Here is a 72,089-nt window from a genome sequence, read left to right on the forward strand (position 1 = left end):
CGAAGTTTGCAATGTGATGTCGTAAATTAACAAATTCTGTATAAGGTATATTTAGTATCAGTATTGCACCCGTGCCAAGCCAAGGGGCAGGTTGCTAGTGTATGTATATAAGAAAATCTTGAAAATTTGACTCACTTCCCGGTCTTCGACTAGTTCTGATGACAGTACGTGACTAGCTAAGAAACGTCATTACAAGTCCAATATGGCGGCTTCCCCAAGATGGCGGACTGACTGTTTGAAATCCAAACCCATGATATGGATATCCGTGAGCAGTGAGCCCGTGGATGTTACAATTAAATAAAATATAATAAATAAAATGATTTGTTGTAAAAGTATCTTCCGTATTGCAGATGAGGACTTCGAAGAAACCGGCTCCAACGTCTGGTGCCCGGGGTCGCGGTACCGGCCCGAGCCGCCCGAGGCGCTCGCCAGAGCGTCCCACTTCACACAGCACGAGATCAAATTGATGTATCGAGGGTTTAAACAGGTAACATGTTATTTTTAAAAAGAGTACCAGTAACCAGTAACCAGTTTTTCAACCGACTTCCAAAAGGAGGAGGTTATCAATTCGTCTGTTTTTTTTTTTTTTTTTTTTTTTTTTTTTTTTTTTTTTTTTTTTTTTTATGTTTGTTACCTCATAACTTTACACTGGGTGGACCGATTTTGATAATTTTTTTTTTGTTTGAAAGGTAGTACTTCCCGTGGGGTCCCATTTTTTTTATTTTTTTTTCCGATGATGGTATCCATGTGAAAACGACATAAGTCTTAAATTTGCGTTATGTATATGCGCGACAAATAGGTGAATAACTGAAAATCACGTTAACCAATTTTGATAATTCTTTTTTTATTATAAAATATATACTTCAAGGGTAATTTGGTGAAAGTTTGGTAAGGTTCTGAGCACAGGATCCATGACAAAGTGACGGAACGGAAGGGAACGGAACAATTCTGAGGAGCACGTTAGCGATACTCGGTCGAATCTTTTATTTATAGGTTATTTGGATATTTGAGTCACCTTCCGTAATGTGGTTATGTTTATGTAATTATCATAGTCGAATATTATAATCAACTAGCTACCCACCCCGGCTTCGCACGGGTGCAATACTGATACTAAATATACTACAGAATTTGTTTATATACGACATCACATCGCAAACTTCTAAAATTATCAGTGTTTCTTTGCTATATTGTTCATGTATTATATACACAAACCTTCCCCTTGAATCACACTATCTTTTAAAAAAAACCGCATCAAAATCCGTTGCGTAGATTTAAAGATATAGGGACAGAGAAAGCGACTTTGTTTTATACTATGTAGTGATGGAACTCCTATACGGCTCGCAGTTAGGGTGCGATATAGGGCAGAATTTCTTACTATCTTTAATCAAATTTTGTGTATGTGATGTGATGTCATATGATGTACGAAATATAGTTGGTCTTTTTCAAAGTTTTTTTGCTGAGTTCGATTACAGCTCTTTCGAGGGATCCTTGTAGTTCACGCCGCGTGACGTATTAAATTCGCATTTTCGAAAGTCTATTTTTGCTTTATTCGCAAGTTTCCTTTGAAATTATCCTCGAAGTAGTTTCTGACTCATATAAACGGAACGCTTAATCTATCCATATTAAAAAAAATTAGTTAGTCAACATCAGCTTCACTTAAAATCAAAAAATAAATAAAATTTTAACAAAAAGAAAAACCGACTTCAAACAAAACACTATTTTAAAACAAATGAATATGCACGAAAAAGTAATAAAAATAATTGCGTATTCAACATATTTTTTAGAGTCTTTCTAAGTTAAATGAAATGAAAAATATTAGACTACTTTAAAGTCGATTAACGATTATATCATGTAGTTATAATTATTGTTATATTTGGAGTCGGTGTCAGCCAATAAAACCCTACAGTATATCTATCAAAAAACAATACGAGAATACTTTAACAAATAAGTTTTTTACAAATTACCTTTTACATAATAATATACTGGATCAATCAAGGGGCTCGTATCGCTTCTTTCTTTTGATTGTTGGGGCAAGGGCACTGTGGCTGACACCGGCTCCAAATATACCAATAACTATGACTACATGATATAATCGTTAATCGACTTTTAAGTAGTCTAATATTTTTCATTTCATTTAACTTAGGAAGACTCTAAAAAATATGTTGAATACGCAATTATTTTTATTACTTTTTCGTGCATATTCATTTGTTTTAAAATAGTGTTTTGTTTGAAGTCGGTTTTTCTTTTTGTTAAAATTTTATTTATCTTGGTAGTATCTACTTTCCGAACCGGTGGTAGCTTCACTTAATTGTTAAATGACTATTCAAAAGAGCTTAAAGTACTTGTAAAAGCCTACTTGAATAAAGTATATTTTGATTTGATTTTGATTTGATCTGATGTTGAGTGAGTCAGTGTAACAACATGTACAAAAGCACATCTCAGTTCTAAAGGGTGGTGGCGCATTAGCTCTTTAAGAAATGGTTAATATGCCTTACAGCGCTAATGTCTAGGGGTGTTGACGACTTACCATCGTGACCAATTTGCTTCATTCCTTTCCATAATCTCAAGTTACAAAAAAAAATGGTGTTCTTAATTTAAATTAAAAGGATATTTTAATTAATTACAAACTAATTGAAATGCTATACAAGCCGTTGATTTGAAAACAATTCGCATTCTAATTGGTTATTAGTGCCGGCTCGGACAGAGCAGCTCACAGCGCCGATGTTATGATTCAGCGGTCGTTGAATTTCGAATTAAATTCGTTCAAATCATCTAACGGATTCAACGTGTACAGCCTGTTTTACCACTGCTGGGCTGAGGTCTCCTCTCCCTTTGAAGAGAAGGATTCCACCACGCTGCTTTAATGCGGACGGATTCACATGTGGCAGAATTTCGTTGAAATTAGACACGTGCAGGTTTCCTCACGATGTTTCTCTCCACCGCCGAGTACGAGATGAATTATAACATATTGCTGGGCTGATGTTGAGGATAATGAAAGTCACTAACTGGTTCACGATTTATTAACGAGACGGTACAATTATACGGACTGTGTCGCACTGTTTTACATATGCAATGTTTCGACTTTTATACATGATATCAAAGAGTAAGAGATACACAGATGTGAAACATTTTAGTCATAGAATATATCTTATCTTTATCAGTTGTTTATTTTAATACCTATGTGCATATACGGCACAAACACAATAACAAAATAACAATAAAAATTTTAACAAATAGAAAAACCGACTTCAAACAAAACACTATTTCAAAACAAATAAATATGCACTAAAAAGTAATAAAAATAATTACGTATTAAGTAAAATGAAATTAATAATATTAGACTACTTAAAAGTCGATTTACGATTATATAACGTAGTTATAGTTATTGTTATATTTGGAGCCGGTGTCAGCCACGGGCACGAGCCTCAACAATCAAAAGTAAGAAGGGATACGAGCCCCTTGATTGACACAGTATATTATCGTACAAAAGGTAATTTGTAAAAAACATATTTGTTAAAGTATTCTCGTATAGTTTTTTGATAGATATACTTAAGGGTTTTCTGGCTGACATCGACTCCAAATATAGCAATAATTATGGTTCGATAATTGTCTATATTATTTTTTATATTATATGAATATTTAATTGTCTACACTATTTACACTTTTACACTTATTTTTATTAACAACAAGATTATATTTTGTTACAAACATAATAACTATTATTGGTTTATGATAAAAAAATAACATATAATTATTTTTAATCTTAATTAAAAGTCGAAATATATTGTAAGTAGCTTAATTATTTATTACTTAATAATAATAAATAATTTATTATTGGAGCTGATATACGCTTGCATCTTAACCGATGATTGCGGGTTCAAGCCCAGGCAAGCACCACTATATATATGTACTTAATTTGTGTTTATAATTCATCTTGTGCTTGGCGGTGAAGGAAAACATCGTGAGGAAACCTGCCTGTGACTAAAATCGAAATTCTTGTGCAAGCATTCCACCAACCCATCATTGGAACACCGTGGTGGAATATGTTCCAAACCCTCTCCTTAATCGAATAGGAGGCCTTATCCCAGCAGTGGGAAATTTACAGGCTATTACTTTGCTTTTTACTTTGCTTTATTTATAAGGAATAAATAAAATTTTAACAAAAAGAAAAACCGACTTCAAACAAAACAGTATTTTAAAACAAATTAAAATGTACTAAAAAGTAATAAAAATAATTGCATATTTAACATATTTTTAAGAGTCCTCCTAGGTAAAATGAAATGAAAAATATTAGACTACTTAAAAGTCGATTTACGATTATATAATGTAGTTATAGTTATTGTTATATTTGGAGCCGGTGTCAGCCACAGGCACACGCTTCAACAATCAAAAGAAAGAAGCGATACGAGCCTCTTGATTGACCCAGTAAAATATCGTATAAAAGGTAATTTGTAAGAAACATTTCTTAAAGTATTCTCGTATTGTTTTTTGATAGGTATAGTATAGGGTTGGCTGACACCGACTCCAAATATAGCAATAATTATAACTACATTATATAATCGTAAATCGACTTTTAAGTAGTCTAATATTTTTCATTTCATTTTACCTAGGAGGACTCTCAAAAATATGTTAAATATGCAATTATTTTTATTACTTTTTAGTACATTTTAATTTGTTTTAAAATACTGTTTTGTTTGAAGTCGGTTTTTCTTTTTGTTAAAATTTTATTTATTTTTTGCTTTTAAGTGAAGCTGATGTAGACTAACATTTTTTTCTTAATATGGATAGATTAAGCGTGCCGTTTATATGAATCAGAAACTACTTCAGGGACAATTTCAAAAGAAACTTTCGAATAAAGCAAAAATAGACTTTCGAAAATGCGGCTTTAATACGTCATGCGGCATGAACTACAAGGTACCACCCTCGAATGAGCTGTAATTGACCTCAGTAAAAAAACTTTGCAAAAGAGCTGTTCGTATGCTATGTCGTACATCATATGACATCACATCACATACACAAAATTTGATTAAAGACAGAAAGAAATTCTGCCCCAAATCGCACCCTAACTGTAAGCCGTTTAGGAGTTCCGTCAATACATAGTATAAAACAAAGTCGCTTTCTCTGTCCTTATATCTTTAAAACTACGCAACGGATTTTGATGCGGTTTTTTTTAATAGATAGTGTGATTCAAGGGGAAGGTTTGTGTATATAATAAATGAACAATATAGTAAAGAAATACTGACAATTTTAGAAGTTTGCAATGTGATGGCGTAAATAAACATATTCTTTAGTATATTTAGTATCAGTATTGCACCCGTGAGAAGTCGGGGCGGGTCGCTAGTCGATTATAATATTCGATTATGACAATTACATGAACATAACCACGTTCCGGAAGGTGATTCAAATATCCAAGTAACCCATAAATAAAAGATTCGACCGAGTATTGATAACGTGCTCCTCAGAATTGTTCCGTTCCCTCCCGTTCCCTTAATTTGTCATGGATCCTGTGCTCAGAACCTTACCAAACTTTCACCAAACTACCCTTAAAGTATGTCCTTTATAATAAAAAAAGAATCATCAAAATTGGTTAACGTGATTTTGAGTTATTCACCTATTTGTCGCGCATATACATAATGCAAATTTAAGACTTATGTCGTTTTCATACGGATACCATCATCGGAAAAAAATAAAAAAAAAATGGGACGCCATGGGAAGCACTACCTTTCAAACAAAAAAAAATTTATCAAAATCGGTCCACCCAGTAAAAAGTTATGAGGTAACAAACATAAAAAAAAAAAAAAAAAAAAAAAATACAGACGAATTGATAACCTCCTCCTTTTTGAAGTCGGTTGAAAAACACATTCTGTAGTATACTTAGTATAAGTATACCACCCTTCTGAAGCCGGGTCGGGTCGCTAGTGTAGAATAGAGTACTTTATAAGTGAATAATACGCTAGTTCGGAGTTCATCGCAAAGATCTTATAAGTTCGTTTCTCCAGCTCACAACATCAACTTAGAAACTCAACTCAAGCGAGCTTATTAACCTTAAACTTAAGATTTCTTGAAGGTTTCTTAGTTTTTTGTTTGAGTAATCTCTTATATAATAAAAGCGTTAGCCGTTTTGTCCCAAAGATTATGGTACAATAGATGGTCTCATTTCGAAGATCTCAAGCCGTAGATGTGATAGCAATCAACGTCACTGGCCGGTTAGAGAGTGGTGCTATGGCAGTATATAAAAAAAATAAAACTAAAAACAAAATTAGTGACATTATGAATTTCATTCAAAAAAGGATTCATCATTTTCGCGCCCAATATAGACGAGTGACTTGCAGTTTAGAATGAAATGAAATAAAATGAAAACAAAACAAAATGTTTCGAAATCCCTAAAAAATGCTTTGAAGAATCGCGAAGCTTCGCGGGCGACCCATTACTTTTTTTTAAAGATTAATAGCTGCGTCCTAAAATAAATAAGGAATCACTAATAACCCTATTTACCCCCCCTTTTAGCAAAAGGGGTCAGAGTCAGAATACTTAGTTGGTACATAACTAGTTAATAGTTAATTAGCGTCCTATTCCGGCTTCGCACGAATGCAATGCCGATATTAAACGTACTACATTATTTTCCGTCTCGAATTATTAAAAAAACCGCATCAAAATCCGTTGCGTAATTTTAAAGATCACACATAGGGACCGAGAGCGGTAAATATGCTTAGATCTTTGAAATTACGCAATTGATTTTGATGCGGTTCTTTTAATAGATAGAGTGATTCGTAAGGAATGTTTATATGTATAATATGCACAATATAGCAGAGAAACACTGATCATTTATAGATTTTAAAGTTATGTAATCGCTGGCTGAACCCTACGAGATAAATCAAAATATTTTAATACATTATACACCTGAAAACTTACGACTGAAATACTGTGAACGTTGTAAGACATTGCGTAGTATTTTTAGTATCATTACTACACTCGTGTGAAGCCGGGGCGCGTCGCTAGTAATATTATAAAGTGCGAAAATGGACTAGTGATTGTAAGGTATGCAACTTAAATGCTAATTACGGGTTCAAACCAATCTAAAACCCGCTGAATTGTCATATGCTATTTATGATTCACCTCGTGCTCGGTGAAAGGAAAAATTGCGAGGATACCTGCATGTGGTACTTCGATAGGCTGATCGATTCATGTTACACGCCATACCTAACATTTTTCCATTCAGTACCTCTGAAATTGTGTATGGAAAATTAATCTTCCTACACAAGTTTGGATATAAAATCGTAATAAAGAAGATCCCATCAAAAACAATACTTGTCAAAAAAACCAAGTCTCGCAACTCAGTTGTTATACGGTAAAAAGTTGTGAGATCCATGTAATACCAAGTCTTATCCATGTAATACTTAAGCGACTTCCTGTTAATTAAATTATTTAGTGCGATGACCAAGTCAATATATGGACCACGATCGTGGTCTTAGGGAGTGGACGTATTAAGACAGGAAGTATCATACGATTTGGTGATTTATTTATGTTAAGATATTTTCGAAGTTAGAACTATTATGTTTGCTTGTAAATGATTGAAGTTGTTTATATCCTGATTAAAGTTATTTATGATCTTGTCTTTTTTTAATCTATTTCACTTCTGTATGCTAAATATATATAATATCCAAATATTTAATAATATTGTAAAATAAATTAAAAAAATAATAAATAAATACAGGAAAAGCGGTCTTTGGAAATGTAAAGAAACATGGTCATAGTTTAGTCCGGTCTTGTAATGATATGTGTGCACTAGTTGAGAACGTAATTACACAATTAACAAACATTTTCGAAAGCTTATTAATATAATAAATTTATTATATTGTTATTATAATAATATAATAAATAATCTTCCTTTGTATTTGTATTTTTTTTTTTTATTTTATCATTTTGTTAATTATTTTAGTTTTTCCTTGGTTTATACACCAAACACTACTTATATTCCAAATTTGAAGCTTCTAGGTCTGCTAGAAGTGCCTTAGAATTTTGATGATCGGTGAGTCAGTCAGTGAGTGAGTGACAAAATTATGAAACTTTGACCCGTTATAATTCTAAAACTACTGGTTCAAATTGAATGAAATTTGAAATATACCGTGTCTTTACAATGCTTGCATGGTTACTGAAAATTCAGTCTTCTAGTTTTATCCACAACGAAGTTACAGGGGGTCGAAAATGGCCTGAATTGCTTCGAGAAAAGGATGGTACGGCCGTGCCGCTTTTTTGCTCGACTTGGTGGGGGCACTGCCGTGCCCCAAGATCAAATCAAATCAAAATAAACTTTATTCGAGTAGGCTTTTATAAGCACTTTTGATCATCGATCGTCATTTAACAATCAACTGAAGTTACCACCGGTTCGGAAAATAGATTCTAGTCAGTAGTTACTCCTTTCCAACATTTAAAAATACAGTCATGTTAGTTAAATAGAATTATATATGTATGTATGTAATATATCCTGACTAGATGTCAAAATTCGCTTTGTTTTTTAAATATCAGACGAGAGTTGACTAAACGTCAAACAATCTATTATCTTCAGAAACCAGTTTCTATAGAATATATAGTATTCCATTGATTTCCAATATTTTTTGTTCGAAAATCCTTTCATAAAGCTTGTCAATAAGAGATTATTGAAGGCAATAAGGCCGCCTTCGTCAATGGTGCTTAAACAAAATTTCAGTTGAATTATATAATACTGAGCGTAAATGGCCCAGTGGTTATAACGCGTGCATCTTAACCGATGATTACGGGTTAAAACCCAGGCGATCACCACTGAATATTCATTCATTTGAAAGAAAGAAAGAAGAAAGAAAGAAAGAATTTTTATTTGTAAGCATCGTGTTGATACATCAGTGACATAAACAATACAACAAAAAAAAAGAAAAAAACAAAAACTTAAAATAACAATACAATTAAATAATATCTAAGAAAGATTTTAAAAAGAGGCATAAATAAATAAAAACAAAATGCTGCCTACATAGCAGTACGATGCCACAAAAAGGGAAATCACTCAGCATTTGCTGTCGTACTAGGAATTTCACACGCACAAAAAAAAAAAAAATTAACGATTTAAATTATATAGTTTTTTTTTTTTTTTTCTATACTTAAATTAAAATACGATTCGTACTATGTGTGAAATTCGCAAAGACGGCAGCACTGATTTTCAGTGATCACCTTATTTCCGTACGTCAAGTGAACGACATTGACAATAGTCCACTATTATGTCGTGTTAAAATCAAATAAAAAATAAAAGTAAAAACATAACAGAAATCAAAACAAGTCTAGGATAGTATGATGCGCTCAGCCCTCAGGTATTTGTGTTTATATCTTCTTGGAACATATTCTACCATGCTGTTCCAATAAAGATTTGAATTAAACACACACAGGTTTCCTCGCTATGTTACGCCACCGAGCTCGAGATGAATAACAACCACAAATTAAGCACAAATATTCAATGATGCTTGCCTGGGTTTGATCCGCATTCATCGGTTAAGATATACGCGTTCTAACCACTGGGCCACCGCCAATTTCATCAAATAAATTCATTAATGTGTATAGTAAAAAACAGTGTTTCCATTCTATTCAATTTTCAACAATATTCTGATTTGTTTTCAGGAGTGTCCGACGGGAGTAGTGGACGAAGAAGCCTTCAAGAACATCTTCTCGCAGTTCTTTCCTCTGGGAGGTAAGATTGACTGAAGTCTTATTCATATATCCAAATATAGATAACTCAAAGATGGCTGACTGTCTGACATAGTGATCTATCAACGCACAGCCCAAACCACTGGACAGATCGGAATGAAATTTGGCACGCAGGTAGATGTTATGATAGGGGCACCATCTATGAAAGTATTTTGATAAATTTCACCCCTAAGGGGATAAAATCGGGGATGAAAGTTTGTATAAATCTTATTAGATTTTCGACTGATAGAAGTGAAATTAAAGATTGGAGACCATGATCTCTTATTTTATCCCCCATATTGTGTAAGATACTCCAAGAAAGGATGTAGGCAACTTTTTTCACCTAAAACAGGACAACCAACATTTTAGTCCATTGCGTTTACGGGACAACTTACGTTAAGCGAATCTTCGATATACTTACTTACAAATGTGCTACACTTTTGGGAAAAATGCATGCAGGTGTCCTAACGACACTGTATTTTTATTTATGAATAGCTGTATTGACTTCGTGTGCCTTTTCAACCGACTTCCAAAAGGAGGAGGTTATCAATTCGTCTGTATTTTTTTTTATTTTTTTTTTTTATGTTTGTTACCTCATAACTTTTCACTGGGTGGACCGATTTTGATAATTTTTTTTTTTGTTTGAAAGGTAGTGCTTCCCGTGGGGTCCCATTTTTTTTATTTTTTTTCCGATGATGGTATCCATGTGAAAACGACATAAGTCTTAAATTTGCATTATGTATATGCGCGACAAATAGGTAAATAACTGAAAATCACGTTAACCAATTTTGATAATTCTTTTTTTATTATAAAATATTTACTTCAAGGGTAATTTGGTGAAAGTTTGGTAAGGTTCTGAGCACAGGATCCATGACAAAGTAACGGAACGGAAGGGAACGGAACAATTCTGAGGAGCACGTTAGCGATACTCAGTCGAATCTTTTATCAACCGACTTCCAAAAGGAGGAGGTTATCAATTCGTCTGTATTTTTTTTTTTTTTTTTTTTTTTATGTTTGTTACCTCATAACTTTTCACTGGGTGGACCAATTTTGATAATTTTTTTTTGTTTGAAAGGTAGTGCTTCCCGTGGGGTCCCATTTTTTTTATTTTTTTTTCCGATGATGGTATCCATGTGAAAACGACATAAGTCTTAAATTTGCATTATGTACATGCGCGACAAATAGGTGAATAACTGAAAATCACGTTAACCAATTTTGATAATTCTTTTTTTATTATAAAATATATACTTCAAGGGTAATTTGGTGAAAGTTTGGTAAGGTTCTGAGCACAGGATCCATGACAAAGTAACGGAACGGAAGGGAACGGAACAATTCTGAGGAGCACGTTAGCGATACTCGGTCGAATCTTTTATTTATAGGTTATTTGGATATTTGAGTCACCTTCCGTAATGTGGTTATGTTTATGTAATTATCATAGTCGAATATTATAATCAACTAGCTACCCACCACGGCTTCGCACGGGTGCAATTCTGATACTAAATATACTACAGAATTTGTTTATATACGACATCACATCGCAAACTTCTAAAATTAACAGTGTTTCTTTACTATATTGTTCATGTTTTATATACACAAACCTTCCCCTTGAATCACACTATCTTTTAAAAAAAACCGCATCAAAATCCGTTGCGTAGATTTAAAGATATAGGGACAGAGAAAGCGACTTTGTTTTCAACCGACTTCAAAAAGGAGGAGGTTATCAATTCGTCTGTATTTTTTTTTTTTTTTTTTTTTTTATGTTTGTTACCTCATAACTTTTCACTGGGTGGACCGATTTTGATAATTTTTTTTTTGTTTGAAAGGTAGTGCTTCCCGTGGGGTCCCATTTTTTTTAAATTTTTTTCCGATGATGGTATCCGTATGAAAACGACATAAGTCTTAAATTTGCATTATGTATATGCGCGACAAATAGGTGAATAACTGAAAATCACGTTAACCAATTTTGATAATTCTTTTTTTATTATAAAATATATACTTCAAGGATAATTTGGTGAAAGTTTGGTAAGGTTTTGAGCACAGGATCCATGGCAAAGTAACGGAACGGAAGGGAACGGAACAATTCTGAGGAGCACGTTAGCGATACTCGGTCGAATCTTTTATTTTTATGTTATTTGGATATTTGAGTCACCTTCCGTAATGCGGTAATGTTAATGTAATTATCATAGTCGAATATTATAATCAACTAGCTACCCAGCCCGGCTTCGCACGGGTGCAATACTGATACTAAATATACTACAGAATTTGTTTATTTACGACATCACATCGCAAACTTCTAAAATTATCAGTGTTTCTTTACTATATTGGTCATGTATTATATATACTAACTTTCCTCTGGAATCACACTATCTATTAAAAAAAACCGCATCAAAATCCGTTGCGTAGATTTAAAGATATAGGGACAGAGAAACCGACTTTGTTTTATACTATGTAGTGATGGAACTCCTATACGGCTCACAGTTAGGGTGCGATATGGGGCAGAATTTCTTACTATCTTTAATCAAATTTTGTGTATGTGATGTAATGTAATATGATGTACGACATATATTAGCTCTTTTTCAAAGTTTTTTTGCTGAGGTCGATTACAGCTCTTTCGAGGGATCCTTGTAGTTTATGCCGCAATACGTATTAAAGTCGCATTTTCGAAAGTCTATTTTTGCTTTATTCGCAAGTTTCCCTTAAATTGTCCTCGAAGTAGTTTATGACTCATATAAAGGGAACGCTTAATCTATCCATATTAAGAAAAATTAGTTAGTCAAATTCACAAGCTTCACTTAAAATCAAAAAATAAATAAAAATTTTAACAAAAAGAAAAACCGACTTCAAACAAAACACTACTTTAGAACAAATGAATATGCACTAAAAAGTGCTAAAAATAATTAATTGCGTATTCAATATATTTTTTAGAGTCCTCCTAAGTAAAATGAACTTTCTTACTGTCTTTAATCAAATTATGTGCATGTGATGTGATGTCGCTTAATCTATCCATATTAAGAAAAAATAGTCAACATCAGCTTCACTCAAAATCAAAAAATAAATAAAAATTTTAACAAAAAGAAAAACCGACTTCAAACGAAACACTATTTCAAAACGATGAATATGCGCTAAAAAGTAATAAAAATAATTGCGTATTCGACATATTTTTTAGAGTCCTACTAAGTAAAATGAAATGAAAAGTATTAGACTACTTAAACGTCGATTTACGATTATATAATGTAGTTATAATTATTGCTATATTTGGAGTCGGTGTCAGCCAAGAAAACCCTACAATATATCTATCAAAAAACAATACGAGTATACTTTAACAAATATGTTTTTTACAAATTACCTTTTATACAATTATATACTGGATTACTGGATCAATCAAGGGGCTCGTATCGCTTCTTTCTTTTGATTGTTGGGGTAAGGGCACCGTGGCTGACACCGGCTCCAAATATACCAATAACTATAACTACATGATATAATCGTTAATCGACTTTTAAGTAGTCTAATATTTTTCATTTCATTTAACTTAGGAAGACTCTAAAAAATATGTTGAAACGCAATTATTTTTATTACTTTTTCGTGCATATTCATTTGTTTTAAAATAGTGTTTTGTTTGAAGTCGGTTTTTCTTTTTGTTAAAATTTTATTTTTTAATATACAATTACTAAGTAACGCGCAAGTTTTACTATAACTTATTAGTCTTTTGTGATATGAAGTCGTTGGTGGAAGGCACTCGATGTGACTAATGGATAATATTTGGATATTAAAGTGTGGCTTTATTATTATTTTATAAATAATTCTAAAATAAAAAGAGCCTAAGTTATTCTTTATTATATCAGCTATTTGCCAGTAAAAATCACCTCAAAGTCGGTCCAGAAGTTCCAAAGATTAGCCGGAACAAACAGGCAGACAAAAATTAAAAAAATATATTAAATTGGTATATGTACCGTGTATACATACATATGTTTTCTGTAATAAGCGGTTTTTTATATTAAAAACAGACACTACAATTTTGACACTTAATATTTTTCTTTGATGGTGGAATATCTGATCAGTAAGTGGTACCTGCAGACACTTGTACAAAGCCCTACCATCAAGCAAAGATACGTAAAAAAGATACGTAAAAGAGTTCTTATTGAGTCGGTTTTTCCAATTCAAGTTATATATTTTACTATAAAAAATTCAAAGAGCCTTTTCAACGAACCTCGCGCATTAACTAGTTTAAAATAAACTCAAACTTCCGAATAAACTAAAACACATCTGTTCCGAGCGTTTGCAATGTTAATTTCATTTCGAAATTAAAACTTTAGCCATTGCTAATAAGAGTTATTTTCGCTTAAAATGTTCCCTTCAGTTTGGTTGTTCGTAAAATCGAAATCAAAATGTACTTTATTCAAGGCTCCTCAAAACACTTTTGAATGAGTGTTACAGTGTTGACCGGTTCCGAAAGTAGATTCTACTGTAAAGAACCGCAATTAAACTCAGTAGTTACTCTTTTCCACCATTTTAATTACAGACTAGCGACCCGCCCGGTTTCGCACGCGTGCAATACTGAAGTACTACCACATCGCATTAGAAACTTCTTAAATTATCAGTGAATCTTTACTATATTTTCCATGTATGATATACAAAAACCTTCCTCTTTAATCACTCTATGTATTATAGAAAACCGCATCAAAATCCGTTGCGTAATGTTAAAGATCTAAGCATACATATGGACAGACAGTGGTTAGCGACTTTGTTTTGTATTGTGTAAAGATTATGTCAGTAAAGTACAATTAAACTTATATATATACTAGCTGTGCCCGCGACCTTGTACGCCTTTAAATATAACAAAAAAAAAATTATTGTAGCCTAAGTTGCTCCCTATTATATCAGTTATCTGCCAGTGAAAGTCCCGTCAAAATCGGTCCAGCCGTTCCAGAGATTAGCCGGAACAACAGACAGACAAAAATTCAGTCAAGTCAGTATAATTATTATATAAAGAAAACTATTGCAACAATTACTAAATGTTGATTTCTAACTACATAATAATTTGAGTAGGACTTGGCTATTATGAGATCTCAAAACTGTTTACGATGGAAAAACTGCTTCGAGAGGCTTGGCATTTTTTTACATTTAATGTTTTTGGCGGGATTTTAATATATACAAACAGACATTCCAATTTTCTTATATGTGTATAAGCTATATAAAAAATGTCACTTAATTTCATAAAAATAAACCTTGTTACTTGCTGCTACGGAACCCTTAATTAGGGTCCAAATCGCACTTGGCCGCTTTTATATCATTAATATCTTGCATTGAGTAATGTGCCTTATTTATTAATGTTTTTTTTGACAAAAGATTTAGTGTTTTTAATATACCAAGTAATAAATAACTGTATTAATAATTTCTCACTTAACTATTTCGCCGACTTTAGAATATATTTTTAAACTATTTAAATTCTGCCGCATCGTGTACGCGGGTGCTGTACTTTGCATCCTATTATAATATTTTAGATAAAGCAACGACGAGATCTTCGCATAATATCGAAGATCTTACCCCATCTCAAGGGTGAATTTTTATTTGTGTTTAGCATAATGATTATACTCACAATATTTTTTATTTACATTCGCTACAAATATGAATGAACTACGAAATCAAGATGTAAATATAGTTCATTCTATGAAGTCTCATGATTGTCATTTTAAAGGAATATTCGGTGACAATATGCTCTAATAACTTAGACTAGATAGTCCTTGGTAAGACTTCGTGCAAGCCCCTCTGGGTACCATTTACACATCAGATATTCTACCACTAAATAGTACTCAGTATAGTTGTGTTACCGTTTCAAGTGAGTGAGCCAGTGTAACTACAGGCACAAGTAACACAACATCTCAATTTCCATGGTTGGTGGCGCATTGGCGATGTAAGAAAGGTTTTAAAACCTCACTGTCTGCACGTGATGGTGACCACTTACCATCAGGAAAATATAAAAAATATTAGCTACCCGCCCGGCTTCGTACGGTTGCAATCACTGAAACCACCGAATACCAATACAATATATATCAAAACATACTACAGAGTTTGTTTATTTACGACATCACATTAGAAACTTCTATAATTATAAGTGTTTCTTTACTATATTGTCCATGTATTATATACAAAACCTTTCTCTCCAATCAATATCATTTCTTAAAAATAAAATTTTAACAAAAAGAAAAACCGACTTCAAACAAAACACTATTTTAAAACAAATGAATATGCACGAAAAAGTAATAAAAATAATTGCGTATTCAACATATTTTTTAGAGTCTTCCTAAGTTAAATGAAATGAAAAATATTAGACTACTTAAAAGTCGATTAACGATTATATCATGTAGTTATAGTTATTGGTATATTTGGAGCCGGTGTCAGCCATGGTGCCCTTGCCTCAATAATCAAAAGAAAGAAGCGATACGAGCCCCTTGATTGATCCAGTATATTATTGTGTAAAAGGTAATTTGTAAAAAACATATTTGTTAAAGTATTCTCGTATTGTTTTTTGATAGATATACTGTAGGGTTTTATTGGCTGACACCGACTCCAAATATAACAATAATTATAACTACATGATATAATCGTTAATCGACTTTTAAGTAGTCTAATATTTTTCATTTCATTTAACTTAGGAAGACTCTAAAAAATATGTTGAATACGCAATTATTTTTATTACTTTTTCGTGCATATTCATTTGTTTTAAAATAGTGTTTTGTTTGAAGTCGGTTTTTCTTTTTGTTAAAATTTTATTTATTTTTTGATTTTAAGTGAAGCTGATGTTGACTAACTATTTTTTTTTAATATGGATAGATTAAGCGTTCCGTTTATATGAGTCAGAAACTACTTCGAGGACAATTTCAAAGGATACTTGCGAATAAAGCAAAAATAGTCTTTCAAAAATGCGGATTTAATACGTCACGCGGCGTAAACTACAAGGATCCCTCGAAAGAGCTGTAATCGAACTCAGCAAAAAAACTTTGAAAAAGACCAACTATATTTCGTACATCATATGACATCACATCACATACACAAAATTTGATTAAAGATAGTAAGAAATTCTGCCCCATATCGCACCCTAACTGCGAGCCGTATAGGAGTTCCATCACTACATAATATAAAACAAAGTCGCTTTCTCTGTCCCTATATCTTTAAATCTACGCAACGGATTTTGATGCGGTTTTTTTTAAAAGATAGTGTGATTTAAGGGGAAGGTTTGTGTATATAATACATGAACAATAAAGTAAAGAAACACTGATAATTTTAGAAGTTTGCGATGTGATGTCGTATATAAACAAATTCTGTAGTATATTTAGTATCAGTATTGCACCCGTGCGAAGCCGGGGTGGGTAGCTAGTTGATTATAATATTCGACTATAATAATTACATAAACATAACCACATTACGGAAGGTGACTCAAATATCCAAATAACCTATAAATAAAAGATTCGACCGAGTATCGCTAACGTGCTCCTCAGAATTGTTCCGTTCCCTTCCGTTCCGTTACTTTGTCATGGATCCTGTGCTCAGAACCTTACCAAACTTTCACCAAATTACCCTTGAAGTATATATTTTATAATAAAAAAAGAATTATCAAAATTGGTTAACGTGATTTTCAGTTATTCACCTATTTGTCGCGCATATACATAATGCAAATTTAAGACTTATGTCGTTTTCACATGGATACCATCATCGGAAAAAAAAATAAAAAAAATGGGACCCCACGGGAAGCACTACCTTTCAAACAAAAAAAAAATTATCAAAATCGGTCCGCCCAGTGAAAAGTTATGAGGTAACAAACATAAAAAAAAAAAAAAAAAAAAAAAAAAAAAAAAAAATACAGACGAATTGATAACCTCCTCCGTTTGGAAGTCGGTTGAAAATAACCGCATCAAAATCCAACAAGAACGTTGTTAAATTCAAACAAACACGAAGTCGCGAGCACAGCTATTTGTGAAATAATAATCCCATCAAAAACAATACTTGTCAAAAAAACCAAGTCTCGCAACTCAGTTATTCTGCGGTAAAAAGTTGTGAGATCCATGTAATACCAAGTCTTATCCATGTCTTAACACGTCCACTCCCTAAGACCACGATCGTGGTCCATAACAATTGAAAATCAATTGTGTCTGGAATCTCAGTACTCGAAGCATTAAGTTGTTACGTAATAATTGACAGCATCTTATAGTGACGCATCTCAATCTTAAATTTTTTTAATGTTTTAATAAATATATCGTCCATCGCATGAAAACACGTGTTAATTAAATTATTTAGTGCGATGACCAAGTCAATATATATATGTATAGGAGATAATGATAAGTCTATCGATAATTCAAATAATAGTCTTTATTGTCACATAAAAGTCCACACACAGAAGGAGAAAGAGTAAGCGTAAGGAAGATAGAAGCGAAGATACAAAAGTTATAAAAGGCACAGTATGAAAGGATAACACAAAACTATTAAACTATTAGCTATGTACAAGTATGTATAGCGTAAGCGTATACATAAGTAGTGAGCACATAAAAGGTGGCACGGGTTTCGCGTCTAGCGTCGGGATCGTGACTGATTTAAGACAAATAGCGAGGCTCCAAAGACGACCGCAGGTGCGCGGGCGCAGGGAGCGGTCCGCGTTACGTATGTATAAAACTAGTCGCGAGTTTTATGTGCGTCGATTTATTATAATATGTATAAAATTTATTATATAAATATATTATGTATTATTGTATTAAATATATAATTATATATGCATATTTAAAGTGTAATTATTATATTGTATTTATTTATATATACGTAAATATTTTGTTATTTATTTTTAAGTATAATTTATAATATATTAAATATATGTATGTGTATGTATGTATATAAATAGTTATATTAGTATAAAATATAATCGTAAGTGTGTATGTTCGCCACATCACTCCCCTCCAGAGACCGTGCTACGGGCGAAAGTAGTCCGGCAACCGAACATGACGTCCCGACCGAGTAGTTTTTACGTCTGGAGTTTGAGTGGATTTTAATATGGGAATGATGATAGGGGTTGTAGGTTTAGGAGTTTCGTTGGAGGTGTTAGTGTCAGACAGTATGTAGGCAGGTTTCAATCGGTCTACTGATACTGTGACATCTTTACCTTTAACTTTAATTTTAAAAACCTTAGCGTCTCTAGCCACCACTTCATACGGACCAGTATATGCTGGTTGAAGAGAACCTCTCAACGCATCCTCGCGTAAAAATACGTGAGAACAAGAGGAAAGGTCCTTGTACACAAATATTTTTTTATTAATTGCCGAGTGGTGCTTAACAGGGACTGGTTGCAAATTGTTGGCAAATGATCTGATTCGTGCTGTAAAATCAGTGACATCAGTTGTACATTTGTCATCATTGCAATCAAAAAAGTCACCTGGGAGACGTAAAGGTTCTCCGTATACGAGCTCAGCTGAGGAACATTGAAGGTCGTCCTTGAAAGAGCTTCGTATACCGAGTAGTACGAATGGCAATGACTCAGACCATTGACAGTCCGCATGGCACATAATTGCAGCCTTTAGTTGCCGATGGAATCGCTCGACTAGGCCATTGCACTGAGGGTGGTAAGCAGTTGTCTTTCGAAGTTTAAAACCAATGGTTTTCGAAAGCTGTTGGAACAGTGAAGACTCAAACTGCCTACCTCGATCAGTGACAATGTCAGTCGGGCAACCAAATCGGGCAACCCACCCGGAAAGGAATGCCTTGGCCACAGACTCTGCCGTAATATCGGTAATAGGAACAGCTTCAGCCCATCGCGTAAAGCGATCGACCGCTGTCAGGCAGTACCGATTTCCGGCAGATGGAGGTAGTGGTCCGATGAGGTCTAAGTGAACATATTTGAAACGCGCGTTTGGTAAATCGATAGTGCCTAAAGGAGATGACACATGTCGATTCACTTTCGCGCGTTGGCAGTCCAAACATGTCCTAGACCACTCGCGACAGTCTTTTCTCATCTGTGGCCATACATAGCGTTGAGCTACAAGTTTGGCACTTGTGTTAGCACCGGGGTGACTAAGGGCATGCAAACTGGTGAAAATTTGTCTGCGTAATGGTTGGGGAACGAAAGGCCTAGGTGCCGGTGTGCTGACATCACAGTACAAAGTAGTACGGCTACCAGGGATAGTCAACCTCTTTATACGCAGAGAAGATCCTTCTGCGAGATATTTAGCTAGCTCACTGTCCGATTCTTGAGCTTTCGCTAGTATCTCTAGATCTACAGGCAAGTGCAATTCCTCAATGCGTGATAAAGTATCTGCCACAACATTGTCCTTACCCGCAATGTGTCTGACATCGGTGCAAAACTGAGATATGAAATCTAAGTATCTATACTGACGAGGAGAGCAATTATTTTTACGCTCGCTAAACATGTAGCATAGTGGTTTGTGGTCAGTATAGATCGTAAATGATGTTGCTTCCAACCAATGTCGAAAATATTTGACACTCTCGTAAATAGCCAGGAGCTCTCTATCGTAAGGTGAATATTTCCTTTGCGATGGGCTTAATTTACGAGAGAAGTATGCCAATGGTTGCCAATGTCCGTCTTTTAGTTGTTGTAAGACACTTCCGATGGCAAGATCTGATGCATCAGTTACCAGACTCAGCTTGCAATTTGAGTCAGGGTGCGCTAGCATAGCTGCGTTACATAAGCTAGCCTTACATTCCTCGAAAGCGGTTAACGAGTCTCCACACATGTCTACTGGCTGTGATGCCTTGACGGAACCTGTAAGTAAGGCATTTAAAGCAGCTTGGATCTGAGCAGCTCGAGGTATAAACCTCCTATAAAAATTTACCATCCCCAGAAACCTGCGAAGCTGTTTAGCTGTCTTGGGAACTGGGTAATTCTTTATAGCCTCTACTTTTCCTTCCAAAGGCTTAGTACCATTTTGTGAAATATGGTAACCTAGAAAAGTGACCTCAGCTACGCCAAATTGACATTTCGAGACATTTATTAGTATTCCATACTCTTGTAGTCTCGTAAAGAGTTCACGAAGATGTTTCTCATGAAGAGTTTCGTTTTTGGAAAATACTAATATGTCGTCGAGGTAAGGGTAACAAAAGTCTAGGCCACGTGTCACCTCGTCTATAAACCTTTGGAAGGTCTGAGCTGCGTTCCGTAAGCCAAAAGTCATGTATGGAAACTCGAAGAGTCCAAACGGAGTAGTAATGGCCGTTTTCGGGATGTCCTGCTCAAAAACTGGTAACTGGTTATACGCTTTAACCAGATCTAATGTTGAAAATATTTTGCAGCCGGACAGATTATGTGCAAAATCCTGAATGTGTCGGATGGGATATTTGTCCGGAATTGTCCTAGCATTGAGTAATCTATAGTCACCACAAGGACGCCAGCCGTTGTCCTTCTTGGGGGCTAGGTGCAATGGTGACGACCAGGAACTCTCAGATGGTCGAGCTGTACCGTTTGCCAACATTTCCTCAAACTCAGCCTTAGCGATCTTAAGCTTCTCTGGAGCAAGCCTCCGTGGGGAACAAGACACTGGGGGGCCTGATGTTGTGCGAATGTGGTGAGTAATCGTGTGTTTAATAATGCGCACCGGTCCAGCTGGTCGTGTAATCTCCGGGAATTCTATGAGTAAATTGTTATATTTAGAATTGTCGGTCATGACCTTAACGCTAGACACTAAACAGTCTGCTACATTTATTGATGCTACCGTAAATAAATTTGTATTACTATCTAAAAGGCGTTTATTTCTAACATCTACTGACAAATTAAAATAAGATAAAAAATCTACGCCAATGATAGCTTTGGAAACATCAGCTACTACAAAGCGCCACTCAAAGTCTCTACGTAAACCTAAATTAAGTTTAAGGTGTACATTACCATAGGTGTTAATTATAGTACCATTCGCCGCACACAATTGATAGTCAGTTCGCACACGTGGTTGACGAAGCGCAGCTCGAGGGAAAACACTTAAATCACTTCCCGTATCGATGAGGAATTGCATCCTGGAACCGCGATCGGTGACGAACAGGCGACCAGTGGTGGAAGGGCAATCGGACGTCGCCATTACCGACTGCCGCTTACTTTTCCCGAATCGTAGTCGCATGGGGGTATGCACTTTTTCGCCAGGTTGCCGAATTTGTAATGATACCAGCATACTGGAAACTTTTTGTAATTTGAGTGCGATCTTCTAGAAGTCGAACGGGTCCTCTGACGTGGCATGTGTCGGCTTCTGGAACGCGGGCGATGGTGTCTGGTTGTGAGCTCGCTGACCTGTTTTGTTAACTCAGTTATTTGTCGAGCCATCATGTCCATCGCCGACTCCAATCTTGATACTGAAGCCACTGCCATGTGCGGTGATGAAGGTGCAATATCGTGCACCCTATCTGCTAAATCAGCTAGATCTTGCAGCGTCATATTGGCCTGAGAAGCGATTATTGTTTGTAGATTGCTTGGCAAGCGGCTGGTCCACACGTCCGTGATAAACTCGTCGGGCATATTTGGTCCGGCCAGCTGCTGCAGGTGTCGTAGAAACTGGGAAGGCTTACGATCACCAAGCTCTTCCGACTGTAAAAGCTGTTTGACTTTTTTCTGCCTCGATATAGATAGTCGTTTTATCAGCTCGGACTTCAACTTCTCAAACTTTCCGGAAGCAGGCGGATTTTCAATAATATCTTCGACTACGGCGGAATATTGTCCGTCCAAATGAGCCAGAACATAATAAAATTTTGTGTTGTCATCCGTTATGCGCGCTAAATTGAATTGCGCTTCAATTTGAGCAAACCAGATCTTTGGTTTTTCGACCCAAAATGGCGGCACGCGGACGCCAACGCGGCATAATTCGGCTGATGGGTCCCGATCCGTTGATACACGCTCGCACTTTTTAACGCGATGGCGGACACGTGCACTTTTCACTGATTGTCCCGATTCAGCGGTCTCACCGTCGCTACTCATTGTATATAATGTTCCACAGGGTCACCAGTTATAGGAGATAATGATAAGTCTATCGATAATTCAAATAATAGTCTTTATTGTCACATAAAAGTCCACACACAGAAGGAGAAAGAGTAAGCGTAAGGAAGATAGAAGCGAAGATACAAAAGTTATAAAAGGCACAGTATGAAAGGATAACACAAAACTATTAAACTATTAGCTATGTACAAGTATGTATAGCGTAAGCGTATAAGTAGTGAGCACATAAAAGGTGGCACGGGTTTCGCGTCTAGCGTCGGGATCGTGACTGATTTAAGACAAATAGCGAGGCTCCAAAGACGACCGCAGGTGCGCGGGCGCAGGGAGCGGTCCGCGTTACGTATGTATAAAACTAGTCGCGAGTTTTATGTGCGTCGATTTATTATAATATGTATAAAATTTATTTTATAAATATATTATGTATTATTGTATTAAATATATAATTATATATGCATATTTAAAGTGTAATTATTATATTGTATTTATTTATATATACGTAAATATTTTGTTATTTATTTTTAAGTATAATTTATAATATATTAAATATATGTATGTGTATGTATGTATATAAATAGTTATATTAGTATAAAATATAATCGTAAGTGTGTATGTTCGCCACATATGTATATATATTATCGGTGAGTCAGTCAGTGAGTGAGTGACAAAATTAAGAAACTTTGACCCGATATAATTCTTAAACTACTGGTTCAAATTGAATGAAATTTGAAATATACCGTGTCTTTACAATGCCTGCATGGTTACTGAAAATTCAGTCTTCTAGTTTTATCCACAACGAAGTTACAGGGGGTCGAAAATGGCCTGAATTGCTTCGAGAAAAGGATGGTACGGCCGTGCCGCTTTTTTGCTCGACTTGGTGGGGGCACTGCCGTGCCCCCAGATAGTTAAAAAAAATTAAAAAAACACGCCAATTGCTTTGTCATTGGCACTTAAAAAGTATGCAAAGTTTCGAATTAAACAGACATAGTTACATACATGCAGCCCAAGCTTATAAAAGCGTGTTAAAAATAATAATAACATTCAAGATTTTATACTAAACTCTTGTTTGTGTCAGAGATCATGAGTGTGTGAGTGAGTTTGCGTATGTGAGCGTCAAGGTCCTTGAAGAATGTACGTGTGTGTATTTAAACTATAAAAAGACGCTTATAGCTAAAATATTTTTTTGTATTGCTGACAGCAAACCCTTTCATTTAAAATCCATATAATTTTGGATTTCATGCCAGTCCGCCATCTTTGAGAGGCCGCCATATTAGATTTGTAATGACGTTTCTCAGCTAGTCACGTACTGTCATAAGAACTGAGAGCGTGTGCAAAATTTTATTAAATATATAATTTGTTGATGAAATGTGGCAAGACTCAGACAATCAGAGAAAGTTACTTTTATGTAGTTTAAATCTATATTCGTTCAATCTTGGATTCGTTCAAAGTATTCTAGCAGATCCTTCGTCAGAATCAGCTAGGATGCTCCTGGAATTTTACATAATAGCAATTAATAATAAATAATATAAAACGAAAGGAAAAGTGTAGAATGCGACTGACGTACCCGTGTAGGACAAAAGTTCCATAAAAAAAGGTTCAAAATTTTTTATACATACATAGTTAGTTAATAGTGAAGCTGATAAAAGATTGTTAATAAAACCGTTTAAAATAATTCAATTGATTGCAGACGCCACCCAGTACGCCCATTTCGTGTTCAATACAGTCAAACACAAGCAGACAGGGAAACTAAACTTCGAGGTGAGTACGTTTCTTATATTATCAACTGTTTGAAACAATCGTAGAAACACGCAGTTTACACACGGCTGTTAAATTGGAAGTTGTACTGATTTTTTGTGTTAAACGCACTCTAGCATATTTTATTATATTCACTTTGGATCACGAATATCATCACTCCACTGCTGGACATTTGGGGCTTACTTCACTACGCTGCTCCAATGCGTATTGTAAGACCGACATGTAGCAGAATTTTGCTCATGTAGGTTTCCTCCTAAACTATTGTTTCAGCGCTGAGCACGAAATTATGTAGATACAAATGAGTCCTCATTTGGGCTTACCTACCATGTAGTAAAGCCATCCTAATCCAATGACTTATCTCCATTTCAGGAGTTCCTCGATACCCTCTCCCGCGTCGCGCGCGGTTCTCGTCAGGAAAAGCTCTCCTGGGTGTTCGCTTTGTACGACGTGGATGGCGATGGCCGTATCTCCCGTAGCGAGATGCTGGCCGTTGTACGAGCGGTCTATGAGCTGCTGGGTCGGGCGGCGGCTCCTCCCATCCACAAGGCAGCTGCTGAAGATCACGTGGACAGGATCTTTCACGTGAGTCCATGACGCCGATATTACACATAAGTTGATAAGATCTCATTAGTTGTATTCTGAATCGCGCCAGGTATGGGTAATTGTGTAAAATAACTCCAAAAACTAAAAGTACTACTACTATAACCTATCCTAAATATTTTTGTTTTGCATGTCGTCATTAAAATAGTTATAATTGAATTATTGAAATAGTAAACATTTTTGATCAAATTGTGAAGGTTATACTAAAATTCTACCAAGAATAACTAATATCATCCTGCTACCCTTATTCCAATTAAATTGATCTTGAAAATCTTCTTCTTCCATTCTTCCATCTGACATCATCTCACAAATAACATTCTCTCCAGCTATATCCTCTTTCACACAATCCAACCATCGTTTCATTGGTCGTCCCTTACCTCTATATCCATTCATATTCATGCTCAAGACCTTCCTCATAATATGTTCTTCATTCCTCCGAATTACATGCCCATACCATAGCCACCTTCCAAATAATTTCTCGGCTATCGGTGCCAATTTCAAACTTCCTCTTATGTACACTTTACCAATACCAATAATAACTACTAGTGCGCGGCTGTACGTTCGATTTCAAAGATCACTCGTTACCAAAAACACAGCATAATCTTCTTTCTGAAGAGAATTTGGTGCTAAAAATACCTCCCCATACAACGTCTTTTTATAGTGACTCATTTACAGTCCAATCAATTCGTCTTTGGAACTCTCTTCCAGTAGAAGCAAGACGTGCACCAACTATTAATTCTTTTAAAAATATGATAAAAGAGCACTATCTTGCTTCATGAAGAAATACTGCAATTAAATATTTTATTTATTATGTAAGTATCTATAGTATGTAGATGTATATATTTATAATGTGTATGTATATTTTATTATATATTTATGGAATATTTATTTATGTATCGTATATATACACACATATATATATATTGTATCTATTTTTTATGTATTAAATAATTTGTACACCCCTACCATCCTATCTCTCTCCTCTACCAAAGGTTGCCTGGAAGAGATCGCTGTTTTAGCGATAAGGCCGCCTATTGTACATTTTTCTGTTCTTTGTTTTTGTTTTACTCCTATAATTTTTGGTGTGCAATAAAGAGTATATACAACAACAACAACAACAACAGCCTGTAAATTCCCACTGCTGGGCTAAAGGCCTCCTCTCTCTTTGAGGAGAAGGTTTGGAACATATTCCACCACGCTGTTCTAATGCGGGTTGGTGGAATGTACATGAGGCAGAATTTCTATGAAATTTGTCACATGCAGGTTTCCTCACGACGTTTTCCTTCGCCGCTGAGCACGAGATGAATTATAAAGACAAATTAAGCACATGAATCAGCGGTGCTTGCCTGGGTTCGAACACGCAATCATCGGTTAAAATGCACGGGTTCTAACCGCTGGGCCATCTCGACTCCTATAAAGATAAAGAGTATATAAATAAATAAAATAAATAAAAATGAATGAATAAACAAACGCCAGCTAGGCGCATTGTTCGATGACCTTGACCTTGACCGTGACCTTGTCCTCGACCTTCCAGCTGATGGACACGAACGCGGACGGCGTGGTGACGCCGGACGAGCTCGCGCGGTGGATGGCGCGCGACCCGTCGCTGCTGCGCTCGCTGGACGCGCTCGACACGGTGCTGTGATCGCGGGGGGAGCGCGACGCGTGCGAGCCGGGGCCCCGCCGCGCTCCCGCCCGTCAGTACACGCAAGTCGATATAAACTTCGTTCAAGTAGGCCTTTACCTCTGTCATCTTGGGTTAGCAATTGCTCGTTTAGTCGACAAGACGTTGTTCATCTGCTGCGACTTCGTTCTGGACACATCCCGTTGAATAAATTCGGTTTTTTGATGGGAGAAGTTACATCTCCTAACTGCCCTGATTGCGAAAAACCTGAAGATGTACATCAAGTTTTACTTGAATGTATTCGCAATGAAACAGAAAGACGGGAGATCGTTGGCCGTTATCCTATGATACAAGGAATTGGCGGTTGTAACATTGCCCTTGCCCGACCTGTATCAGATGAAGCTGTGGCATTATTACGGTTATATAAAAAGTGTCTCCGAGCTAACAGTGTATCTAACAATATTTTTAGTAGCTCTTAAGTTGATATGGATTATTTGTAAAATTTTGTGTACTCTATGGAGCGACGTAGTCCAAGGAAAGGACCAAGCTCCTTAAATTAAAGAGAAAAAAAAAAAAAGTAGGCCTTTACGAGCACTTTTGAATCGCTTCCACCGGTAGTACTCGCAAATCGAAATAAACTTCATTCAAGTAGGCCTTTACAAGCACTTTTGTATCGTCATTCAACAATTAGAAAGTAGATTCTACCAAGAAGAACCGGCAAGAAACTCTGCTCTTTCCGTTTGCTTGGTGTAGAATTAATCGTCACTCAAGCGACATTTCGCTCTCTTTATCTGTTTTATAATGTCTTATTTTAACTTATTTGTTATTATTTTAATATAAACGGTTTTTTAATAACAATGTTATCGTGTCATTTAGTTATTTTTCAAACAACAATCATTGCTTTATCGATTTTTTTTATGATATTGTTTGGCGGACTAGTATATGGGCCACCTAATGGTAAGTGGTCACCATTACCCATAGACTATGACGCTGTAAGAAATATTACAATTCCTTATATCGTCAATGCGCCACCAACCTTGAAAACTAAGATGTCATGTCCCTTGTGCCTGTAGTTACACAGGCTCACTCACCCTTCAAACCGGAACACAACAATACTGAGTACTGTTATTTGGCGGTAGAATAACTGATGAGTGAGTGGTACCTACCCAGACGCGCTTGCACAAAGCCCTACCACCAAGTAAATGTGAGTGATGTAAGGCCGGTGATTCTGAGGTTTTGCGTCCAGTTCATACCCACTCACGTAGGCACACGAGTTCATGTAATCTATTACAACGATTAACAAAATAAACCGTGTTCCAATGAATCACGTCAACGTATTTCCAGTCCCCGTCGACACGGACACGCTCGGGACCCGATCGACCATCCTAGACGACAGATCGTCGACGAAAACCTTCGACAAATCAATGACGACATCGAGCACTTCGATAAACACGACGAAAACCGACCGGGACAGTATTGCCGAGGCCAGGCCGAAGCCTGCCAAGTGCAGCGGGCGCGTGGTAGCGAGTGTGCGCGCGCTGCCGCGCTCCGAGCCCGTGCCCACGTCTCCCCACCCCTCGCCCCCCCGCCACCCCTCGCCCCGCCACGCGCGCTCCTCCGGCACCCCACCTCCACCGCCACCGAGGAACATAAGACGGTAAGCCCAAATTCAACGAGAGTTACGCCCTTTCAACTGTTTCTAGTTTTCTTCTAAAGGAGACTGCCAAGTGTAAGTTTTTAAAAGCAGATGCTCAATGGAACAGTTCGGAAGTGTCCAATTTGCATTGCATTCTTAATGTTTTTGCGCATTTTTTTTACAATTACCCTCTGTCCACTATTGGGACATGATTTTGGGACATGATTTTTATATTCGAAGATTGCAAAGGTTCACGCGCTTAATAAAACAACTTGTTCGTAAGAGACCAGAACGGAAAATATTTTATTTTAACTAAAAAATTAGGAGGATTAAGAATGAGTGAATGATTGATATGACTGGTTGAATGACTGGTTGAATGACTGTTTGAATAGCTGGTTGAATGACTGGTTGAATGGCTGGTTGAATGGGCGTTGGGTGGGAGTGCTGCGGGCTCCTGCCAATAGGTGGCGGTAGGCGGCGCCGACACCCTCGTTTGATTAAACAAAACCGCATCAAAACCGTTGCGTAATTTGAAAGATCTTAGCATACATAGGGAAAGGCAGCGGTGAACGACTTTGTTTTATACTACGAGTATGTAATGATGAGATACGATATTTGACAGACAAGACTCGTCAGCCAGTTCATCGCAGAGTCCGCCAGCGGTTCCGGTACGAATGTCGATGACAGTAAGTTATAAAATAAGACAAAATATTAACGATGATTTCAGTCAAATTTTATATACCATAAATCGAAATTCTCCGAAGATTAGCCGATGATTGCCGATTATGAAGTTCCAATCCTTGATTACAACACATCACTAAAATGTCCATATTGATGGCCAAAGATCTGAGATAGCCGCGTGGTTACAACGCGTACATCTTAACCGATGATTGCGGGTTCAAACTCAGGCAAGCACTACTCAATGTTCATGTGTTTAATTTCTGCTTAAAATCGGATCGTGCTCGACGGTGAAGGAAAACATCGTGAGAAAACCTGCATGTGTCGAATTTCTCACCAACTCGTATTGGAACAGCGTGTTGGAATATGTTCCAAATATTCTCCTCAAAGGAAGAGGAGGCCTTAGCCTAGCAGCGGGAAATTATCGGGCTGTTTTTTTTGTCAATCCGTTCGTAAAAATAAATAATATGATTATAACATTCGCAGGTGACGGAGAACACGGCGAGGAAGACGAAGAGAAAAACAAATAAGACGCCTCGATGAGATGACGTTTAGTGCTTTGGATGCTGGGAACAAAAATCTTATGCTTGATTATTAAGTACTTAAAAATATCTAGATATTAAACCGATCTAAATTAACATTCAATTACAAATTGTATAACCTAAAAGAGGCGTTTAGTTAAACAGTGCTGTCTTCTTCTGGCGAATCTTAAATCGTTTATGTCAGAAAGAGACATCAATGTTTAAAGCAATTGGAGATTTCGTAATCATTCCCTTTTTGTTCGTAAACTATCAGAAGTATTTTTCAATGACATGATCATATTAAACGCAATAATATGAGAAAGTTCTGCACATTGCAACAATATTAACGTAAATGCATATCGTGATGCCTGAAGTCCTGAACAAACCTGTGACACTTACGTTTGTAAACAGGTAACAGGGGTTGTAAGTGTGCGTGGTATAATCGCTAATCAGTAAATTTTAACTAAGTAAATGAACTGACGGTAAATATACCACAATTGGACTGAGGCCTCCTTATTGAGGAGTTTTGAGTTGAGTACATCTCGCTGCCCCAACGCCTTTAAACTAAAAAATCGACAGGCGTCTATAGAGGATAGTAATTAATAGATACCAATTTTAAAGCGACTTATAAACGTACGATAACATATGTATTTACGTCCTTAGACCATTAGACACGATTGTGATGGGTTTCAGTAAAAATTCGCAAAATTTAAACTAATCTATATTCATAAAATTTATACCAAAAGAAAAGGCACGTTTTTCTGAAGTATTTTGGTATGCAAGTGCGTTTCCAGTTTCACTCGCTTTACGTACAAGAGTGATTTTCGTGTTCTCTTAAATTCTATTTAAATACAAATGGCATGATACCATTAATCCAGCTCCTCAGAAGAAACTAGCGTACACAATTTGTAATTAAATGGACTAGGTTTATGATATTGCAACTTATTGGTTACATGCAAAACTATTTCGGTAAGCAAGTATTATCCGCAGTAAAAATGGGCTTGGGTTTAGCATTGTTGGAGAAACCAAGTGTTTGTGTATGGAACGAGTTTGGCCCCTGATTACGACAATGCGTTTTTTGCTGTTTTTTTGGTATTTTTATCTAGAAGGCTTAGATTGTTATCGCCGATTGTTATCCATGTCTCAATATGGTCGTTCCTGTCTTGCCCATTGAGTGCTTTTTAAGATGATACAAAGTATCCTCTGTGCTTTTGTGTTTTATGGATCTTTTATCAGGTTTTAGGTCAGAAAACCCTTTGGCCTTCCATGGAAACCAAGCTACAAGATTTCTCCTTGCAAGAACTGATCAATCATTTCGATGGTCTATTCTTTATTTTTCTAATTTAGGTAATACTGGGGTTCAAAAAGTAGTATAAAGTGTCTAACGTACAAAAATAACAGACGCTTTTATATTTTGGATTTTAATATAATTTCTACGAGCTGTGCCCACGATTTCGCGCCTTGGAATTTAACAAAAAACTTATGGTTGTAGCCGAAGTTACTCCTTATCACATCAGCTGCCTGCCAGTGAAAGTCTCGTCAAAATCGTTTCAGTCGTTCCATACATTAGCCGGAACAAGACAGATGGACAATCATTGAAAAATGTAATGTACCGATTATTTTATTATTACAAATAGACACAACTTTTATTATATATATATACCAATCGCGGCTATCAAACTATGATCGAGTCAGTTAAGTCAGTAGCATTATTTCAAGTCAATAAATTGCAATGTCATGAAAATAATTAATAAAGTTCTTCTTATCTTCAAAGTCTATTAGAATTAATATCATATATTTGCATGAGAGTAAAAGTTGAATCAAAATAGTTTTAATATTTCCAGAAAAATCGGTCCAAATCGATGGTACTTACATTATAATGTAGATTTAGAAAAGAAATTATGTATATCGACGTCAGTCGGGAGTCAGAAGGTATCCATTAAAGTTATTACGAATCTCGTGATCGTCTATTCTAGTTGAAGGAGGAAACATAGATTTACATACATCATATGTATTATCTAGCGACCTACCACCACGGGTTCAATACTGATACTAAATATACTACAGAATTTGTTTATTAACGACATCACATTAGAAACATCTAAAATAATCAGTGTTTCTGTATTATATTGTGCATGTATTATGTACAAAAAACTTTTCTCTCGAATCACTCTATTTAAAAAAACGCATCAAAATCCGTTGTGTAATTTTAAAGATCTAAGCATACATAGGGACAGACAGCGCTAAGCGACTTTGTCTTATACTATGTAAAGATGCAACTATTCCAATTTCATGAAACTTTTACATTTATAATATTAATATCGAAACAATCGATTTGCAATACGAATTGATGCGATAGGTCGAGATTACGACCAATGATATTGCTTAAATTCAAGGTCAAAGTTGAAAGTCCTCTTCTGATTGGAATAGATTATAGTTAACCCTCGTTTACGGAAAGAATACGTTAATGACAAATTAACAATGAAAATATTAATATTCGTAATTTAATCGATTAACGAATAATAATTAAAATCGATACCCTTATTTCTATTCCCAATAGTCTTGTTGTGTTGAGTGATCCAGTGTAACAAGCAAATTGATATCGTAGTTCCCAGTTGGCTGTGATTGATGTAAGGCATGGTTATTATCTCATAAAGTACCAATGATCGTGACGTCATCAGTTTGACTATTAGTACGACACAACTCAGATGTAGCATCGGCGAAATTCGTAAAGCAATTTGTCGCGTCGATTTACATGCACTTGCTTTATTGGGTTAAACTCAAGCGAGAATCTATAACGACGAATATATCGTCGAATAGCCAATAGGGAGCTATTTCTATTGGTTGTGTGTTGTGTAAATCGACAATAATTGTTTTTATTAAATTTGCCGATGCTACACAGATGTTGTGTCGTACTATACCCTGTCTAATAGACAGTACCAGGAATGCGTTTTCTTAGTAGCTCATATTCAATAATGTTCATTTTTTGCACGTATTCGAAGATAAGCTTCTAAAATGAAAACCGAATAGACATCGAACGATAACTTTCCTCTACGACATAGTACGCCAAATCAAACTCTTTAGCTAAGCCGAATTTATTGTTACCACTCAATCTAATCTTCCTTAAGTAGAGATGAAATATAGAATATTTTATTTGATATAAAATTAGTAATTACTGTAAAGGGCTATTCATAATGTAGAGGAGAGGGCTTTACCCAATCAGCCATTTTACATTTTGTCCTCCCTGGTAAGAGGGAAAAAGAATTATATTACTTTACCAGCGACCCAGTACGTGTGCAATGCTGATACTAAATAAACTACAGAATATAACGTTCACAGCTTTTTAAAGTAAACAATAGTGTAGTACATTATTTTGAGCTATCTCGTAGAGAATTACAGTGTTTGCAATGAACGCAAAATAACGTGTGTATTTATGACATCACATAAGAAATCTCTAAAATTACTAGTGTTTCGCTACTATGTTGTGTATGTATTATACATTTAAACCTTCCTCTTGAATTAATCTGTCCATTAAGAATAAAAACGCATCAGAATCCGTTGTGTAACTTTAAAGATCTAAGCATACATAGGGACAGACAGTACAGTATATATTTTTTTACTATGTAAAGATATGTTATATATATATATATATATATATATATATATATATATATATATATATATATATATATATACTCTTGAATCACTCTATCTATTAATAAATAAAAATTTTAACTAAAAGAAAAACCGACTTCAAACAAAACACTATTTTAAAACAAATAAAAATGCACTAAAAAGTAATAATAATAATTGCATATTTAACATATTTTTTAAAGTCCTCCTAAGTAAAATGAAATGAAAAATATTAGACTACTTAAAAGTCTATTTACGATTATATAATGTAGTTATGGTTATTGTTATATGCGTACATTTAAAGATCTGAGCGTACACAGTGACAGTCGGAAAACGGGAAGCAATTTTGTTTTATTCTATGTAGTGACTAATAATTATGAATAGCCCTTTATCAAATAATCTATCGCTAAAATATTTTCGAATTTTCAACAATAATTAGGACTAATTAGTATTATTAATTTAAATAAAAATTAAGAACTAAAGAAACAATTATTAATTAGTTATTAATTTAAATTATTTACACTTTTAATCTATCAGTATTTCTTGTCAATTCTCTGATAATTAGATATATAATAACGCGTGCCAATATAATAATTAAGAATATATTTATACACGAGGGAGGTGTGTATGAAATTGTAACATTTTTGCTAACCGTACTCGTGAAATATTTAATTTATTTTGTGTTTATTGCGCACAATTGTTACTATAAATTATTAGAAAGTCTTTGAAGGCTCAAATACCGAAGCCTTGTGCTCTTGTTGTGACTAGTTCTAACACAAATATTAAGCCGTAATGGACGGATGAATACGAATAATAATATTACATTGATACTATTAATAAAAAAGTACGGTTAGCAAAAATAGTTTGAATATTATTTATTTATAAATAAACTTGCTGGAATAATGTTGAAAGATTAAATAATATTGTTATGATATTATTGTTGTTTTTGTGTTATAAAAAATGAAATATATCATTATAACTGTAGATTTCAACAACAATCAATGTTGACGCCAATCACAACAACAATATCGATATTTATGAGATGTAAGAAAATGTTGTTTATTAATAATTGTGTTTATGTAAGACAGTGGCTCTCAAATTGTGGCCCGTGGAATACAGCTGTTGAAGATACTCTAAGTGTTTCAAAGTTTAAAAAAATGACAAAAAAATCGTGTCTGTTGTATGCCCCCTTAAATATTTATTTAATTCCTTTTTTATTGTATGTGTTATGTCGCATATATAGATCGTCTGTGAACATTTTAGCTGTCCATTTATTACGGTTTATGACATACAGCCTGGTGACAGATGGACAGACAGCGTCTTAGTAATAGGAAAATTAAAAAATTACATAGTATTATGAATTATTTCATAAAAATTTTACTTGAACGCAAGATTGTTCTACAGTCGTGATGTGATTTGATTATTATTTTTCTTCAATTATAAATTTAATTATGCATATTATTCGTCTCATTATTTTTGTCATTAAATTATTAGACTCCTAAAGGTGATCCCTTACACCGCGCCACTCAATGACGATTTTAACAAATGTAATTTTACAATATATTTTTAGCTAAGTTAAAGCATATTTTTTTGGACTGTCAATTGGAATACAACAACACCAGGCACACCGGTCAGTATTCAACAAGACATCAAAGGCTAGTGTTCCTCGACTGCAGAAGTTTAAGAACCACTTGCTCGTGATAAGGTCTTCGACTCTGTCTTATTCATTCAATTGTATTTATAATATTCTTGTACAATTAATTATAATATTCATAAGTATGTGATAATTATTATAAATTCTATTTACTTAAATAAATCTTCTATTTCAAGTTGACTCACTACTCTGTGTTTTATTGAAAAACCAGCTGCACCCGCGACTTCTGAGTTATTATTGTAGCCTAAGTAACTCCCAATTACATACGCTATCTGCCAGTTAAAGTTCCGTCAAAATCGGTTCAGCCGGTCCAGAGGTTAGCCCGATCAAATATACAAACAAAAATTGAAAAAAATGTTATTTTGGTATATATACCGTATACACATACAAATCACTCGTTGTATTTGTAAATGATGAAAAAAGTAACTACTGTGTTTCTTGCCGGTGGTAGCTTTACTTAATACAGTTGTTAAAAATGACGACTCAAATGTTTTATTTATTTATTTTTAGTTCACTAGCTGTTTCTAATATTGAAGTCTGTTTTTTTTTAATGAATTATTTATTTCTATTATTACTATTCTGGTTTGAAGTATGACTACAGATACAAGGAGCATAACTTTACATAACACCCCAAAGATGATGACCACATGTATCCCTTTTTTCAGTCTCCCTTGATAATCTATACATATAATAAAATCGGAGTGTCTGTTTGTCAACACGGTACATATACCAAAATAACATTTTTTACAATTTTTGTGTGTCTGTCTATTTGTTCCGGTTAATCTCTGGAACGGCTGGAACGATTTTGACGGGACTTTCACTGGCTGATAACTGATATAATAAGGAATAACTTAGGCTACAATATTATTAATTTTTTGTTAAATTTAAACGCGTACAAGGTCGCGGACACAGTTTGTATTAGAATGAAAAACCCCTAATCAAATGAACTGCAAAAAGATTTGCAAGTTTGTCACGGATTTTGATAATTCGTGTTAATTTTGAACGCGTTGATTAACACTTAATGAAAGGTTTAATCGCGAACCGATAGCAACCGTAATGAGTTACGGAGCGTTGATATAAGAGGCGCAGTTGGCCACTCGACACATTGGGCCAGTTGAAATGGAGCCATCTGTTGGTAAGTCATATATTACACTTAGAATGCACATTCATACATTTACTTGGTAGAAGGGCTTTGTGCAAGCCCGCCTGGGTAGGTACTACCCACTCATCAGATATTCTACCGCTAAACAACCGTACGCAGTATTGTTGTGTTCCGCTTTGATGGGTGAGTGCCAGTGTAGATACAGGCACAAGGGACATAGCATCTTAGTTCCCAAGGTTGGTGGCGCATTGACGATGTAAGGAATAGTTAATATTTCTTACAGCGTAATTATCTATGGGTGATGGTGACCATTTACCATCAGTTAGTCAGTAGCGCGGTAGCTGGGCATACACTCTTCTTCTCTTCTTCTTCTTTCTTCTTATCTTCCTCTGAAGACAAACTGACGGCTGCCTAAAAATTTCATTCAAATCGGTCCCATAGTTTTGGCGTGAAAGCGACATAGACAAAGTTACTTTCGCATTTATAATATTGGTCTGAATTAAAACTATGTTTTTACAGTTTTAGTGACATTGATCCTGCAAATAGCCTCAAGCCGATGTCGCAATATCGAATTTCTAAACGACGAGCTTAATATCGACCGAGATTTCCTACCGTCAAACATCCCCGGACACATTGCTTTCCCGAGTCCTCCTAATGATGATTTCTATCAGAATCTGGATCGGTTCAATGAACTGAAAAAGTTTCTCAAAGTTATACCTTACAAAGGAAAGGGAGATTTAAAAAACAAAACAATCCCTGGTGAACATGAAGACGATAAAGACTTTCCGATAGCTGTGATCATGGCCTCTAATTTAGACGAAAACTTGAGCGATAACCTAAATCCTGCTGATATAAATGATTATTTCACTAAAGTTATTGAAAATTCTTACAAACTTGATAAAACTATCGATGACAGAAGAAAAAAGGGTAAAACACATGCAGAACATGCTTTAGAAAATGATAATGAAAGGTTATTACAACATGAAGCTAAACTTCAATTTACTACAAACAGGCCAACACATGGAGAACAGACATTAGAAAATGACAATGAAAGGTTATTACAACATGAAGCTAAACTTCAATTTACTACAAACAGACCAACACATGCAGAACATGCTTTAGAAAATGACAATGAAAGGTTATTACAACATGAAGCTAAACTTCAATTTACTACAAACAGACCAACACATGCAGAACATGCCTTAGAAAATGACAGTGAAAGATTATTACACCATGAAGCTAAACTTCAATTTACTACAAACAGACCAACCCATGCAGAACATGCTTTAGAAAATGACAATGAAAGGTTATTACAACATGAAGCTAAACTTCAATTTACTACAAACAGACCAACACATGCAGAACATGCTTTAGAAAATGATAATGAAAGGTTATTACAACATGAAGCTAAACTTCAATTTACTACAAACAGACCAACCCATGCAGAACATGCTTTAGAAAATGACAATGAAAGGTTATTACAACATGAAGCTAAACTTCAATTTACTACAAACAGACCAACACATGCAGAACATGCTTTAGAAAATGATAATGAAAGGTTATTACAACATGAAGCTAAACTTCAATTTACTACAAACAGACCAACCCATGCAGAACATGCTTTAGAAAATGACAATGAAAGGTTATTACAACATGAAGCTAAACTTCAATTTACTACAAACAGACCAACACATGCAGAACATGCTTTAGAAAATGATAATGAAAGGTTATTACAACATGAAGCTAAACTGCAATTTAGTACAAGCAGATCAACAATTGATTTAAATGATAAAGTATTAGATCAAGAATCAACAGAACTTCTTAATGAAATGGATCTTAAAAAAACTTTAAATGAAGTAAAAAAAAAACCTAATACAAGTTCAAACACACAAACGCCCACGTTTACAAACAACGCAAGCTCTCAACACAGCCCCATACATATCGAAGATATATCGTCGATACAACACCTTCTTCCAACGACAGAAAAAAGTATAAATTTGAACAAAATTGATGCACATGACGATATAACATTACAAGAAGATGACATTTTGAATATGCATGACTTAATAAAATCAATACATGACTTAGATAAACTACAGTTTGAAAAATATGTCGAAGAGAATAACGATACTTTCAATAAAACGCTTGGCGTAAAGTCGCCGAAACATCAAAAGATTATAAGCTGTAAGGAATTCAATATTACTGACCATTTGACGGACCGCAACTATAACCTCAAATTCGTTTTTAATTTTTAAACGTGTAGTTTAATTGTCTGGTAATGAATTGATGATATATTTTTATTTTGATTAAAAAGCATATTCAACATAGAAGTTTTTATTTTTCAACTCTTGGAGTGGAGTATTACTGAATTTCCTGCTTTATTTTTTTATGCTATTTTTTGGTGGACGAGAATATGGGCCACCTGATGGTAAGTGGTCACCATCACCCATAGACAATGGCGCTGAAAGAAACATTAACCACTCCTTTCATCGCCAATGCGCCACAAACCTTGGGAACTAAGATGTTACGTTCCTTGTGCCTGTAGACTGACTCATTCACCCTTCAAATCGGAACACAATATTACTAAGTACTGTCGTTTGTCGTTATATGAGTCGAGAAGGCCCAGTGGTTAGAACGCGAGCATCTTAACCGATGATTGTGGGTGCAAACCCAGGCAAGCACCGCTGATTCATGTGCTTAATTTGTGTTTATAATTCATCTCGTGCTTTGCGGTGAAGGAAAACATCGTGAGGAAACCTGCATGTGACAAATTTCATAGAAATTCTGCCACATGAGCATTCCACCAACCCGCATTGGAACAGCGTGGTGGAATATGTTCCAAACCCTCTCCTCAAAAGGAGAGGAGGCCTTTAGCCCAGCAGTGGGATTTTACAAGCTGTTGTTGTGTTGTTGTCGTTTGGCAGTAGAATATCTGATGAGTGGAAGCCCTAGCACCAAGTTAATTTGTATTTAATTCAACTCGCGCTTGGTTAAGAATAGAAGAAGAATATCGAAATTAAAATTACATGCGTCGGATCATATACACAATCTGCATTTTTGATGTGATACATATCACGGTCTGACAAATGATATATCTGATCGTAAGCGATCGCTAATCTCCATAGACGTTGGTACTTATAAATACTAGTGACTCTGAGTTTCTTTCGCCGGTTCTTCTCAGGTCAGGGTGTTCCTTTTTCCGAACCGGTGGTAGTGTTTATTTGACAATCAATAAGTAAGTGTGATGCTTCTATATGGAATAAAGGAATTTGAGTTTGAATTTGACTCGTTCCGGCTTCGCACGGGTGCAATACTGATACTAAACATAGCACATAATTTGTTTATTCACGACATCACATTAGAAACTTCTAAAATATAATATTCAGTGTTTGTTTAATATATTGTCTATGTATTATATACAAAAACCTTCGCCTCGATTCACTCTATGTATCGAAAAAACTGCAACAAAATCCGTTACGTACTTTTAAATATGTAAGCATAGACATATACTTTGTTTTGTACTATGTAGTATTAAACAAAGTCACTAACCGCTCATGATGATGGAAAACTAAATCCTCCGTGGGTGACTAATAGGTTTTAATTTTTTATCCTTCATTGGGGTTCAAACTTGCTTGGTAATATACTTCATAAAAGTAAGATTCTTGGATGGACGGACGGACAGACTTACTTTACACTTTATATATATATGAATACCTACGTATGTACAGATAACGTCGTTAGTAATCAACCGTCTCGAAGATTAATTATACTAAGTATCAGTTGACGAATAATTTGTAATTATCTATTAATCTACATTACAATCAGTATTAGGACATTACAGCGTGACTTGATGTATTCTAAAACAAAATTAGCTTAAGTTATCCCATATTACATTAGCTTTCCCCAGTAAGTTTCTTCACAATCGATTCAGCCGTTTCAAAGATTACCCGGAACATAAGAGAGACAAAAATTGTTAAAAAGTAATATTTTGACATATGTATAGAAGATAAAAATACCTTAGAAAAGAATAAACCATAAAAACCCTTTTAAAGATTTCCAATGATGTTACATCATACCTTTGCATTTGATAAATAAAAATATAAATATTGGACAACATCACATACATCACTCTGATCCCAATATAAGTAAAGACGGCACCACAAACACCCAAATTCAAGACAACTTAGATAAAAAAAAATTATAACAAAAAGAAACACCGATTTCAAACAAAACTCTATTTTAAAATAACCAAATATGAACTAAAAAGTAATGGAGTCGGTCTCAGCCACGGGCATGCGCCTCAACAATCAAAAGGAAGAAGCGATGCGAGCCCCTTGATTGACCCAGTATATTATCGTATGAAAGGTAATTTGTAAAAAACAAATTTGTTAAAGTATTCTCGTATTGTTTTCAAAAGATCTACTATAGGGTTTTTTGGCTGACACCGACTCCAAATATAGCAATAATTATAACTAAATTATATAATCATAAATCGACTTTTAATTTAAGTAGTCTAATATTTTTCATTTCATTTTACTTAGGAGGACTCTAGAAAATATGTTAAATACCCAATTATTTTATAAAATTTTAGTGCATATTTATTTGTTTTAAAATAAAGTTTTGAAATCGGTTTTTCTTTTGTTAAAATTTCTATTTAATTTTTTATTTTAAGTGAAGCTGATGTAGACTAACTATTTTTTCTTAATATAGATAGATGGATAAATTAAGCGTGTAGTTTATATGAGTCAGAAACTACTTCGAGGACAATTTCAAAGCAAAAATAGGCTGTCGAAAATGCGGCTTTAATACATGCGGCATAAACTACAAGGTACCACCCTAACTGTTAGCCGTTTAGAAGTTTCATCACTATATTATTGATACACTATTTATACAATACTACATGTATTGTATCAATATAGTCATACAATTACTAAATGTTGGTATCTAACTACATAATAATTTGAATAGAACTTGGCTATTATAAGATCTCAAAACTGTTTACGATGCAAAGACTACAGCGAGAGGCTTGACATTTTTTTACATTTAATGTTTTTGGTGGGATCTCATTTATTTTTTGTAAGTGTTTATTTATTTCTTTTTTTTAAGGTGACCATGAAACACCTGAAGTCCAAGAAATTATGAAATTTCTTGGACTTCAGCTTCTGCTTTGCTTAGAACCCATTCTCAATCTCTATCTCTTTTGTTTCTTCTCTGAGGCACTGTTACTCCGAAGGTAGACAAGTCTGGGCGATATAAACTTCGGAGTCGATTATATTCAGCCATTGCTGTCTCCTGAGCCCGGGCGCGCATACAATATTTATCACTATACAATGGAGCTTAAAATTTAAAGAATTATAAACTTTATGTATTTATTTGTATTAATTATAGTCTATGTATTACATTTATATTATTCTTTTCTATTCTATGTATGTAATCCAATTGAATACATAAACAACGAACAAAGTTAACAATGCAGTCAAAATCCATACACAATGTTCTTGCCAAACCACAAATAAAAAATTGTTGTCTATGGTAAATTATTTTTTAATGTTTTTAAGATAGATCATTAGCCACAAATAAAGGAAAAAATTCCTTTATTTGTGGCTAATGATCTATCTTGATGCAAAATTTGAAGTTTCTAAGTCTGCTAGTAGTAAGTAAGTACCTTAGATTAGATTTAAACCCAGACGAGCACCACAAAATAAGTGCAGTGCCTAATTTATATTTATAATTCATCACGTGCTCGGCGGTGAAGGAAAACATCGTGAGGAAACCTGCGTGTGTCTAATTTAACCCACATTGGAACAGCGCATTGGAATATGTTCCAAACTTTCTCCTCCAGAGGAGGCATTCGCCCAGGAGTGGGAAATTTACAGGATGTTGTTGAAAAGAGAATATAGCTTATAAGTTTTTGGATACAATCATAATTGAAAGGTCACAAATACATCGAGCATCAATTCTGAAATATTTTTAGTTGCACGTAATTTTTATCGTTAAATATCTGCAAAACCGTTCGAATGATAAAGCTTAACAGACAATATTAATCTGTTATCATACGGAACTGCTATCATATTTATCAGAATAATGATTGATATTTAATTGGAGAAAATCATTTCGCAATAATCTGTAGTATTTTTAATACGTCATACGTAAAATTTGTAATGATTGTATCTTAGATTAAGACATAATGCACCTTTAAACCTTTCACTTTTCAAGATCGGGTTTATATAAAACAACACCACGACTAAGCCCTTTTGTACTTTATAAATAAACATTTTAACAAACAGAAAAACCGACTTCACACAAAACACTATTTTAAAGCAAATAAATATGCACTAATAATAATAAAAATAATTACGTATTTAACATATTTTTTAGAGTCCTCCTACAACAACAGCCTGTAAATTCCCACTGCTGGGCTAAAGGCCTCCTGTCGCTTTGAGGAGAAGGTTTGGAACATATTCCACCACGCTGTTCCAATGCGGGTTGGTGGAACCAATGCGGGAGTCCTCCTAAGTAAAATGAAATGGAAAATATTAGACTACTTAAAATTTGATTTACGATTATATAACGCAGTTATACTTATTGTTATGTTTGGAGCCGGTACCGGCAGCTAGTTGATTATAATACTCGACTATGACAATTACATGAACATAACCACGTTATGGAAGGTGACTCAAATATCCAAATAACCCATAAATAAAAGATTCGGCCGAGTATCGCTAAGGAATTGTTCCGTTCCCTTCCGTTCCGTTACTTTGTCATGGATCCTATGCTCAGAACCTTACCAAACTTTCACCAAACTACCCTTGAAGTATATCCTTTATAATAAAAAAGAATCATCAAAATTGGTTAGTGCAATTTTGAGTTATTAACCTATTTATCGCGCACATATATAATGATGACTTATCAGAATCGGTCTACCCACTTAAAAGTTATGAGGTAACAAACATAAAAAAATATATATAGACGAATTGATAACCTCCTCCTTTTTGAAGTCGGTTGAAAATCATAGATACAGGTTTGTTATTTAATAGAATATTCATTGATGGCGAAACCACCACAATACTTGTATGAGACGAGATGTCCCAGTGGTTAGACCTCGTGCATCTTAACCGATGATCGCAGTTTCAAACCTAAGCAAGAACTATCGAGTATTCATGTGCTTAATTTGTATTTATAATTCATCTCGTGCTCGGCGGTGAACTGAATCATCGCGAGAAAGCTTGCATGTGTCTAATATCAAAGAAATCTGCCACATGTGTATTCAATCATTCCGCATTGGAACAGTATGGTGGAATATATTCCAAATCTTCTCCTCAAAGGAAGGAGGCCTTAACCCAGCAGTGGGTAAATTCACAGGCTATTGTTGTTGTTGTAACCACCAAAATAAAAATGAGCGTTGTCAGTGATATACAGGATTTTGAGGATCTTTAGAGATAAGGTGTTATATAAAAAAGCGTGGAACTAATACCTGTTGACTTCCACGCAGGATATATTAATTTAAATAATTGTATTAACTAACATGACGATGTATTTTTAGACTAACTAACCACTGAGTTTCTTGCCGGTTCTTCTCGGTAGAATCTACTTTCCAAATCGGTGGTAGCTTCACTTAATTGTTAAATGACGATCCAAAAATGCTTGTAAAAGCCCACTTGAATAAAGTTTATTTTGATTTTGATTTTTTGATATCCCTTAAGCCCATAGCAGAATAAACCTTCAAATCGAAATATGAAAATAGTAAATACCAAGGATTACAGCTATCGGTATAAAATATGTTATGGGTGGTACATATCAAGATATGCTAACAAAAAACCCTACCACCAAATACATGCAGAAATAACCAGAAATGTTTGATACTATTTATAGATAAACAAATAGAAATAATTACATTAGTAGATAAGGCGTGTAACACAAGTCAATAATCTCTAAGGTTACACGTGAACTAGCTGCGCCCGCAACTTTTGTTGCGTTTGGTATTGTTCAGTTTGCTGATTTATTATAACTTATTTATATTCATTACAAAGTATATAAAACAAAGTCGCTTTCCGCTGTCTGTACGCTTAGATCTTTGAAATTGAGCGACGGATTTTGATGCGGTTTTTTTAATTGATAGATTGATTCAAGGTTTGTAAGTACGTAAGTAAGTTTGTGTAAGTTGTAAGTTGTAAGTACTTTATTTTACATGTATCAACATGTAAAATAAAGTAGGGTAGAGGAGTCTTTTTTTTATGTTATAGGTTGGCGGACAAACACATGGGCCACCTGATGGTAAGTGGTCACCATAACCCACAGACAATGATGCTGTAAGAAATATTAACAATTCCTTACGTTGTCAATGTGCCTGTAGTTACACTGGCTCACTCACCCTTCAAATCGGAACACAACAATACTGAGTACTGTTATTTGCCGGTAGGATAACTGATGTAGGTGGTACCTACCCAGACGGGCTTGCACATAGCCCTACCACCAAGTAAGGTTTCTTCCTCGTGTATCACTCTATCTATTAAAAAAAACCTCATCAAAATCCGTTGCATGCATACGGACAGACAGCTGTAAGCGACTTTGTTTTGTACTATGTAGTGATGATGAAATGAAATAATAACAATATTATCACGTCAGCCTGGCGTGTAACTCGGGAACTTACAATTACATCGTTACGCACCTACAAATAATGTTTTCTAAATAAATCTAAATAATAACAATTATCAATATTACACGGCACGATCTCATTATCTGCTAATTAACTGATAAACGAAATTTTATTAATCTTCCAAGTATTTTATCCAATATTAATATATATATATAATATTAATGATTATTGCGGAACCCGATTGGGGGGGTAATTCGGGGAAACGACTCGAATATCGGGCGTCAATTAAGTAATCAATCCAAAAATGCTCTATTCAAATATGCTTTTAGAAGCACTTTTGAATCTTTATTTAACAACTATTTATAGTGAAGCCACTACCGGTTCGAAAAGTAGATTCTACAGAGAAGAACCGGCAAGATACATCCTAACGGCAAACGTCGCGACGTTCTGATATGCCATTGAGTCTGTCAGCATCACCATTCACTGATCAACAATCCCTTTTTTAAATTTCTAGCAAGGCATCTGCAATCCCTGCCGTGTTGCAGAAGTCCATGGAAGATGGTCACTTTTCAATAAATCACTATCGTAAACGTTAGAAAACGTTAATATTATAAATGTGAAGGTAATTCTGTCTGTCGGTCTTTCACGACCAAACCGCTGAACCGGAATCATGAAATTTGGTGTGTAACACTTGAACTTCACGGAAGGACATAGGTCACGTTTATTGCCTAACACATCACATCTAACTGCCTAAAACGCTAACGAAATCGCGGACAACGACCAATTATGTCATAAAAAGATTCATCAAAATTACCCGGAATCATATCGCGGCACGCTATTCACAGCCGATTTCCGCTGCCGTGGCTAAACGCAAGGAAGATCAGTGAATTACTAAATTCCAAAGTTTGTTGGGTGTGGCAAAAATTATTAGTTTGTACCCAGGAGCTTGGTATTTACGTCCTTTTAGCTATTAACTAGACCAATGATGCAGTCCGATCGCATTATCACACGGAACCCTAATCTGCAAATAAACCCAGATTAGAAGTCAATCATATAAAAACTGTGACACCAGTACCGAGCGTCACTCATCACCATGAAACTGTTCCTACTCGTCGCCGGTCTCGCTCTAGTCAGCGCCAGGACTCCTTTCGAGCCCATCTCCGTAAATTACCATGAAGACATTGGTATTCCGGAGGCGGCTAGAATAAAGAAGGCAGAGGAAGCGCAGGACTTCGATGGCAGCAGGATCGTAGGAGGTCAACTGGCAAGTCTCGGCGCTCATCCTCATGCAGTAAGTATACATCTCTGCTTCTTAACTTACATGAAACATCATTTTAAAATTTACAAATATATATAAAGTAAGTGGCTTAGTGGTTAGAACGCGTGCATCTTAACCGATGATTTCGGGTTCAACCCCAGGCAAGCACCACTATATATTATATATATAATTTGTGTCTATAATTCATCTCATGCTCGGCGGTGAAGGAAACTGTCGTAAGAAAACCTGTATGTGTCAAATTCCATATAAATTCTGTCACATGTGCATTCCAACAACCCGCATTGGAACAGCGTGGTGAAATATGTTCCAAACCCTCACCGTAATGGAAGAGGAGGCTGTAGGCCAGCAGTGGGAAATTTACAGGCTGTTACTATACTTTACTTTACTATAAAGTGATATTGCATTTACATACTAATCTAGACGAAATGGGCGCTGACACAACAGTTAGTGATCGCCATTGCCCATAGACCTCGGTACTGAAAGAGATATTAATAACTAGCTGTTTCCGCGATGACTGTGACTTATTCCGCGTTTAAATTTAACTAAACAAGTTATTCTTGTAACCGAATTTACTCCTTATTAAAATTAGCCGGAATAAAGAGACAGACAAATAAAAAATTTGTAAAATATTTATTATTGTGATACATACACCTTGTATACATACGCATTAAGTTAAAAGTGTTTAATTTAGTATTACAAACAGACACTACAATTTTATAGTATGCTTATATTCTTCATGTCACAATTGCGCCATCAACCTTTTGAAATAAGATTTTGAGTCCTTTTTGCCTTGTCCCTTCAAACTCTTTGGCGGTAGTATTCTCCCAACAATGAGCGTGTGATGCCCAGAGTGACTTGCACAAAGCCCTACCAAAAGGTTAACCCTATCCCACCTCTGACTCCCTCGACTAGAAAACAGTTGATGATCTTCAAAGTGCTGAAGTGATAGCTTAATCAAAACCAAGAATTCTCGATCAAACTACCTCTTAAAATAACTTGTCCGATGGTTACATGGAGGCTAAATGTAATCATACCTTAGGAGCAATATTTGTTTTTGTGTTTGTGTAATATTATACACGCACTTTTTCCTCAGAGTGGCTTACTCATAAGCCTCACCACCGGCCAAACGTCAGTATGCGGTGCCTCTCTGCTGTCCAACACCCGTCTCGTCACAGCCGCTCACTGCTGGCGTGACAGGACCCACCAGGGCAGTCAGATGACGGTCATTCTCGGCGCCAACCGCCTCTTCTCCGGTGGTCACAGAGTCAACACCAATAATGTTCAAGTGCACGGGAGCTACAACGCTAACACCCTCAACAATGACGTAGCTGTCATCACCATCCCATGGGTCGGATACAACAGTGAGTGGTTTTAATAACCAATTATTTTCTAAGGAACTAATTGTGAAAACTTTGCCAAAAACGCCTTACCCTCAAATAAGACAAGTGCTTAAAATATGCCAGCTATTTTACATTTCGGTGATTGTATTTAGATTTGCTTCTAAGCTAAATTGAGAAACCTTTAACTACGTCTTTGGTCTAGGAGTCAGCCTTTGAGCTGAGATGGCCCAGTAGTTAGAACGCGTGCATCTTAACTAGTGATTGCGGGTTCAAACCCAGGCAAGCACGGCTGAATATTCTTAAAGGAATATGGGCTTAATTTATGTTTCAAATTCATCTCGTGCTCAGCGGTGAGGAAACCTGCGGAGTTTAATTTCATAGAAATTCTGTCACATGTGTGCACCAACCCGCATTGGAACATTGTAGTAGAATGTATTTCAAACCTTCTACTCAAAGGCCTTAGCCCTTAGCAGTGGGAAATTTACAGGCTGTTGTTGTTTGTTGGCCTAGTGCTAGATGTGAAAGTTTTCGGGTTTTCCTATTACGAAAATTTTGGTTTGGTTAGATTAGTGTGAAACGAGCTTGTTATTTATATTTAACACGTTTCTTACAGACAACATTCGTAACATCGCTCTTCCCAGCGGTCTGCTTTTGAACTTCAACTACGCTGGAGAACGCGCGGTGGCCGTCGGTTTCGGAAGGAGCTCCGACTGTAAGTACAACTACGTTCATGAAACACTCAATAATTGGAAGTACACTTGAGGAACGATTTCACTATATTAATATTACTTAACATCTGAGTAGGTCGCATCCACTCATCACGTATTCTACCACCAAACGGTAATACTTAGTAGAGTGAGTGAGTCATTGTAACTATAGACACAAAGGCCGTTACAGCTTAGCTCCAAGGTTCGGTCAGGTTAGTCGAACTGGTGATGTAATATCCTGACGAGACGATTTCTACTGTATGCCACGTAAAAGATCTTCATTCATTAAATAACGGCACCACAATGACTCAAATTTTTTGATTGTTGAATTAAATATCGAACTCAATTAACTCCATATATCTGATACAATTGCAAATGAATTAAATGCTATATATGAGATATTTTAATGTTCTGACCATACGAAGAATAAACATTTATTTAATACTGTAGTTATTATAAAATTAACAAACCAATAGTTTGTATAAAGTTTCATAGTTATGTTTCCCAAACATTGTAAATACGTTTGAGGAGCGATATTGTCTTGTAACTGACAATTGTGATATCAATGCTTGACAGTGACAAATTACTTACAGCTGCAGCTGGAAACAACAACCAGGACCTCCGCCAGGTGACCCTGACTGTCATCCAGAACTTCGAGTGCGCGAACATCTACGGCATGCAATCCGTCATCGGCAGCACCCTCTGCACCAGCGGCCAGGGTCGCGTCGGTGTCTGCTCCGGTGATTCCGGCGGCCCTCTGGCTTTCACCTTCAGCGGTGTCAGATATCTGGTAAATGTTTATCTGTCTTATATTACTCTAACTTGGTTTACCAAGCTCTGATCATCACCATCATTATAATCATTACATAGTATAAAACGTCACATACCTGTCTCTCCCTATGTATGCTTAGATCTTTAAAATTACGCAACGGATTTTGATGCGGTTTTTTTAATAGATAGATTGATTCAAAAGGAAACTTGATTTGTATAATACATGTACAATATATACCAGAAACAATGATAATTTTAGACGTTTTAAAGTGATGTCTAAAAAAATGAACACATTTTTTGCGTTTACATTGCAAACCCTAGGAGAAAGATAAAAAAAATAACAGTATTGTGCACATTATAACGGTCAAAACAGTCAGTCAGAAATTCTGTAGTAAAGTAGCATTGCATTTGACCCGCCTTGACTAATTTACAAACGGGCAAATACAAAACACTTGGCACACCGTCGCCTCTATTTTGAAAAGATTTCTTTCCTTAATCTATCCATTATCTTTATATAGTAGTATAAGTGTGAGATGGCCTAGTGGTTAGAACGCGTGCATCTTAACCGTTGATTACTGGTTCAAAACCAAAGCCATGTGCTTCATTCATCTCGTGTTTGGTGCATGTATCAAGTCTTTATAAATTTGGAATATGTTCCAAACGTTCTCCTCAAAGGGAGAAGAGGCAGTAGGAAATTCTCAGGCTGTTGTTGTTGTTTGTTGTATAGTAGTTTGTACAATGGTATCTTTCGTTTCCAGATCGGTGTTACGTCATTCGTGTCGGCGCGTGGTTGCGAGGTCGGTCTGCCCGCTGGTTACGCGAGAGTCACCTCCTTCGCCAGCTGGATCAACGCCAGACTGTAGACATTTCACGCGTGAACACGGAATATATTGCAATAAATGACTGCCAAGCGATAATTATCTTTTTATTTCAAACAAAATGATTTCCCTTTAAGAAATAATAAATAAATGTGAGACAATATCACATACATTACTCTGATCCCAATGTAGGTAGCTAAAGCACTTGTGTTATGGAAAATCAAAAAAAAAAAAAATAATTAACCTCTTCTACTACGACTCGGTCGGGAATCGAGCCCGGATCCTCGGAGTGGGTACCCATGAAAACCGGTGCACACAACTCGTTTTAAAATAGTGTTTTGTTTGAAGTCGGTTTTTCTTTTTGTTAAAATTTTTATTTATAAAACAAATGAATATATCCTAAAAAGTAATAAAAATAATTGCGTATTCAACATATTTTTTAGAATCCTCCTAAGCAAAATGAAATGAAAAGACTACTTAAAAGTCAATTTACGATTATATAACGTATTACATATTTGGTTTACGGAAATATGATCATATATCCGAATTTCGCAAGAAGCTCAAGTGGCTCCCAATTCGCCTTCGCAGGAATACTCATATTCTCAATCTGCTATACTGTATACTGTTTAATCCTGTTTCCCCTCCATACCTAAATGAACGATTTAAATTCCTTAGTGGTTCCCACGAGCGTTCCCTTCGATCTGAAAGCAATTTGCTTCTTGAAATTCCTTCCCACTCCTCAAATTTTTATAGCAAATCCTTTACTGTTCAAGCTTCCCGTCTTTGGAACTCCCTACCCCTGTCCATCAGACGTGCACAATCACTGCCAGTTTTTAAAAAAGCTGTCAAGAAACATTTCCTAGAAATGTAACTTGGTATTATATAAATATTTCTTTATATGTATTTATCGATTAGTTTATATATTATTTATATATTTATTGATTATATATGTATGTTTGCCTGTGTATATGTATCTATTTATTTTTGTATGCACAAATATACTCTTATGTATGTATATTGAATATTCCATTTATAAAAATTGTACACCTATGCCTTTAATAGACCATTTCCTCTGCCCCAAGGTTGCCTGGAAGAGATCGCTTTTCAGCGATAAGGCCGCCTTTTGTGCCATGCTTTATTTTCTTATATTTATTTCCTGTGTGTTATACTTGTCTTGGTGTACAACAAAGAATATTATTGTTATTAGTTATAGTTATTTGGGGGCACGGCAGTGCCCCAGCCAAGTCTCGAGCATAACGGGCACGGCCGTACCATCTTTTCTCGAAGCGATTTGCGGCTGTTTCGCCCCCCCTATATCTTCGACGTGGACAAAGCTAGGAGTTTGGGTTTTCGATGACTAATAGTAGGCATTAGAATAAGCTTAAGTTCGAAAAAACATGCCAATTGAATAGTTAGTTAATAGTTTAGGATTTACGATCGATCAAAATTACACGATTTTGTCACTCAATGAATCACTGACCGATCATCAAAAATCTAAGGCACTTCTAGCAGACTTAGAAACTTAAAATTTTGCATTAAGATAGGTTATTAGCCACGTATAAAGGATAAATTATAAAAACTTAAAAAAAAAATAATATACTATAGAAAACAATTTTATATTTGCGGTTTGGCAAGAACATTGTTTATGGATTTTGACTGCATTGTTAACTTTGTTCGTTGTTTAAGTATTCGATTGGATGAATCCATACATAGAATATAAAACAATAATATAAATGTAATATATAGACTATAATTAATACAAATTAATTCATAAAGTTCATAATTCTTTAAATTTTAAAGCTCCATTGTATAGCGATAAATATTGTATGCGCGCTCGGGCTCAGGATCTAATCGACTCCGAAGTATATATCGCCCAGACTTGTCTACCTTAGTAGTAACGAAGTCTCAGAGAAGAAACAAAAGAGATATAGATATGAGAATGGGTTCTAAGCAAAGCAGTAGCTGAAGAAATTATGAGGTCACCTACGCATGTCACCGACTCCAAATATAACAATAATTATAACTACATGATATAATCGTTAATCGACTTTTAAGTAGTCTAATATTTTTCATTTCATTTAACTTAGGAAGACTCTAAAAAATATGTTGAATACGCAATTATTTTTATTACTTTTTCGTGCATATTCATTTGTTTTAAAATAGTGTTTTGTTTGAAGTCGGTTTTTCTTTTTGTTAAAATTTTATTTATGGATTATGCATATGGGGGCTTAAATTATTGCAAATAGTCACCCCTATCACCTCCTTACGGATATACGTCGAGTTACCAATAACCCTGTATATTTAAGCATTTATTTTTATTAATATTAACTTTAAAAAGAAATGTTATCCGTTATGTGTTCCCTGTACATTACTTTAACCGACTTCTAAAAAAGGAGGTTATCAGTTCGAGATGTATGTTATAAAAATGTAATGTCATATTTGAATATGATTATACATTTAGGATACTATATTCTTCATCGGTTCCAGGAACTTTCGATCGCTGAGGTCAGCAACTAAATTAATTTAATTAAAGTATAATTGATTGATGTACGTTATGTGTAATCTTCTAGATTAGAGTTGCATCTATCGATGTGACGTTGATTTTGACGTCGAAGCGAGTGGTCGGTAAGTCTACTATAAATCGATCAATCAAGATATCGAGATTTATTTCGTTCTCTGGTAACAAATCGACCTCGGAACAAATCTATTTATATACAAGCCTTGACGGTGATATCCTTCTAAGCTTCAGTCTTTAAATTATTGTTCTGAAGAAGAGTATTGAGCAAGTATGATGATGTTAGCAAAGGCTGGTAAATGGATCCATTGGAATAATTGAGAAGATTTTGATACGGTTTTTTCTAATAATAGATAGAGTAATTCGAGAGGAAGGTTTCTGTATACAATACATGGACGATATAGTAAAGAAACACTGATAATTTTAGAATGTGATTTCGTAAATAAACAAATTCTTTACTTTGTTTAGTATCACCATTGCACCCGTGCAAATCTGGGGCTAGTTAAACATAATTTAATTTACGAACTAGAACGAGTAAAAACCGAGATATTAAGCAACATATATGTTCAAAGGGAACAATTCCCTTCTAAGAGGCCTTAGCTTTGATAGTGCTTTTCGGGTATTTATTTATATCCCACCAAAAACATTAAATGTAAAAAAAATGCCAAGTCTCTCGATGCAGTCTTTCCTTATCGTAAAAAGTTTTGAGATCTCATACAAGGCAAGTCCTATTCAAATTATTATGTAGTTATAAATTAACATTTAGTTATTGTATCAATAGTTTTCTTTATATTATAATTTTAGTGACTTGGCAATGAGCAAAAATTAAAAGCTGCTTGCTGCTTGGAATTATGCGCAAGTGTTACTGACGAGACCTGTGATCAGATTATTTGCTATGTGTGAATCATGATGTTTACTACCGACTACATGCTCCAATACAATAATTAAGAATACCTTACGGTTGTTTCTTCTTGTGCTCATTGCAGCAAGCAGTTTTTGTCGGATTTTGACGGTACTTTCACTGGCAGATAACTGATATAATAAGGAGTAACTTAAAAAGAATAATATCAAACGCATACAAGGTCACGTCAGGCACAGTTATTAATAAATTTCAGGAAGTACCATTGAACTTGGCACCCATTTAGATCTCACTTCTTTTGTTAATGAAGTCAACAAACAAGGTATATACCATAACACTAGAAGTCACAACATTTCTGTAGTACTTCTGAGTTTGTTGATATTACTAGTTATAACCCGTGGCTTCGCTCGCGTTTAAGGGGCTGTTTATCATGCGCTAGCCAAAAAAGTAGCCCATGTCATCAAATTCGGTTAAGCGGTTTGGTCGTGAAACAACGACAGATAGACAGAGTTACTTTCTCTCATTCTACTAAAATAATATCAGCCTAAGTTACTCCTTATTATACTATTCAGCTGTCTGCCAGTGAAAGTCCCGTCAAAATCGATCCAGCCGTTCGAGAGATTAGCCGGAATAAACATTCAGACAAACCGACAAAAATTCTAAAAAAGCGGTTACTGAAATATTACAAACAGACTCTCTCCAATTTTATTATATGTACGTAAAAAATTTCAACTTGATCTAACCTAATAATATACCATTTTCCAAACAACAAGTCACATATAAATATATTTTTGTAGAGCTGCTTGAATCGTAAACAGCGACTACATTCGTATCGAAATCTTTATCTGCTTGTTAATTATCACAGGAAGATTAAGATCGTTCGCGCCGGCTTAACCGCTTTAAGTGGGTTTTTTATTGACAAACCAAATCATATATTTATCGCTGAATCATAAAAATACCTAATAAATTAATAACAGTTTGATTTGTTTTAAAAATACTGTATTGAGGAAAACGCACGCATATTTCACGTGAGTGAACTGTATAAATAAAAATTTTACAAAAAGAAAAACCGACTTCGAACAAAACACTATTTCAAAACAAATAAATATGCACTAAAAAGTAATAAAAATAATTGAGTATTAAGTAAAATGAAATTAATAATATTAGACTACTTAAAATTCGATTTACGATTATATAACGTAGTTATAGTTATTGTTATTTTTGGAGCCGGTGTCATCCACGGTGCCCTTGCCCCAACAATCAAAAGAAAGAAGCGATACGAGCCCCTTGATTGATCCAGTATATTATTGTGTAAAAGGTAATTTGTAAGAAACATATTTGTTAAAGTATTCTCGTATTGTTTTTTGATAGATATACTGTAGGGTTTTATTGGCTGACACCGACTCCAAATATACCAATAATTATAAGTACATGATATAATCGTTAATCGACTTTTAAGTAGTCTAATATTTTTCATTTCATTTAACTTAGAAAGACTCTAAAAAATATGTTGAATACGCAATTATTTTTATTACTTTTTCGTGCATATTGATTTGTTTTAAAATAGTGTTTTGTTTGAAGTCGGTTTTTCTTTTTGTTAAATTTTTTATTTATTTTTTGATTTTAAGTGAAGCTGATGTTGACTAACTAATTTTTTTTAATATGGATAGATTAAGCGTTCCGTTTATATGAGTCAGAAACTACTTCGAGGACAATTTCAAAGGAAACTTGCGAATAAAGCAAATATAGACTTTCGAAAATGCGGATTTTTACGTCACGCGGCGTATACTACAAGGATCCCTCGAAAGAGCTGTAATCGAACTCAGCAAAAAAACTTTGAAAAAGACCAACTATATTTCGTACATCATATGACATCACATCACATACACAAAATTTGATTAAAGATAGTAAGAAATTCTGCCCAACATCGCACCCTAACTGCGAGCCGTATAGGAGTTCCATCACTACATAGTATAAAACAAAGTCGCTTTCTCTGTCCCTATATCTTTAAATCTACGCAACGGATTTTGATGCGGTTTTTTTAAAAGATAGTGTGATTCAAGGGGAAGGTTTGTGTATATAATACATGAACAATATAGTAAAGAAACACTGATAATTTTAGAAGTTTGCGATGTGATGTCGTATATAAACAAATTCTGTAGTATATTTAGTATCAGTATTGCACCCGTGCGAAGCCGGGGTGGGTAGCTAGTTGATTATAATATTCGACTATGATAATTACATAAACATAACCACATTACGGAAGGTGACTCAAATATCCAAATAACCTATAAATAAAAGATTCGACCGAGTATCGCTAACGTGCTCCTCAGAATTGTTCCGTTCCCTTCCGTTCCGTTACTTTGTCATGGATCCTGTGCTCAGGACCTTACCAAACTTTCACCAAATTACCCTTGAAGTATATATTTTATCATAAAAAAAGAATTCTCAAAATTGGTTAACGTGATTTTCAGTTATTTACCTATTTGTCGCGCATATACATAATGCAAAATTTAAGACTTATGTCGTTTTGATACGGATACTATCATCGGAAAAAAATAAAAATAAAATGGGATCCCACGGGAAGCACTACCTTTCAAACAAAAAAAAATTATCAAAATCGGTCCACCCAGTAAAAAGTTATGAGGTAACAAACATTAAAAAAAAAAAAAATACAGACGAATTGATAACCTCCTCCTTTTGGAAGTCGGTCAAAAGTACATCAACAGATGTCCTTCATAATTTAAATTCACATTGTTATCTGTGGTCCAACGTGCTTTAAATAAATTAAACATGACGAGCAACTTTTAATTATATTTTATTTCATTATAATAAAATTTACACAATGAAAAAATAAATTATATTTATATATCAAAATATTTAAACTATATTGATTTATAATTGCCATTGTCAAAACTTCTATTAAATATTAATTTATTTAATTCTTTACTGTTACTTTACTAATACTTACGTTATTCCATATATAATACATTTAGGGGATTCCTTTAACAATGCAACTGGGAAAAGAATAAAATAAAAAAAAAAGCGCGCGAAACCGCATCAAGCTGTCATTATTCTATCATTTTGGGCGCGAACAGTAAGGTCAATAATATTGGCGCGACTTGTAATTTGTTATAAGTGTTATTTGTGTTTTATTTGGATTTGTAAACTCAACCGAGTAAGTAATTTACTTCAATATGTATGATTGGGTGATTTATTTATGTTAAGATATTTTCGAAGTTAGAACTATTATGTTTGCTTGTAAATGATTGAAGTTGTTTATATCCTGATTAAAGTTATTTATGTTCTTGCCTTTTTTAATCTATTTCATTTCTGTATGCTAAATATACAACAACAACAGCCTGTAAATTCCCACTGCTGGGCTAAAGGCCTCCTCTTTTTTTGAGGAGAAGGTTTGGAACATATTCCACCACGCTGTTCCAATGCGGGTTGGTGGAATACACGTGTGGCAGAATTTCTATGAAATTTGTCACATGCAGGTTTCCTCACGATGTTTTCCTTCACCGCTGAGCACGAGATGAATTATAATGTCAAATTAAGCACATGAATCAGCGGTGCTTGCCTGGGTTTAAACCCGCAATCATCGGTTAAGATGCACGCGTTCTAATCACTGGGCCATCTCGACTTTAAAAGGCTAAATATACATATATTACTAATTGTAATAAATCTGTCTGAAAATCATAGACTTAACGCTGTAGGTATAAAACATATTGTTATGAATGCGTTATACAATCTACATTCCAAAATATTATAATCAAGAAATATAAATTAAGTATTATCTATTATTTTACATTTTACGTTATTAAGTCCCAAGTCAGCTGATAGATGTCGCTGTACAGATTACAAGTTTTATTTTGATTTGTTACATACATTGAAACCAGATGGCTGCACGATCGAGCGCCCATAAATATGTATAATCATTATATTTTATGGCTTTCAAACGCCACCACTGATTGGATGATTCTAAATATGCTATGAAAGTATGAACCCTATACAATCGAATGGTACCCTCAGAAAATCTTAGAATCAAGCGACCCGTCTCAGCTTCCCACGATTGATTTTTACTTTTATTTAGGTTTTTTTTGTTGTTAGTTTTTATATTTTTTTAAACGCAGTACCACCAATGTTATTCTAATAAACAGATATGTTATATCCGTACTAAACAACAGAAAAAAGTGTGCCGCGCCGGGGACCGTTTATTTTAGTTTATTTTTACATTTCGTTAAAAGTAATAAATAAAATTTTAACATAAATAAAATTTTAACAAAAAGAAAAACCGACTTCAAACAAAACACTATTTTAAAACAAATGAATATGCACGAAAAAGTAATAAAAATAATTGCGTATTCAACATATTTTTTAGAGTCTTCCTAAGTTAAATGAAATGAAAAATATTAGACTACTTAAAAGTCGATTAACGATTATATCATGTAGTTATAATTATTGTTATATTTGGAGTCGGTGTCAGCCACGGTGCCCATGCCCCAACAATTAAAAGAAAGAAGCGATACGAGCCCCTTGATTGATCCAGTATATTATTGTGTAAAAGGTAATTTGTAAAAAACATATTTGTTAAAGTATTCTCGTATTGTTTTTTGATAGATATACTGTAGGGTTTTATTGGCTGACACCGACTCCAAATATAACAATAATTATAACTACATGATATAATCGTTAATCGACTTTTAAGTAGTCTAATATTTTTCATTTCATTTAACTTAGGAAGACTCTAAAAAATATGTTGAATACGCAATTATTTTTATTACTTTTTCGTGCATATTCATTTGTTTTAAAATAGTGTTTTGTTTGAAGTCGGTTTTTCTTTTTGTTAAAATTTTATTTATTTTTTGATTTTAAGTGAAGCTGATGTTGACTAACTAATTTTTTTTAATATGGATAGATTAAGCGTTCCGTTTATATGAGTCAGAAACTACTTCGAGGACAATTTCAAAGGAAACTTGCGAATAAACCAAAAATAGACTTTCGAAAATGCGGATTTAATACGTCACGCGGCGTGAACTACAAGGATCCCTCGAAAGAGCTGTAATCGAACTCAGCAAAAATCTTTGAAAAAGACCAACTATATTTCGTACATCATATGACATCACATCACATACACAAAATTTGATTAAAGATAGTAAGAAATTCTGCCCCATATCGCACCCTAACTGCGAGCCGTATAGGAGTTCCATCACTACATAGTATAAAACAAAGTCGCTTTCTCTGTCCCTATATCTTTAAATCTACGCAACGGATTTTGATGCGGTTTTTTTTTAAAAGATAGTGTGATTCAAGGGGAAGGTTTGTGTATATAATACATGAACAATATAGTAAAGAAACACTGATAATTTTAGAAGTTTGCGATGTGATGTCGTATATAAACAAATTCTGTAGTATATTTAGTATCAGTATTGCACCCGTGCGAAGCCGGGGTGGGTAGCTAGTTGATTATAATATTCGACTATGATAATTACATAAACATAACCACATTACGGAAGGTAACTCAAATATCCAAATAACCTATAAATAAAAGATACGACCGAGTATCGCTAACGTGCTCCTCAGAATTGTTCCGTTCCCTTCCGTTCCGTCACTTTGTCATGGATCCTGTGCTCAGAACCTTACCAAACTTTCACCAAACTACCCTTGAAGTATATATTTTATAATAAAAAAAGAATTATCAAAATTGGTTAACGTGATTTTCAGTTATTCACCTATTTGTCGCGCATATACATAACGCAAATTTAAGACTTATGTCGTTTTCACATGGATACCATCATCGGAAAAAAAAATAAAAAAAATGGGACCCCACGGGAAGCACTACCTTTCAAACAAAAAAAAAATTATCAAAATCGGTCCACCCAGTGAAAAGTAATGAGGTAACAAACATAAAAAAAAAAAAAAAAAAAAAAAAAAAAAAAAAAAATACAGACGAATTGATAACCTCCTCCTTTTTGAAGTCGGTTGAAAAGGGATAGCTTGATAAAAACAATAAGTAAAAGGGATAACTGTTTTAATTACGCAAAACGTATTACTACGTAATTATGATGTATTATAACGTATTACTACCTAAAACAACTAAAGGCAAACGTCCCAATTACGTCCAAATTTGTCAATATATTTCATCTTAAGGGAGAGAAAGTTTACATTTTTTGTATCTACCCTACCTTCCTCTCGATTCACTCCATCTTTGAAACACATCTCAAGCCATCCTTATGAATTTGAAATGTTTTTATTTTGATAATACCCAAATATTATTTATATATTATAATAATAAGCATTAAGGATATCTAATTGTCATTAATTATATGGACCTAATTTAATTTATATTATTAGATTTAAATGATTCCATGATCATGATTATTTTATGATTGTAAATGTTTTAATTAAAAAATATTGTTTGTGATTACAGTTCCAAACCTAAACTACTGCTGATGTGAAAATTTACTTTTTAGATTTAAAGAAAATACCTGATAATTACTTCCATGAGTGTTAAATTTGTAATATGTATTACATGTATTAAGTTTTTTATTTACATTAAACAACAAAGAAATAATAGTTTTAATTGTCAGTGATACACCTTATTTAAGTATTCAAAACAAACCATGATTATTAAGAATATTTATTTATTTCTGTTAAGATATTTCTCAGATTATAATGCATAATTTTTAAATAATTCTAAATTTAATTTCATTTTATAAAATCATACTAATCACAGTAAAAAGATAAACGATATTACATATATTATAGCATATTTATTGTTAGAACTCATATATAGGAAATTATACAGAGATGTAGATGGCAGCTCAATGCATTGTCACTTGTTTCTTGGATGTAGTCTGCACCAAATCATCATTAATAGCTCAGCTGCTTTAAAGAATTGATACAGTGATAGCCTAAAAATAAAATTTAAGTTATTTAAAAATAGATTACACTAAAGAATAACAGTTAATTAATGATCTGATCATCATATCTCAATTCAATTCAATTAATAGCAAAACAATAAAAAATATGCAAAGTTATTATTATGATTTTCTAAAATACTCATTTAAACAATAAACCTACATATTACAATAATATATTTTGTTTACTGGTTTAAGCAATATAATGACATTATGTTAGTTGAATTATAGTATTTTACACTATTACAATTTCTTTTCGTTTAATTAAATTACGTCACACGTTATTTAATTCCAATCAAGTGTGTACAAAAAGTTTATTTTAAACGGAATATAATTTTATATAAATATTTATCATTTAATGAACATGAACTGTTTCCATGTTTAAAATAATATTAAATTTCCAAATTTTCCACTTTGAGTTCTCACTGGCTCTCACCTATATAAATTAAGTTAGTTCTAACTCGCTAATAAATTAACGTTTAACGTTTGACGCTTAAAGATAATATTTGAACGTCACCTTATCTTTTCTAATAATAATTATAGTCTTTATGTTTATGTTAATCAGGGTAAATGAAGAATTCCTATGGTGAAAGAATTTTTGAAATCAACCCAATAGTTTTTGAATTTATTTATTACATACATACACAAAAATATATTTTTTTCTATTTATAATACTAATTTAAAAGATTTAGATAAGTACATGCACAATATAATATAGAAAAACTGAAACTTTTAGCGGTTTCTAATATGATGTCCTTTTTTCATTGTGTAATTTAAATAAATATTTTCGAAGATATTGTTACAGTAATTTTTTTTCTTAGTTTTCTAAAACGCCCCCAGTTCTTATTTCTCATTTATCGGTGTTGCTAGCCCAATCAATCGTCTTCCAATTTTAATAAAAAAATAATTAATTTTATTTTAACGGTTCAGTAAAATAATTATTACAATTGCATTTTACTACCTAACTCACTAGTGAATTCGTTTCCCTTCCTCAATTTATAAGCTGTTATTTATAAATAATAAATATAATAAAATTGGAGTGTCTGCTTGTAATATTAAAATAGTCCTTTTTTACTGAATGGATATTTATTTATACACGGTACATATACCAAAATTTTGTCGGTCTATCTGTCTCTCTGTTTGTTCCGGCTGATCTCTGGAACGGCTGGACCGATTTTGACGGGACTTTGACTGGCAGATAACTGATATAATAACTAGGCTACAATAATATATATTTTTTTTTGTTATATTTAAAGGCGTACAAGGTTGCAGCTAGTCTAATATAAAGGTGAGTATTTGTATAAAAATGTCGTATATCAATTATGACAGATATTTGTTTTGTCTTATAACTATTGGCTTTTATTTTATTAAATAATTTTTCCATGATTACTTTTTTGTTTGAAATTTTGAGATCATTCGTATTTAATTTAGGGTATTATTGCTAGTGATGCTGGCCACATTCTCTAAGCCTTTTAAAGTTTCAAGAACTTTCGTTTTCGTTCATTTGCATTTATAATTATATCCGCGAAGCACTGAATTCAAACTTTAAATTCGATGTATTGAATATATCGGTGAGTTACCCTAATAGTTGAGTTTCTCAATTTGTGATTGATTAGTATTTTAGTGCTTTAATGCTATACATCTTTCAGAAAAAAATTATAATGGATTTTTAAGTTTGATCCAATCTTTTTCCAATATTTTTCTACCTACTTTTAAAAATTGTAAGTCTTTAATTCTTGTTTTTGTTTTAATGCTTTAGTTTGCAATTCTAAAAGCTGTAGTCATGTTTAATTCGTGATTCTCCGTGATTTATCATCCGTTGGAATGATTTTCCGAAGTTGAAATCGTGATTTAAAGTAAGCAGGACTTAAAACCTCTGAAGGATAAATTCATGTTTCTATCCCTTGTTAAAGGTATTTATCTTGTTATTTATATAATTATTGAAATCTGTATATATCGTATTGTAGGAGCTGTTTTTTTACCCTTCAAATAAATTAGAAATTTTATTTTATATTATTTAAGTGTGTGGATGGTTGCACTTTTCAGGTCGAGTGTGTCCAGATTCCCTGCTGGTACTACTCCAAAGATGGCGTGCCGATTCCCTTGAATATTTGCATCATCCAAGTGCAAAAAGAAATTGGTGATGTACCCTCTTTTATTTTTACATAACTTAGTTTGGTGCAAACTAAGTCTAGGTCTGCTGAATAGTGTTCTAAATTAAATATAAAATCATTAAATCGTCAGTGCCTTCTAAATATTACTTTAATATAATTCTAGTGGCCCGTCCTGGTTTCCCACGGGTAAATATAAGATTGTTTTTTTAAATTTTTACCATTTAAATTTTTTTTTGGTGCTTTATTTCTATACTCTTTTAAATGTAGTACAACTTTGTCTTTTTATTATTTACACAGTTATTTAATCTATATATATGTTATTGCAGGAACTGTTTTTTTTTTGCCCACAATATTGATTAAAAATTTTAAGCTGTGATATTAAGTGTGGATGACTGCAGTTTCCAGGTCGAGTGTGTCCAGATTCCCTGCTGGTGCTACTTCAAGGTGGCGTGCCGATTCCCTTGAATATTTTGCAACATGCAACTGGAAAATTGGTGATGTACCCTCTTATATTTTTACATAACTTAGTTTGCACCGGTCTGCCGAATAATGTTCTAAATTAAATATAAAATCATTAAATCGTCAGTGCCTTCTAAATATTACTTTAATATAATTCTAGTGGCTCGTCCTGGTTTCCCATGGGTAGACATGATTGTTTTTTTTTAATTTTTACCATTTAAATTTTTTTTTGGTGCTTTATTTCTATTTATTTATTTATGTGGGAAACAAACAATTTTAAAAATACTGTAATATAAAACAAAAATAACAAAAATCACTAATCAATCAAGTTTCCACTTAAAGCTAATAAAAACACAAACCTAATAAAAGCACACAAAAAAAAAATAAAGTGAATTAAATTATATATATAATATTTATATATATCTTTACTTAATATTTATATACATCTATACTTTTTTAAAAGCTGAAATATTACATATGGACGGCTGCAGTTTCCAGGTGGAGTGTGTCCAGATTCTTGCAGGTGATACTTCAAGGATGGCATGCCTGTTCCCTTAAAAATTTGCATCATCCACATGCGACTGGAATATTGGTGTGTACCCTCTTTTATTTTTATATAAGTAAGTTTACACTGATATTTCTAATGGTGTTCATTACATAGTATAAAACAAAGTCGCTTTCTGTTGTCTGACCCTATGTATGCTAAGATCTTTTAAATTACTCAACGGAAGAGGAAGGTTTTTGTATATAATACATAAACAATATAGTAAAGAAACAAGAAAAATTCTGTAGTATATTTAGTAACAGCATTGTATCCGCAAGCCGTTGTGGGTCGCTAGTAAGTGGCTTCTAAGTTATTAATTATAAATTGTATAAAATACTAGCGCCTCATCCCGGTTTCATAGGGGTAGATATAACAACAACAAAACAACAACAGCCTGTAAATTTCCACTGCTGGGCTAAAGGCCTCCTCTCCCTTTGAGGACAAGGTTTGGGACATATTCCACCACGCTGTTCCAATGCGGGTTGGTGGAATACACATGTGGCAGAATTTCTATGAAATTTGTCACATGCAGGTTTCCTTACAATGTTTTCCTTCACCGCTGAGCACGAGATAAATTATAAAGACAAATTAAGCACATGAATCAGCGGTGCTTGCCTGGGTTTGAACCCGCAATCATCGGTTAAGATGCATGCGTTCTAACCACTGGGCCATCTTGACTCTTGGTAGATATAAAATTGGTTTTTATTCTTTTACCTTCCATTTATATTTTGTTGCATTATTTTTATATTTTTCAACCAACTTCAAAAAGGAGGATATTATCAATTTGTCTGTATTTTTTTGTTTGTTACCTCATAACTTTTCACTGGGTGGACCAATTTTGTTAATTTTGAGACACCAGCTCCAAATATAACTAACTATATTATGTAATTGTAAATCGATTTTTAAGGAGTCTAATATTATTCATTTCATTTTACTTAGGAGGACTCTAAAAAATATGTAGAATACGCAATTATTTTTATTACTTTTTAGTGCATAATTATTTGTTTTAAAATAGTGTTGTGCTTGAAATCAGTTTTTCCTTTTGTTAAAATTTTAATTTATTTAAACGCAGTACAACTTTGTATTTTTACTAAAGTTTAAATATATCTTTTCTTTATTTACATAGTTATTGAATCTATATATATCATATTGCTGGAACTATTTTTTTATCCACCACATTAATTAAAAAATTTAAGCTCAAATATTAAGTCTGCGGTTTCCAGGTCGAGTTGAGGATCCAGATTCCTGCTGCTGCTCCAAGGATGGCATTGCGGGCTTCAACCAGCTGGAAATTTGGTGATGTACCCCCTTTTATTGTTATACAATTTAGTTTACTCTTGCCTGGCGAATGGTGTTCTAAATTAAATATAAAAGAAGTATATTGTCAGTGGCTCCCTATGTTTCAATTTTATCTAAAACTAGCAGCCCATATGTTTTATGTGTAGATATAAGATAGATTTTTAAGCTTTTACCCTTTATTTATATTTTTTGTTAATTTCATTGTATATTTTTTTTAAACATAGCACTTTATCTATTTATACCTAAATATAATCTGTTCATCATTTTTTTTATTTAAGTAACATATTCAATGTTATGGAAGCGAATTTCTATCGTTGTCTGTGAGTTATTAAATTTATAATATTATCTATTCAGTAGAAAAGCTGATTTGAATCATTCAAAATGTATTCTATAAATTGAAACAATTTTGAGAATATTGATTTATGTGGATAAGGATTTAAACAGAAGTATGAATAATCCTACTACTATTATAAAGGCGAAAGTTTGTATGTATGGATGTATGGATGTTTGTTACTCTTTCACGTAAAAACTACTGAATGGATTTGAATGAAACTTTACCACAATATAGCTTATACATCAGAATAACACATAGGCTACAATTTTTGAGGTTTCTAATGTGAGGTCGTAAAAAAACACATTTTTTGCGCTTACATTGCAAACGCTGACTGAATCCTACAAGATAGATCAAAACAATGTACTACAGTATCGTACAACTTAAAAAGGTCTACAAAAAGTCCGTGATGGTATATGTTTATCTCTTAGGAATAACCCACAATAACCATTTTTTATCCTTTACTTTGTACGAGAAATAATGGCTTATTTACGAAGCGATTTTAAGCGATTACTAGACTAGACGGGACGAACCTGAAGTCCACGCGAACGAAGTCGCGGGCAAAAGCTAGTATGGTCTAACATTGCTCGGTATGCCTATTCAATTTTTAAATATAAAATATGGTTATTTTGACAACAATATTAATTGGATATATGGCATTGCGAAGTTTTTTGTAGATATTGATTTGTTCATTAATATATAGAACATACTTTTGTTATATCATCAATAGTTTACATAGCAAATTTGACGGAAGACATTTTAGGACACTCTTTTATACCTTATCTTTCTAAAGTTTTAGTAAGGACCTCTAATCTTTTCTAGCAATAAATATAGCCTGTATTACTCAGGGTATTCGAATGAATTTGTGAAATCAGGACAGTAGCTTTTGATGTCTTCATTACATACGTACATTCAGAAGTACAAATTTTTCTTCTATATAATAATAGTATAGATGGATTTTTCAAATGTGCTGTTATTCCATAAGACTCACGCTGAATCTAGCTGGCATAATTTTTAGTTACCATAACTTTGACGACCTCCATGGTCGAGTAGTGTGTACACTGGTATGGATATGGCACTTCGTGATCCAGGGTTCGATTCCCGGCCTAGTCGATGTAGAAAAAGTTAATTATTTTTCTATGTTGTCTGGGTGTTTGTGGTACCGTCGTTACTTCTTTCCATAACACAAGTGCTTTAGCTGAAACCTGTATAATTAAATTAATATAAACATATAATATATTTGGTTCCTTGTAATTTCTTCTCCAACTCCATTGTTTTTAAACAACATTGGGGTAACTGGGGCGTGACCTGGGCTAGTCAGTATATCTGTATATGCTATATTGAAATAAAGAATTTTGAAAATGTCTTAAAATATATTCTAAAGATTTAACAAGTACTGTTTTTTTACTTTGCAACTTTTAATATTGCATTTCATCTATTTAGAATACTTTGTTTAATTAAAATTATTAATGCATTTATGATTATAACCAGTTTATTATTAAGTAACTTACATTTTATTATATTGTGACGCCATCTTGACTTATATTTTTTTCCATCATTATTCAATATGAACAATTTATTTTATTTTAACTTTTGAACATTTAATTTCATCTGAATTTGATAAAAAAAATATTTTTTTTTTGAATTTGTGTGGTTCTTGAATATTATTATTACTTTAAGAGTTCTGCAAGTTTTCATACTGAACCATCACTACAATTTCTTTTTTTACTGAATTAATTTTTGAATTTTTTTTTATATTGAGTGCTAGGGTTGTCACATTTTTTTATATTACATCATAGAAAGGCTCTTATCATTTACTCACGAAAAATTGAATTTGAAACTTCACGATTCTCTCAAAGTCTGATAATTTTTTTGAATCCTTTAGATACTTTTTTAAAAAAAGCTATTTTTTAATAATCCTTCTGATAATGACCTGCGTTATTGGATTCTTTTTCTATTTCTAATATTTATTCTTTGGCGTTTATCTTGCTCGAGGTATTTGTGATAACATTATATTTCAGTCACCTTGTGAACTTTTTTCGAATGAAATTTAAACTTAGTACCGTAGTATTCGCTGTCAAGTCGCTGATTGCCAGAGTTTTCGAAGATTTTTCACCTTTAGACTATGATGAGCAGCTGTTATCTGAGATTCATCCTCGAACGCTGGGTCAGTCAGGATCTTGTTCAATTTTTATCATGGTCATGTATATTTATTTTTCATATCGTTACATATTACCTTCTAGAATTGGATAAATTAAAGATTGAAGGTAAAAAGTCCATTGGAGGTCAATAATAATTAACTAATTTTCAAAAGAATAGCTGTTTCATCGGAATCCACATGCTTTTCTGATGTCTTTTATTATTTTCAGTGTTTTAAAGATATCTGGATAAGTGCAATAAGGTCGTAGTAAGTCGAAATAATTTAAGGTAAAAAAATTAAATTTATTTTCCTTTATATGGTATTTATTCGCATAAAAGCAACTGTTTTTCACTATACATGATTGCTTACTACTACAATATCTGGCACATAAATATAAGCCTCATCTAAAGTCTCGACGTCGGTACAAAAATGATTTTATAATCAATATAATTAAATAATCAGGATTGATTACGAATTGTCAAGAAGAAGCAAGTTTTGGTATGTTTTTAGAAATTGGAAAAGGTGATTCATGGAATGTATAGAATCAGTGATGCTTTCTAGTCTGAGGTCTTTTGTTTCAATATTGATCGAATTTGAAGTCTGAATCAAAGAAGTGACTTGTGTGTTTATGTATCTAGCATCGAAGGGGCATTTTTAGGACAATGAATAGGGGATCTGATTGAGTCAATTCAAGCGATTGAATATCCAAATTGAGAGTTAGTGGGATTAAGTTTATAGGGCCAAATATGTTATGGAATTGAAGTTTGAATATTCGTTAGTATTAAGTTTGCTGTATTAGGTGTTTGATAGACTGAATATCGTTTACTGGGGTCTTTACGAGAAATTGAAGAACGACGATTTTCAGGGTAAATTGGATTTACAGTATAGTGAGATTAGATTTTAGTTTTCCCTTGCGGTAAAATATATAATAAACAAATTCCACTTGTCTCCATATTTTGAGCTGTTTGCTAGGGTCTTTGTGATTAAAGAGCCACTTTAGACTCAAACTCAAATAACTTTATTCAATATAGAAGCATCACACTTTCTTATTGATGGTCAATTGAAACACTACCACCGGTTCGGAAAAGAAAATACCCTGACCTGAGAAGAACCGGCGAAAGAAACTCAGCGGTTTTTTTTTGTTTGTCTCATATATAAACAATTTAATATGAGATGAAATAGCCAGGAGGCGATCGTTTCATTCCCAAGGTGTGCTATCGATCATAAACTCATTAATTGTATAGTAAAGAAGAAGAGGTCGGTGATCAGTTATTATTTGGTATTTTCTGCCATATCAATATGGGCGAAAGTTTTTTCAGCCAAAGGGTGATAATAACTCCTGTATTGTGCTGTACGCTGTACGCTCAATTTTTTTCAAGGTTGGCGAAACAAATGCTATATCTAAATGTCTTTATCGATTGGGCCCTGAGATAGAACTGCTCCAGTAAAGTAGTTTGATGCGTCACATGTTGTAACAAATGATTTTGTGATTAATTTACGCTTCAGTGAATCGAATGCAAGTTTTTGTGGATTTTCCCATTTGAAATTAATATATTTTTGAAGTAGAGAAGTTAATGGTTCGGCAATCTTGGAAAAGTCAGGGATGCATCGGCGATAGTATGAGACGAGACCTAAAAAGGATTAACTGTCTTGGGATTGTAAATAAATATACAAAGCATCTAATTCCTTGAAGTCCTGAAAGAGTGTTCATTGGACTTTGATATGTGCCTTGGTCTGGGACTGATAAATTTGTGTCCTTGGGGAATGTTAGGCTATTTTGGCTGTGTTCGCTGAATTCAGTGGAATTTTATGAAAGTGAAAACCTAAGATTTAAAATTTAATATTTACCATACCCAAGTTGATTTTTGTTTATTTGGGGAATAGGATACCTAGTCTCGCAAGTGTTGTATCGTTTAGTGTCCTGTAATCTACGACTACACGCCATATTGTCTGGCCAGACTAAATTTCCAGTTAATTTTTTTGAATTATCCAAATAAAAAAGACCAAAGGGAAATTGAAGGTTCCTATTTTACCTAGCTCGAACAGTAATTGTTTACTTCTTTGCTTGCTCTTTATCTCTGGAAATCGATACGATTTGACATGGATTGGTATATGAGAATTCGTTGTTATTTCTTGTTCTATTGCTGTGGTACAAGTTAACATTCCCATAGGAATATTCTGAGCATAAGTCATAGAAGGCATTAGTTTCAGTGGATTCACAATATTCAGCGTTATTATGAGATTTAGCGGATTTACGAGATTCAGTGGATTTATTATAAAAATTTTGTTTATCACACCATTCTCTTTTAATATGCTCACAGCTCGGTTCGGTGTGACTTATTACATTGTTGGTGTTTGTTTGCTCTATATGACGTCTCAGACGACACCGACTCCAGACATTTAATAGTTTTTGAATCGTCTGTATTATCAATTTCATCGTGGCTTTGGCTCGAAACCTTATGGGTGGAGTTGACACATTATTATATTATCGTTTTTAACAATTATTAATGATATGTCCGATATTTTAACAGTACCGATCAGATTGTTCTTAATCAAAACAGGCAAATCCCGTTTCATGAAATTCGGTGGATTTTGGAGATAGGTCTCCGTGCACATTGAGTGATGAAGAGTTAGTTCAAGTCCGCTGTTCTGCCTGCTAATTCCTTGATTTTTTATGATGATACGAATTCCTCTTGCGAGCAAACAGTTTCAGCTTTGCCTCTTGAGTTGGCATTAAATATGTTGTGAATGTTATTTGGCCTTTCTGTTTTTGAAATAAAACTAGTTTTAAAGGATTTACGGATTTTAAATCGCGTATATTAATTATTCATGGTTCCCATGAATTTGTCTTGTGATTTGATCGTCACTGGTGTCCAGAACGAATCTAAATCGCCTTTAGGCAGGTCTTCATCAGCCCATTGATTCGCAAACATACGGTCTGGGTTCCGTAGTCCTTCTGCTGAATTACTCACTAGGATCTAGTGTCTAAGAGAATAATAATCAATCACTGCTCCTTCGCGCAGCATTTTAATTTCCTTACGTGCCATATATGAAATAAAGTTCTTAACTTGCTACACATCATGTTCGAAAACATCGATATCATATCCGGCTGGCATGAATTCGCCGGGATTAATTAAAACTGGGAAGCGCGCGTCAACGCACGCTATGGTTGGTTCCAGTTTGCAAATGAAAGTCGACACAAATTGTAAGGGCTGAGATAGCCCAGTGGTTCGTTTTCAAAGCAGGGGTGTAACATATCGTTTCTTAAGTTAAATCAAGGAGGGCAATCGGAGTTGAGATGAGTCTTTGTGTCGTTTCTTTACGTAAATATTTCGAATACAAAAGTTCTGCGATCGTTACGACGTATACGAAATAATGTGTATACATACACGTTGACTAAAGACGATGACCTCCATGGTCGAGTGGTGTGTACACCGGTTTTCATGGGTACGCCACTCTGAGGTCCCGGGTTCGATTCCCGGCCGAGTCGATGTAGATTACCATTAGTTTTCTATGTTGTCTTGGGTCTGGGTGTTTGTGGTACCGTCGTTACTTCTGATTTCCATAACACAAGTGCTTCAGCTACTTACATTGGGATCAGAGTAATGTATGTGATGTTGTCTCATATATATTTATTTATTATTTATAAAGCCGCTGGATGGGGTTCTAGAGGTGAGAAAAACGTACCCTCATCTGCTCCTCCATCAGACAAGGACCTCGACCGTTTTCCTCGTGTACTCTTCCATGTTCTTCAAAGTATCCTCGTCGTCTGCTGTTTTTTATTTTATTTTCACCGCGGCTGAGATTTGAGGACTCTCGCCCTTAGTGACTTGTATCTGACTCAATGGTTCGCTTTGCATTCAAATGTTAATTTAAAACGTTAACAAGACGTGAAAATAGAAGAGATAGCGAGAATATTTTTAGTGTCTCAACCGTACCGATCAATCTCATTCGTGTCTTCTCCATCCTACGTGACATTGGCGAAATAATCTGCGCCCTGTCGGCACAACTAAAAGCTATTAAACTAAGAATTGGATTGAATTAAGAATCTCGATAATCTATTCATAGACTGATTAGATGAGCATTTGCCCCGGGAGGGACCAAGCAGTCTCCTCCACATGTCTAGTGTCGGCATGCCGCAGCTGCGTTGTACAGGTTGGTGTTGGAAGCGGTTACACAGATGATTACTTGGCAGGAAACCTGCCTAGCGTTCAACCTATTAGCTACCGCTAGGGTCCTATCATCATCAGCAGTATCATTTTAAAAACATCTGCGTTTCCTTAGCTATCCATCGGTACATAAAAAGTACAGTAACAATCATAAACTCAGGAGAAAATTAGATAACAAAGAGACCAGATAGGAAATTCTAAGAAATGCTATTGTTAAGAAATTAAATCTGGATCAAAGACAAAAGGACCTCAATGCAAAGTAGTTAAAGATTATTTTTAATTTGTAAAAAAGGAGAGATAAACCAGAGCTGTCATTGCAATTTTGAATTGAAATCAAAAACAAAATACTTAATCTTTTTAGTTTACTTTCCAAATTACACTGTTTATTATTCATAATTCGTGTTCAAAATGAGATCCCCTATTTCGTATACAAATACGCATTCTTTTTCTTAATTCACTTTTTACTACAACACTACTCAAGCTATGGCGAATAGAATTAGCGGCATTCATTATTCTTGTTTTGAGTTCTTCAATTGTTTGTACTGGAGAAACATCATAAACCAGGCTTTTCATATGCCCCCAGACATAATATCAGGTAGGAAATGTGGCCCAATAAGATTATCATTGATAATACCCATCCAGACGTTTACCGAGAAACGTCTTTGTGAACCGCTTAATCGCTTTTTGTGAGGGTTTCCCTGTTCTTTTTGAGACCAATATCGAATATTGTGGTAGTTAGTGATACCATCTTTGTCAAACTGATTCGTCTGTCCATAAAATTTTTCTCAAATAATTGGGATTTTCTGCATCACAGTGTAGCATAAATCGGCAAAAATCTAAACGTCTTGCAGGATCTCCTTCTTCAATCACGTGTACGGGTGTGTAATGTTAGGGATACAATCCAGCCGCGTGAACAGTAAACCAGACTCTCCATTGAGATACGGTCACCATTCATATCGGATACCAGTCGTCAGTCTGTTTCTTATTTTGTTAGCTGCGTCGATAATTTTTTGTTTTAAAATCTCAATCGATTGTGTTGTGTTCGGTTCTTTATACACCAAACTTAAATACCCCATACATAAAAATATATGGGGGTCAAGTCTAGACTCCTGGCTGGCCACGGTATGGGTCCCCCTCTGCCAATCTACTTATTGGGATAATTAGTATCTAACCATTCCCTGACACTCCTTCTGTAGTGTGCGGGGCACCCATCATGTTGAAACCACATGTTACGAATAAGGTTTAGTGGTATGTCATCAAGCAAATCAGGCAAATTCTCTCTCTCGAAAAATTCTCATAGCTCTCTCCATCCAAATTTGGAGGAAGAAAGAAACGCCCGATTAAATGGTT

The 72,089-nt window shown here is 34.3% G+C and overlaps 3 protein-coding genes and 1 long non-coding RNA gene across 5 annotated transcripts; 3 read left to right on the plus strand and 1 right to left on the minus strand.

The window, feature by feature from the left end:
* Positions 1-355: 355 nt before the first annotated feature.
* On the plus strand, positions 356-28,198 carry LOC124542333 (Kv channel-interacting protein 4-like). Its single transcript, XM_047120305.1, has 6 exons — positions 356-487; positions 9,643-9,712; positions 24,360-24,430; positions 24,797-25,009; positions 26,562-26,724; positions 27,996-28,198. Exons 1-5 carry the CDS (start codon positions 467-469, stop codon positions 26,670-26,672), a joined length of 486 nt encoding a protein of 161 aa, XP_046976261.1. The 5' UTR covers positions 356-466; the 3' UTR covers positions 26,673-26,724; positions 27,996-28,198.
* A 7,575-nt stretch (positions 28,199-35,773) lies between these two features.
* LOC124542240 (myosin heavy chain, skeletal muscle-like) lies at positions 35,774-38,200 on the plus strand. 2 transcript variants are annotated; one of them, XM_047120189.1, is made up of 3 exons: positions 35,774-35,908; positions 36,395-37,444; positions 37,613-38,200. In XM_047120189.1, exons 1-3 carry the CDS (start codon positions 35,893-35,895, stop codon positions 38,128-38,130), a joined length of 1,584 nt encoding a protein of 527 aa, XP_046976145.1. In that variant the 5' UTR covers positions 35,774-35,892; the 3' UTR covers positions 38,131-38,200. The 2 variants fall into 2 exon arrangements, with proteins under 2 accessions (XP_046976145.1, XP_046976144.1); XM_047120188.1 differs by having other exon boundaries at positions 36,395-38,200.
* A 7,341-nt stretch (positions 38,201-45,541) lies between these two features.
* On the plus strand, positions 45,542-49,485 carry LOC124542317 (collagenase-like). The gene is made up of 5 exons (XM_047120283.1): positions 45,542-45,762; positions 46,844-47,111; positions 47,704-47,802; positions 48,391-48,587; positions 49,327-49,485. The coding sequence occupies exons 1-5, from the start codon at positions 45,565-45,567 to the stop codon at positions 49,429-49,431; spliced, it is 867 nt and encodes a 288-aa protein (XP_046976239.1). The 5' UTR covers positions 45,542-45,564; the 3' UTR covers positions 49,432-49,485.
* A 10,036-nt stretch (positions 49,486-59,521) lies between these two features.
* Positions 59,522-60,113, minus strand: LOC124542316. The gene is made up of 2 exons (XR_006967316.1): positions 59,847-60,113; positions 59,522-59,677 (listed from the first exon to the last, which is right to left on the minus strand). It is a non-coding gene; the product is annotated as an uncharacterized LOC124542316 (long non-coding RNA).
* Positions 60,114-72,089: the final 11,976 nt, after the last annotated feature.

Source organism: Vanessa cardui, chromosome 30 (genome assembly GCF_905220365.1).
Source record: "Vanessa cardui chromosome 30, ilVanCard2.1, whole genome shotgun sequence".
NCBI classification, from domain to species: Eukaryota; Metazoa; Arthropoda; class Insecta; order Lepidoptera; family Nymphalidae; genus Vanessa; species Vanessa cardui.

Bases quoted from the DNA above. Each gene is read 5' to 3' on its own strand.
- LOC124542333 (XM_047120305.1), top strand. From the start codon at position 467: ATGTATCGAGGGTTTAAACAG. The intron at 9,713-24,359 runs GTAAGATTGACT...AATTGATTGCAG, and splicing joins GCAGTTCTTTCCTCTGGGAG to ACGCCACCCAGTACGCCCAT. The intron at 24,431-24,796 runs GTGAGTACGTTT...TCTCCATTTCAG, and splicing joins CAGGGAAACTAAACTTCGAG to GAGTTCCTCGATACCCTCTC.
- LOC124542317 (XM_047120283.1), top strand. From the start codon at position 45,565: ATGAAACTGTTCCTACTCGTCGCCGGTCTCGCTCTAGTCAGCGCCAGG. The intron at 47,112-47,703 runs GTGAGTGGTTTT...CGTTTCTTACAG, and splicing joins CCCATGGGTCGGATACAACA to ACAACATTCGTAACATCGCT. The intron at 47,803-48,390 runs GTAAGTACAACT...AATTACTTACAG, and splicing joins TTTCGGAAGGAGCTCCGACT to CTGCAGCTGGAAACAACAAC.